We start from the raw sequence: 72,089 nt of genomic DNA, 5'->3' as shown, positions 1-72,089 counted from the left end.
AAATAATCGTCAGGGTCGATCCTGTGTCAACTTCTAGCTCGCAGGGTGAGCCCTCCAAGAGGACTGTGACTCTCAGCCTTTTTGGCCGCTTAGGGCGGACCTGATGTATTGTGGTGAGATACGTTCGCAACTCCTCTCTCTGGGTCAACTCTATCTCATCGTCTACATCCTGAAAATACTCTCGTTGAGCGTCTTGATAGAACGCTCTTTCAGCTCTTTGTGTGTATTCTCTCTGGGGATACGCTCGCTCAGCTCCTTGTGAGTAATCTCTCTGGGGATACGCTCGCTCAGCTCTTTGGGAATTTTCTCTCTGGGTATACACTTGTGGATTTCTCTCTGGGTGCCCTTTCTGATTTCGCCAAGCCCCTGGGTTGGGCTTCTGTTGGCGGTACATGGGTGGCTGCCATGAGGCAGGGACTCCGTTCCGGCACACTCGTGCGATGTGCCCAAGTTTGTTGCAGTGCGAACAAACAACGTTCCTGAACCTACAAGTAGACCTGGGGTGATTCCCTCCGCAACTTGCGCAGGGCGGCAAGCGGGATCCGGGTCTCCCCCCAGGCCTCATGTGACTGCTCCGCATCAGGTGACTGTCCTCGAACTCGGGATCCTCGTAGGCGGGGCTTGTGTCCTCGTAGTGAACTTTGGTGTGTCTTGGTGCTGGCTGGTCAGTGTTGAACCCGTGTTGAATTGTCTCCGCTGATCTGTCTGCTGCTTCTGAAGCTCTTGCCTCCTCGAGTACAATCTGTAGGCTTAAATTGGTTTTTGCTAACAGCCGCTTTTGTAGGGAAATGTCTCTCAGCCCGCTAACGAGTCGATCCATAATCTGCTCATCCAGGTCTCTGAATCCACAATGTGTGGCTGCTTTACGTAGGGCTGCAACATATTGGTTGATAGATTCTCCCGCCTTCTGGTTCCTCGTGTTGAACGCTTGGCGGCAAACATGGCGGGAAGGTTTTGGCGCGTAATGAGTCTGTAGAGCCTGTTACAACGTCGCCCATGATACTGCCTGTATTGGAGTAGGCGCGGTGAGGTCTCTGGCCGTATTGAAGACTTCCTTTCCGCAGTAGCCGAGGAAAATGTTTTTCTTCCTTGCGTCGGTGATTCCCGTGTATTCGTTCGCTTCGAGGAAACACTCGAAACGAATCATGAAGGCTTCCCATTCGTCGTTTTCTGGGTCGAAAGGAGCGGGGGGAGCGTGCATCGCCATCTTCTCTGTTTGAATTTGCCACGCTGCTGTGATCTCAGATGGCGGCCGGAATTTCTGCCGAATTCCTGGGCTGGATCAAATCCGGAGATTCTGGAGGTAGCGTTCTTCGTCCTATCTGCCTCTCAATCCCACCTTCGTCGCCAATGTTGGATCTGGGCAACGAGAGACAGACTGCGGACACGAAGTGACTTAACAGCTCTTTATTAATAGTAGTAGTGATCCAGCTTGCTCTGTGGTCGGAGGGTTCCCCTTTTATAGGGATCGGGTACGCCCCTCGACCAATCAGAACGATACCTGTTTCCCGCTGTAGCAGCGGACCAGAGGGGAGACTTACTACGATATATGCTAATATCTAACAAACATCTTCTTAAAGACTTCCAGTGTTGGGGCATTCACAATTTCTGGAGGCAAGCTGTTCCACTGATTAATTGTTCTAACTATCAGGAAATTTCTCTTCAGTTCTAAGTTGCTTCTCTCCTTGATTAGTTTCCACCCATTGCTTCTTGTTCTACCCTCAGGTGCCTTGGAGAATAGTTTGACTCCCTCTTCTTTGTGGCAACCCCTGATATATTGGAACACTGCTATCATGTCTCCCCTAGTCCTTCTTTCTATTAAACTAGACATACCCAGTTCCTGCAACCATTCTTCATATGTTTTAGCCTCCAGTCCCCTAATTCTCTTTGCTGCTCTTCTCTGTACTCTTTCTAGAATCTGAACATCAGCTGTGAGCCGTGTGATCGTCGGAAGCTTTTTTTTTTCAGTTTAAGTGAAAGGTCTTAAAATGGGTCAAAAGTCACTTAACGTCTTGTTTAGCAATGGAGAGTTTGGGCTCAGTTGTGGTCATAAAGACTACTTGCAATTTATTGATTAAATTTATACTACATGCTGCTCATCCCCTCATGAGGCATTCCCAAAATACTAAATTTGGCCCACCTTGCTTTAGCTTCCTAAAACCAGCCAAGTTCAGAAGGTTAGTTGTTAACTAATTAGCTAAGTTTAGGATTATGTACCAGCTAGCAATTAAAAAGAAACAAGAAAAGAAAAGCAAAAAGAATAGGAAAATCACCAGTTTTTTCCTCTCCAGCATCCATGTTTTTCTGAGGATGAAACGTTCTGGGAGAAACTTTGGACTTTAGTTTGTTTTTGCTCTGATCTGGCATGCATTTGAAATGCTTCATGCCTTGTGAAAAGGGGCAAGGGTGGAGGATGAAAGAAAGGAAAGATTTCAGAAAGAAAAATCAAAGTCCCGAAGGCGACATCTCAGGCCGCTGCGAGCCTTTGCAATTCTCCAGCCTTGAAAGCAATGGAAAGCTATCCCTGCCATCCAGGCCTTCATCCGTTCCATGGGGGCTCCAGGATCAATAGAAACCAATCCAATCAAAACGGGCAACAGAGCTAAAATAAAAGGCTTCTGAAAGAAGCAGTAGAAACACTGCGGGAGATATAACTGTTTTTTTTTGTTTTTATTATGAACATACAATAAGAGCCCTATCACATGGTAAATAATTGCTTTCCTTGCTACCAAGACTAATTGGAGCAGTTTTCTTCGTGGCCTCAGTTTCAATAGTTGGATCCAGCACCACTGGAGTGTTACAGGCAGGGGTGAAATGGTGAAATGCTACTGGTTTGGACCAGTTCGACTGAACTGGTAGTAAAAGTGCTACCTGTTTGCCTGGTAGTAAAAAAAATGCAAGGATTTCCTGCTTTCTAGCTACCATATTTTTCGGACTATAAGACGCATCTTTTTCCCTCAAAAAAGAGGCTGAAAATCTGGGTGCATCTTATACACTGAATACAGCATTTTTGGCCTCCCGAAACCCCGCCCCCTTCACCAAAATGGCAGTGAAGAGCCTTTAGGAGGCTTTCAGAGTGCTCCTGGGGGTTGGGGGGGGGGACAAAATTGAGCAAAAAATGCCCCATTTGCAGACAGCTGGTCATTTGCATTCTTTTAGAGAGTCGTTGAGGCTCCTGGAGGTGTTGTCAGGGTCACCCGAGTAGTGCAAATGGGTGTGGAGTCTCCTTTCAACAGTTCCAAGAACACCCATTTGCACTATTCAGGTGACCCTGGCAACACAAATAGAGAGAGAGAGAGAGAGAGAGAGAGAGAGAGAGAGAGAGAGAGAGAGAGAGAGAGAGAGAGAGAGAGAGAGAGAGAGAGAGAGAGAGAGAGAGAGAGAGAGAGAGAGAGAGAGAGAGAGAGAGAGAGAGAGAGAGAGAGAGAGAGAGAGAGAGAGAGAGAGAGAGAGAGAGAGAGAGAGAGAGAGAGAGAGAGAGAGAGAGAGAGAGAGAAGTTTTGCCAGGGCTGCTTATGTTCCTAATAAAGGGGACATTTATTTAACTGCAGGGGGTTTGTTGTGTTTGGGGAGGCAGGTCAGAGCACTCCCTGTACATAAAAAAAGCCTGAGCAGTTTCTTCTAGAGGACAAGGCCTCATCAATTGTTAAAACCTCCCTCCATGCCTGCCTCTTTCATTCTCTCTCCCAAATTTGAAAGATAGCATCTCTGGGTGATGACACAGCAGTTGAATATCTAGGGCGAGTGGAAAGTAACTGAATGGATCCCAGGAGTTTGCAGGTGGAAGGATGTGAGAGTTTCTGCCAATTGGAAATCACCACAACCAGAAACTTCCTGAAGATTTGTATTAATTCTCCTTTGGAGCAGTAAATCTGTTTAGGCTCTCCGATGAGAACCCCGGAAAACCGAAGGTGCAGTCTGCATTTTGAAGAAGCACGAATTGGGTAGAAACTTCCTAAAACACAACTCTCAACTGGGATTAGGCTCCGTGGGGGTCATAGCCGTTTTTTCTACATGTTGTAAATAGCCCCAGAAAAGCAGACTTCTATTCTCTCCCCCAGAAAAGTAAAATTAGCCCAGTTCACATCCAGATCTGTGCTATCTCAAATTCCACTTAGTATATGGGCACATTAAGCAAACTCTTGTATTAACTGTTCTTCCTTGAATTAGCAGGAATTAACAGAATAACAGAGTTGGAAGACCTTGGAGGTCTTCTAGTCCAATCCCCTGCTCAGGCAGAAGACCAGTTTGTATTCTTGGCAATTATGTCTCCATTTAAGTTTATTGTAAGGATGGTGACGTGGTGGCCCAGTGGATAAGATGCTGAGCTTGTTGATCAGAAAGGTCGGCAGTTCGGCGGTTTGAATCTCTAGTGCTGTGTAACAGAATGAGCTCCCATTACTTCTCCCAGCTTCTGCCAACCTAGCAGTTCAAAAGCACGTAAAAATTCAAGTAGAAAAATAGGGACCACTTTGGTGGGAAGGTAACAGCGTTCTGTGCACTTTTGGCGTTTAGTCATGCCAGCCACATGACCACGGAGACGTCTTTGGACAGCACTGACTCTTCAGCTTTGAAATGGAGATGAGCACCGCCCCCGAGAGTCGGGAACAACTAGGACATACATGTGAGGCAGTGGTGGGTTTCAAAATTTTTTAGAACCTCTTCTGTAGGTGTGGCCTGTTTTGTGGGAGTGGCTTGCCAGCCATGTGATTGAGTGGGACTGGCTTGCCAGCCATGTGACTGGGTGGGCATGGCCAACTTATAAAATGTGGTGAAACTCAACAACGTTCTTGCTTAGCAACCAAAATGTTGGCTCAGAAACTCTGGCATTTAAAGCAGGCAAGTCTTAAAGCTGTCAAGTTACAAGACCTTTGCACCCCTAACCCTTTAGAAAAAAACCCCAGGGTTGTTCAACTTGACAGCTTTAAGACTTGTGGACTTCAACTCCCAGAATTCCTCTGCCAGTCATGTTGGCTCAGAAACTCTGGCATTGAAGCACGCAAGTCTTAAAGCTGTCAAGTTACAAGACCTTTGCACCCCTAACCCTTTAGAAAAAAAAACCAGGGGTGTTCGAACTTGACAACTTTAAGACTTGTGGACTTCGACTCCCAGAATTCCTCCTCTCGCTCTTTATCTTGATGATGTGCGGACGGGCGGGGGGAGGGAGCCGGAACCGGTTCTAAACGGCACTGTAGATTTTTGGAACCCCTTCTATAGAAGAGGTTAGAACTGGCAGGAACCCACCCCTGGTGTGAGGAGAACCTTTACCTTTAAGGATTCTGAGACAATCCAAACATCTAAAGCTACAAACATATGATTGGACACACCAGAAATTAAGTCAAGAAAATTTCAGGGGTGATTACTTTGTCATTCTCTTTTTTTAAAAAAAATAGGTTTCATATCCATGGGCTCAGCCCCTCCGGTATTAAAGCAGATCCTGAAGAAGAATTGTTAGCATACTTAACTTGTTTCCATAATGTCAAATTGTTCCTAAAAATAAGGACAAAGGAAGAAGCAGAGTCAAGCTTTTAATAGGAACTTTCATTTCCATGGTATGATAAGCCATAATATCAAGTCGGTGTTGTTTCTTTTGGTTTAGCATTGTGCACAGAGTTATTTATTAAGGATTAGGGACAAGAACCAATTCATGATGGCTTGTTCCGGAAACAGAGATTTAGAAAACCTGTGATGGTATTGAAAGCAGCTTAGAACATTTCATCTCTGCTCCTCTTGATCTTTGTACAACCATCATTCTACCCATAAGAGATTAAAAATGAAATAGGTGTTATGGCTATATAACCAGGAGATGTGTTAAAGTTCTACTCTAAAGCAGGAACTGGGTATGTCTAGTTTAATGAAAAGAAGGACGAGAGGAGACATGATAGCAGTATTCCAATATCTCAGGGGCTGCCACAAAGAAGAGGCAGTCAAGCTATTCTCCAAAGCACATGAGAGCAGGACAAGAAGCAATGGGTGGGAACTAATCAAGGAGAGAAGCAACTTAGAACTAAGGAGAAATTCCCTGACTGTTAGAACAATTAATCAGGCTTGCCTCCAGAAGTTGTGAATGCCCCCAGACGTTTTTAAGAAGATGCTGGATATCCATTTGTCTGAAGAGGTGTAGGGTTTCCTGCGTAGGCAGGGGGTTGGACTAGAAGACCTTCAATGTCCCTTCCAAGTCTGTTATTCTATTCTATCCCTCACCACTGAAATATATATATATATATAGGGATCACCCAATAAGTAGAAGATCTCCCACATGTACATCCTGTTTTGTTCTAAGATAGCATAACAAAATAACAGAGTTGGAAGGGACCTTGGAGGTCTTCTAGTCCAACCCCTGCTCAAGCCAGAGACCCTATACCATTCCAGACAAGTGGCTGTCCAGTCTCTTCTTAAACGCCTCCGTTGATGGATGACCCACAAAGTTGCTAGAACTGAGGAGAAATTTCCTAACTTTGAAAACAAATTCATCCCTGGAACAATGTGCCTTCAGAAGTTGTGGGTGGTTCATCCCTGGAGGCTTTTAAGAAAAGACTGGACAGCCATATAAGATACGCTACTGGCTGCCTCTTGAAAAATGTAGCCAGTAGATCTGCAGCTGGGCAGAAAAGTGGAGATTTATCTTGTTTGCAATGGGACTATTCTGGATCTCCATCTGCCATTCCGTATTGCTCTTTTCCCACGTCTCAGGAGCGGCTGAGCTGGACCTGCCTCCTCGCTGCTACTCTCTTCTTCTTCACTAGATGTTATGGAACCTCTTGGAGGGCTGCTTGGAGGCCTCTCGCGTCCTGACCAGCGGCAAGCCAATTTCTCCTCTCGGCAAGCCTGTCTGCCGGGCAGCCTCCAGGTTTCGTTGAATGGGGCTGCAGCCATGCATTCGGCCGCAGCTTTATCGCAGGAACACAGGAGGTTTTCGCACAGGGTCCATCCAACACCTGGGAGAAGGGAAGATGGTGGAGAGGAGCTTCTGAATCAAATCTCATAGCGGCTACAATAAGGCCATGATGGCAGGAAGTGTTTGCCATCATAGCACCGTAGATGACCAGGTTGAGCCCAAGAAAGGTGTCAAGGTGTCATCATCTTGAAGTCCCTTTGTGCCCGCAAGAAATCTAAGTCCCACCCTCCTTTAATCCCACTGACTCTTATCTACCGCCAACCAGCCCTGGATGACATCTTCGCATCTCGCTGTTTGAGGTTGAAGTTGCATAACCTTCTCAGAGACTCTTCCCATCCTGCTTACAATCTTTTTAGACTGTTGCCTTCTGGCAGAAGATACAGAACAATTAAGGAGCACTCTGTAAGCCTCCATAAGGCTATCCATGCCCTTTTTTTGACAAAAAACAGTCCAGTTTTTGTGAAAAACAGGCCGTTTTGGGGAGGTTTGCAGAGTGCAAAAACTTTTTTTTAAAATTTACCTTGGTTTGTCTATACTCCGGTGCATCTTATACTCCGAAAAATACAGTAATCTGTAGCGATCATGTTTAAAGTTGCTAGCTACATCACATTCTTGTTGAGCCGGCACAAGGTTTTGCTTTGCAACATTTCTATGCAACATTCTTCGCTTTGCAACATTTCTATGCAACATTCTTCTGTAACATCCTTTGTAACATGTGAACAAGCTTGCCCGGTAACAAGTATACGTAACAAGTGAACTAAGCCTGCCCAGTAACAAGTATTTTAACCAATCATGCAATAACACGCTGTAAAATAGAAACCCTTTGTATGATTTTAATAAATACCGTCTCAATCGGCCAGCCGGGGTCTTTTCACCTCGCTGAGTTGGTTGGTGCGTTTCATCTCACCATGGTGTCTGTTCTTCCTTGGCAGTACCAGACCCGCCTAACTTAGGCGCACCTCCGCGGAGGCCAATAGCCGAGCTCAGACACACCCTTGCGAGGGTCCCATAGCCTAACTCAGGCTCACCCCTGTGGGGGTTCTAATGCCTAGCTCCGGCTCACCCTTGCGAGGGTCCCAAAAGCAGATGAGGTCGTCGCCGCGTGGCAGCCAGCCGCGTACTCACAACTGGTGACCCCGACGGTTCAAATTGCCTTTCAGACGTCCCACGCCGAGTCCCGTGCCTACGTGTTCGGTGCCTTGATTCTCATCTTACGCACCTGGCGGGCAAGCGCTTCGTAAGTATGAGCTCCTCACTCTCAAAGTCTCATGCCTTTCATAGGCATGAACTTTCCCTTTTAATCAAGAAGCCAATCGTCTGTAGAAACTTAACCGCACCACTGTATAAAAACAAAGACTAAAATTGCCTCAAATGGAGGGAAATCTCTCCCTCGTTTGAAGAAAAAATAAAAAAGAATTAATTGACCTTCTGTCTTAATCATGGCAAACCCTTACCAATAAACAAAAACAATTGGCTGATTTTAAAATAACAGGAAAGTCCTGCCAGTGATATCAAAAAAGAATTTGATTTACCTTTTAAAATATATTTGGTAGATATGATTAAAGTGTGTCAGGACATAAGAATATCTTCTTATAAAACTAATTTGTTAGTAGCTGCTTTATTGCAAGGCAGCAAACCTCAAGAAAAGCGTTATTTTAAAAGAGAATGTAAAAATCCAAGGAGGGGCATGTCCGTAACATCTCGCCCTCTCTTTCATCAGGGATCAAAACCCTAGTACAAAATGTGTCTATGGATTGTAAATTGCCTTGGAAAAAATACAACTCTCGCTTTCCCTTTCCTGACTTTTGCTTTTGCAATCCTCCCCCGCTGTGCATTCAATTTCCTTTGACTTACCGTTCTTTGCATCTATAATGATAGTGTGTAAAATTAATGTGATTTAATTAATTAATTGCTGGCCAGCAAAATGAATGTGCTTTTGCCTTGAGGCAGGCCAACTCAGACAGTCGTTAAAGGGCCCTATCACTTTTGTGATTAAAACTGCTGCCTGGGTTTTCACTGCTTTGGGGGTAAGCTAGTTCATTGAAATAAATTTAATGACTGATTTATTGCAAAAGAAATGTAACTATAGGTGTGAATGAGTGTGTATGTAGTCAGTATTGGATGCTTGAAATGTAAGGTTTGTTGGCTGAAAAAGCAGAGCGTGCTGTGCTAAAAGAGGTGTTTTTGGATAAATGTTGAGAATCTATTTTCTCTCCCTGTATTCCCAGGAAAAGGGAGCCTGTCGCTTTAACAAAACATTTTTTCCTTTTCTCTCACCCCCCTCTTTGCCTCCGGTGAGAAGGCAGGAGGAGGGGGGCTGTGTTCTTTTCACCATTTTTTTTCTCCTCTCCCTGCCAGCCTCAGAAAGGCGGGGTTAAGGGTGATATTTGATGCCTGCATTTGTATTTTTAATGCAACGTTGCCTTCTATTTTAGAGTATACTCAAACTATCTTAATTGTTTGTTTTATTTTTGAAGCTGTGTTTTTTCCCTTTTATGTTTTTATGTTTGCGCGCACTTTGTATGCTTAACAGATGTCACGTCTGTTTGTTTAATTGTTTGTTGGTCTGTTGGTTGTTTGTTTGTCTGTTTGTTTGTCGGCAGCGCTGATCTCTGTCCCCTTTAGAATTTTAACAGAGATGACCTAAAAAATACAAAATGCAGTCAGAAAGAATGAGTAACATTTTTGCTAGAATCCAGATCAGTTTCACACGGACATTTAGAGGGACGATCAGATATTGGAGCCAGAAAAAGGTTACTTTGTATATAGATGGGAAGAGAATGTTGTAAAAGGCATCTGACCTAAATTGGAAGTCAGGATGGACGTGGGAAAAAGATGTGCTTTGTTGATTGGAAGGTACTGGAGATGTTGCAGAAACAAATGAGAGGAAGAAAAGCAAGTTGATAAGGACAGTTGAAGCTTGGCAGTTGGTGAGGTCATTTTGGGACCAAATCAATGTGCATTTTGTACAGCAACTGGTCATTGCCAGAAAGGATTTCAGTAAGTGAAAGAAAGTTAGAGATATGTTTTTTCAAAGATATGTTTTTGAAGACGGAACATGAAGATATGTGAGGACTTGTGTATGTGAGGACTTGTGACACCTGGCAAACGGATGATTCAATACCTTTTCTTTGCCCCATGGAAATATTTGCACATTTCCATGGATATTTATTCAGGATTTATTATGGCACCCCGCAAAGGGGTGTGATCAACCACTGCATTTGTACCTTTGCAATGTTGGGACGCCCAATTGAACTGAAAACAGACAATGGCCCTGTTTACATCTGTACTGCTTTTGCAGACCTTTGTGACAAGTGGTCCAACAAAAATGCCTCAGCCTCCCAGCCATGCAAAAACAAACCCAATCCTTGTTTATTTACTTTCAATCACTTGAATTTTTTCACTTTCTAATTTGACCACTTATCAGAGGCATTTTCAACAAAAAACAAGTTTGCCTCTCCCTCTGGTATATTTTTACCAGACAAAACACCGATTCCTTTAATTACTTGGGGACATATATGGAAAATTTGCTTTTTACATGTTTAATCCCAAAACCTAAACTTTACATTTTAGAATGGTTACATCTAGCACACACACCTCGTAATTCACTCACACCCAGAGCAGCCCAAATGGCTTTGCTCATTGAAAAAGCACGAAGAAGAACCCGTGCCTTAATGGGAATGGATTTTGTTACGCTTTATCTCCCTTTCAAGTTATCTCAATGGGAACCTCTTTTTCAAAATTCTATCCTTCTCCAAGATGCACTCACGGAATGGCCTGGTCAAATTTCATGTCATTTGCCAGCTGACCCAAGGCTACAAGTTATTAAGACCATTCCGATACAATTTTCTACATCAATAACATCACAACCCATTAAAGATGCGTTAACCGTATTCACAGATAGGTCCAAAAATCATGGTGCATGTACTTGGAATACACAACAGATATGGCATAAGAAATTGACTAATACACAAACATCTGCACAACAGCTGAGCTGGCAGCTTTTATTCTAGCTTTGGAATTATTTTCTTCCGAACCTCTAAATATCATCACAGACAGTCTGTATGTTGCTCAATTAACTTTACACATTTTTGATGCCTATATCTCACCCTCGTTAACACCTTCCCTTTTGATGTTGTTTACACAATTGCAAACAGTACTACACGCAAGGACTAAACCTTTGTTTGTAGCACACATTCGTAGTCATCAGCGTCTGCCTGGGTTCCTATCTGAAGGAAATCACGTGGCAGACGAGGCCTGCAAAATGATGCCTCTAACTATTGTTTCACCTCAGCCTGCCCCATTGACAGCAGGTGAAAGTCACACCTTTTTTCATCAAAATAAAAAAGCCTTGATGAAGCAATTTGGCATATCAATGGCAGAAGCAACTGCCATTATTCAACAATGCCCCACGTGTAGTCTCCAAGCCAATAGTATCCCGCAAGGAGTAAATCCAAGGGGTACTGAGGCTTGTGAAACTTGGCAAATGGATGTCACTCAGTATTCTCCCTTTGCCCCATGGAAATACATTCACGTTTCTGTGGACACTTTTTCAGGTTTTATTATGGTAACCCCGCAAAGGGGTGAAAATACCAAACAAACAATTAATCACTGTATTCGATCTTTCGCAACATTGGGGTGTCCAAAAATTTTAAAAACTGATAATGGTCCTGCCTATACCTCCTCTGCTTTTGCTGAATTTTGTTGTAGGTGGTCCATTATTCACAAATTTGGAATTCCTTTTAATTCAAAAGGACAAGCAATAGTAGAACGAGCAAATAAAACCTTGAAAATAGCTCTTGATCGGCATATGGGGTCAAAAGGGTTACACCCCCCCAATCTCCCGATGTTGCAAAACATTCTAAACACTTGTCTTTATACTATCAACTTTCTTAACCTTACTGGCACACCTGCCTCCTCTGCAGCCTCTCGTCACTTTTCTAAACCCCCTCTCCCTGCCTCCCGACCTCTTGTTTATTACAGGCAATTGCCGGATCCACAGTGGAAAGGTCCGGCACAATTGATCACTTGGGGAAAAGGCTATGCAGCGGTACAAATTGACGACAAGACTCTCTGGGTTCCTGCTCGTGTTCGTCCGTATCACCGCATACCAGAAGAAGATCAAGATGACCCTGCCTTTTCTTCTCCCCCTGACATATCACTCCTTTTTCTTTAAATTCTTTCTCTCATTGTTATCTTATGCCTCTACTCGATTTGTTGCTCACCCTCAGGTGATTTTTGCACCTCTTGACACTCATGTGACTTTTGTGTTCAAAGACACTCTTCTCACTACTTGCCCCTATGCCTTGCAGCATCAGGGCCAATTTCTTTTCCCTTCTTTAAAACCTTTAATATTAATTCAATACTTATATCATGACTCTTGTCAAGTTCGTCTTTCCTTACAAGTAACTCCTCAAACTATTGGCTCCTACTTGTGCATCGGATTTATGTCCAATGACACCTATTTTAACCAAACTGTTTATCTCTACTCAACACCCTCTGTGGCTTATCCTCCATTATCTTCAATTTTTCTTTCTTGGATGACTCTTGTCCACACCTCTCCACGCCCCTCTTCAAGAACTTTGCTTCGCCATTTTTCAAGCTGTTTTCCAGAGCCATGCGATGTGAATACTTGTTTATGGAAAGCCAAAGAAATTCCAGACTATGCACCAGGAGTAAGCGAGCCTCTCCCAGAAGCAAGGATTCGCTGAAACGCACCGGACTTTCCAAAATACAATTCCCTCATACGAACACACCAGGTACGCTACACCTTCATACAAGGAGTGCCATATGCTCCCACCATGCCCTGTTAACAACGATCTCCTATCAAGAAAAAAGGTACTTTTTGGCGATGGTTTTTTAACAACACATGGCTTCCTGAAGATTCAGAACATTGTATTGCGTTACGCTGGACAGTAACCAAGCAAACTAAGCAATTGCGAACAACTAAAGGACTTTTTTGGTCATTTTATCAGGACATTGAGAAATTGAATATCCCTGAAATACCACAACATGTTACTAACACTTTTGTCCAACTAGCAGAGGACATTGCTAACACATTGAATGTTACTAATTGTTTTGTAAGTGGGGGAACCAACATGGGGGAAAAATGGCCCTGGGAAGCCCAAGAACTGACGGCCCTGCCACATGGGCCGAAGATGGTATGTATGGATACCGCAACTATGGTATTTTACCCAAATTCCCAGGTTTAAAAGCTGTTTTTATATTTGTTGCAATGATTGCTATGGGATGTATACTATTACCTTGCTTATTGCCTATTTTTGTATTCATGATTAAGCGTAGTTTGAATGCCATTGCTGAAGCAAAAACTACTGCACAAATTAATATGATGCTTGAGAATAATGCGTATATGTTGATACCAACAGATGAAAGTAAGCAACCCTTGCTACATTTCTCCCCGGATAATGATTCAGAAGATGACGCTGAAAGAATGGTAGGTGCGGACACAGGAAGCCTGGGGTCGGAGGGCAACACGCAACCTGAAATAGCACTCACCTCCATGGACGTAAAAGCTCCATGTTTTCAGCTTTAATAAAGTAAAAACAGAGGAGATGTAGCGATCATGTTTAAAGTTGCTAGCTACATCACATTCTTGTTGAGCCGGCACAAGGTTTTGCTTTGCAACATTTCTATGCAACATTCTTCGCTTTGCAACATTTCTATGCAACATTCTTCTGTAACATCCTTTGTAACATGTGAACAAGCTTGCCCGGTAACAAGTATACGTAACAAGTGAACTAAGCCTGCCCAGTAACAAGTATTTTAACCAATCATGCAATAACACGCTGTAAAATAGAAACCCTTTGTATGATTTTAATAAATACTGTCTCAATCGGCCAGCCGGGGTCTTTTCACCTCGCTGAGTTGGTTGGTGCATTTCATCTCACCATGGTGTCCGTTCTTCCTTGGCAGTACCAGACCCGCCTAACTTAGGCGCACCTCCGCGGAGGCCAATAGCCGAGCTCAGACACACCCTTGCGAGGGTCCCATAGCCTAACTCAGGCTCACCCCTGTGGGGGTTCTAATGCCTAGCTCCGGCTCACCCTTGCGAGGGTCCCAAAAGCAGACGAGGTCGTTGCCGCGTGGCAGCCAGCCGCGCACTCACAGTAATCTAAATCACATTGCACAACATAATTTTCCCCTTGCTGTTTGCTTACCTTACCAGGTGCACTCTGAGCATGCACGGAAGGTCTCACACGCTCTCATATTGCTACTGAACCGGTAGCAAAGGTAAGTGGATTTCACTCCTGGTTACAGGGCGTGTGTGATGGCTCAGCTGTTAAACACTGATAGCCCGGGTTTGAGACCCAAATGCTGGGCAGAAGGAGGGAAGGTCCCTCAAGAGCAGAGAGGTCAAATTCAAGGCCCAGGAGCTGGATTCAGCATGTGGGGCATTTAGATCTGACCCACGGGGCTGCCCTGGAAACAGAGAAGGACTGGCACATGGTGCTTCTGCCAGTGAAAAGAGGCTCCTGAGCTCCATTTTCAGCTGCCACGGTCTTCTGCAACCCTCTGCCAGTAAAAACGGAGCCCGGGAGCTCCATTTTCACTGGCAGAGGGTTGCAGGAGGCCGTGGCAGCTGAAAACGGATCTCAGGAGTCTGTTTTCACTAGCAGAGCACTGAGGCCACAACAGGAACCCCCGACATGAGTGACGTCGAGCTGGCCACCCCTACCCTGGCCCATCCACCCCACCTCCCCAAGGTTAAACACAATCCTGATGTGGCCCTCAATGAAATCAAGTTTGACACCCCTGTTCTAGAAGAAGCAAAGAGACATTCCAGTTTGGAATCGATTCTGGGGAGGAAATATTTGAGGTCAAATTCTTAAAGAGTATATCTGCCCTTTCCCAAGGGAAGATAGTCAGTCTGAAGACATTCTTGCAATATAGGTGATCAACAGTGAAATATCTACTTGGGACCATCCACTAATGCTTCAGTGGCTTGGTTGCTTTCTATTTAATTTTTTACCACCTCTGGTTGGGCCCTCCCTCCCGCTCCGATCGTTCCCTGTCCTATATTCCCTTGTTTTGTAGCTCAGCTGATTTCCAAAGCAGAGCGGATTCCCGCGCCTCAGCTGAGCTAAAAAACTAGCTCAGCTTACCAGTGCTGACTCCGAGGGCGGTCTTTGAGTGCTGTGCATGCGTGTAAAGAGCTCTCTCACAATACCGGTAGGAAAAGATTTGGAATCCCATCACTGTATGAAATATATTTAAACAATGTAGATATCTAAGAAGCCATTTCCAGTTTAATTACACCCACATTTAACAATGCTAATCAATTTTCTGAAGGCAATCAAATGTAATTATGAGTTAGGAATAGGAATATTCCATTTTTTTATTTTTCATAAACCTTTTTGTACATAACAAAAATATAATTATAAGTGCAATTAAAGCAGGAGTGATTTGGAAGAACTATTTAACATCCAGGGCAATTGAGATGGAAAACAAATCCATCCAGCATTTTCAAATGGTTACATTCTTGTAACTTTTTTCTTCACTCACAAATTTTAAAAGAGCTTAAAAAGAACAGTGGGATCAGTGAAACAGATTGATTGTGGCCAAGTTTCCAGGTTAGAGTCAGACTCTGAATCATGGCTTATAACACTGTAGACCCTAGTACCTACTCAGTGACGTGCGGTGAGGTTTATGGCTGTTGAGGCACTGACACAGTGGTGGGTTCCAAATTTTTTTAGACCTGTGGACTTCAACTCCCAGAATTCCACAGCCAGGCATGCTCAGTTCTGATTTAAAGCGGCAGCATTTGTTTTTCTCCTTTGCGAAAGAAGTTTACTTCTTTCTTTTTCTTCTCCCTTCCCCTCCTTCCTCCCTTTCTCCCTCCCCCCCCTCTCAAACACACACACACACACACACACACACACACACACACACACACAGAAGTTGGATTGGACGATCTCTTCTACTCCCTTCTCTCTCACTCACTCTCTCTCTCTCAAACACACACACACACACACACACACACACACAGTTGGATTGGAGAGAAGAGCACCAGCGAGGAGACCACAGGAGCCTTTGCCCAAAGCCCCGCACCAGGAGGATGAAGTTTGAATTCCTCCACCTCCCTCCGACCCACATGTACCTTTTCCAGCTGTTTCAGAGAGGATTTCAACTCTGCTCTTGCCTCGGGTCCTCTGAAGAAGCCCCGCCCAAACGAGCGCCCTCTACTATGAGGCAGGAGAACTGCGTGCCTCCCCTACGTCAGGACTTTTTAGTCTTTTAACTCTTGCTTAACTCTGCTCAAGTGATCATAAAACGCCTAAAGTCAGACTAGATGAGGCATGCAGTTCTCCTGCCTCTTAGTAGAGGGCGCTTTTTGGGAGGCTTTTTTAAGCAGTTAAGCAGAGTCATCCACGGTGAGGCAGCAACTAGCTCAGCCTGACTTCAGCTCTCGCCTTTTTCCTTTTACATTTTTTTTCTTTTCATGATGACAGTGGTGAGGCTGTGCCTCCCCTGCCTCCCCTGACTGCACGTCGCTGCACCTACTTCAGAAAAGCAGGAAATAAAATATTCAGATCAATCATTTGAATATAAAGGAATCAGCAATCATACAAGGAAATCCAAACTGATTGGCAGCCTCACATTTTAACAAACAAGGACATGCATTCAATTTTGCAGCTACTAAGATTGTTGGCCAAGCAGGGACAAAAATAGCCAGGGAAATTATTGAAGCCTGGGAAATGGGCCCCTTGTCAGACAACCAGTGTACTAATTTACCATCAGCTTATCAAGTAATTAGGACTGAGGGTTTGACAGCACGAAGAAACAACAACCCAACAATTTAATAGCAGGCCGTCAATACCCAATTAACAGCTAAACAAAAATTACACCCAACCAGGCACTACATAAATACTACACATCGAATAGCTCAAAGCACACATCCTGCTCGACAGAAGTTCCCTGAGGATGGGCTCCAGCAGTCAGAAGACTAAATCTCTGGTACCAGTGACCAATCCAGACTGGATCCTGCAACTTCATGACACATGTATATTTGCCTTCATTTGTGAGAAGTTTTACTCCCCCTGTAAGTTTGCCTGACTGACTTAATTTTAAACAAAGTCACACCCATGGAGGTTTGCTGTAATCTTCCTTTATAACTTGATCTGGAAATTGATTTTCCCAGCCCAAAGCTTACCAATTCTGAATTATTCATTTGCTTGATCAGAAGTGTCTAACATACTGTTCTGACCCAGCTCCCCAAACGTGACAAATCCTTTGTATTCAATCAATGATTCCTTTATTAGGAGCGCCAGCAGCCCCGGCAAAATGTTCCTCTCTCACCACAGGCTAACAAGTCTGTCCGGCAGGGAGATGAATAGCTGTCTGTCACATCTATTCATCTCCACCTCCTGCCTTTTATCCCTAGAGCTAGGGTGGGGCTTTGCTAGCAGAGGCGGCTCTTCCATCCCAAGGATCGGCCCATGGATTTCCACTGCTCTCCTCTCCTCTGACTTCTGTACATTCGCGTGTCAGGCACTGAATCCAGCTGTTCCTCCTCTTTCTCATCAGCCACCTCCAGAACTGGCGGCTGTTGATTCTCCATCTGAGGGCTGATGGATGGTCCAGGCTTCGCCTCTGTCTCAATCTCTGACTGCTCCAGTCCCTCTTCCCCCCTCAGAGCTCTCAGGTTGCCTTGATGCTGACCCTGACTCCCACACCTCCTCCTCATCCGATTCGGCTGCTGGAAGGGCAGGCGGCTGACAAGCCTCAACACATACATTTGTGTGGTTCTTTTTGAGGAATGTTGTATTTTGCTGGGGTTGAGACCAAACAAGTTGGTTATCTGCTGAGGCAGCTGAAGGGTTAAATCTTTACAGAAAAGTTGAGGCTTCTCCAGTCAACCAGAAAAGGTTGCACAACCTCTTTCTACGTTTCTTCACAAACAGCAATGAGAACAAATTAATGAAGCTGTTGCTAAGGCCTCACCTAAGAATGGCTAAAAGAGTCCTAATAAATCACCCAGTTCGCCCATAAAAATAATGTTTTTACCCCGATGTAAAAATAGGCTATTATTCTATAATTAAAACATCCTTTATGGATACTCTCAAGCATTTATTTCCAGCTGAATGAAGACCGGTTAGACAGGTTAGGTGTCAAATGACACTCTTGGAAAAAATAACTGTTTGCGCTTGCTGTCTTTCAAATAAGTTTGCAAAAGTTAATAGGCTGTGATTTCCTTTAATTGCCTGCCTGCTCTAATTTAAAATAGGTTATAAATCTTTTTAATTGCCTTTTGGTCTGTATCTAAAATGGCCATCACACAAGGAGAGGGGATACACCCACATCAGATTTCTTTTTTCTTCATGTTTTATTTGTTTTATTTATATTATATACATCCAACTTTCACCAAACAGTGTGTGTTCTGAGTACAATTATGCTTAAATAATCATATTATACATCATTGTTGTTATAATTCCTCACTGTCATATGAATAATTTAATAACATAATAATATAATAATATTAATATTTAACATTTGACATCATCTTCTTTAAAAACTCTCCTCTTTACCATTTCCTCCAATTGTATCTCCTCCTTTCTAACTTCTATTATTTAGCCATTGATAAAATATGTCCCATATCAAGAAGTATTTCTTCTAAAGTTTCTTCTTTATCCATTATAGCAAGGGTTAATCTATCCATTTCTGCGCCGTCTAAAATTTTCTTGATCACGTTCCCCTCAAACGGGATCTCATTCTCTTTCCATTGTTGTGCAAATACAATTCTAATTGCAGTTAAAATATGCATATTTTAAATATACCCTAACCCTAACCCATTATACAAGAAGAGGGGATATATATATATATATATATATATATATATATATATATATATATATATATATATATATATATATATATATATATATATATATATATATATATATATATATATATATATATATATATATATATATATATACGGTATATATATAAATATAAATATAAATATAAATATAAATATAAATATATATATATATATATATATATATATATATATATATATATATATATATATATATATATATATATATATATATATATATAGTTGTAATTGTACTGATAAATAAATACAACACAAATATAAAAAGGCAACAGTAAAAATAAAAATATGGTTTTCTGCCTGCATGGTCTTCTGTGATAAGCCGAAGGACAGAAAGAGGGAGTAGTGACCTTCCTCCCATATTTAGTCATACCAGGGGTTGTAACACACACACACACACACACACACACACACACACACACACACACACACACACACACACACACACACACACACACACACACATATATATATATATATATATATATATATATATATATATATATAATTAATATTATATTATATTATATTATATTATATTATTCTATTCTATTCTATTCTATTCTATTCTATTCTATTCTATTCTATTCTATTATTATATTATATTATATTATATTATATTATATTATATTATATTATATTATATTATATTATATTATATTATATTATATTATATTAACCAATCACGTTAGCAGTGAGGAATAACCATTTACGGATCTATTTTGATACATGTACTGAATAGATGGGCCTATATTTTATTTATTTATCAGATTTCTATACTGTCCATTACACCTGCCTGTCTCTGGGAGGTCGATACAAAAAAAAAAAAAACCAGTAAAACGATAGAAAAGCTAGATATGAAAACAAGTCAAAAACCATCTTAAAACAAACCATCACTTGGAATTGAATAGAAGCATTGGAAGTATCCATTTGTTTGTTTGTTTGTTAAATTTATTTGCCATTGTAAGATGTTAGCAACCACCCTCCTCCTAAAAGAATGAAATATTCTAGGAAATATTAAAAAGGCAGAATATTATGTTTCCTTGGATGAGAAAAGGAAAAACATATTTTAAAGACAAAGCAACTTCCTGCAGCTCCCTTCTCCCCCTTCAGTTCCAGGGTGATGGGATTAAGATATGGTCCTCAAGACATGATAGGATTAGCCCTCTACCCATCTCACCATGTGGCACCTGGGAAGATTATATCACCCAGCAAGACTCAACCAAGCCTGGGACTCAGGACAGCCTACGGAGTTGCCCCTGCATGGCCCCATGGGAGTCTGACAACCAATCAGAATACAAGCTCAAATTCATAAGCCCAGAGAGGGAATAAAACTCTCAGCATTTTTCTTTGCCCAACATCTTCAAGGCATGCGATCCTGTCCATCATTAAAGCCATCTTTCCAATCAGCCGCCATGTTTTCAGTGTCTTTCTTCCCACTTGGAACTAAACCCAGAAGGGCATTTCTTCCAACACCATCCATCTTAACTTTGTTTTGAAGTTGAAGGGGACAATTAGAAAGTTAAAAAGGTAGAGAGAGCACCTACAATCCACCAGTCCTAGACTCTCAGGCTTAATGCTCTTCTCAAAGGCCAGGAGAGTGGGATCTGCCTTACCTGAGTTGTGGCTGGCTGAGGAATTCTGGGAGTTGAAGCCCACAAGTCTTAAAGTTGCCAAGTTTGGAAACCCAAGCTCTGGAGCAAGATGTGATTCTGACCTAGGCTTCCCACAAAAAGCACGAAGCAGATTCCTGGTCCCGACAAAACTCCTTTTATTAAACGAATGTGAATTCCTCCCATTCACATTCAGCAAAGGCCTGGTAAACAGTCTTTCAAATGTGAATTTATGACCACAGAACTTATCTAGCTTGGAAAGCTGCCATGTAAATATTTTCCAAATGCAGTGCTGTGCAAGGAAAGACTTGGCACAGAGTCTCTGAGATTCTCGGACAGATCTTCACGCTCCTGAAATGAATCTAATGACCGAATGAACGAATGAATTGTTTCCTGCAAAAGCCAACTCCCCTTTAGCTCCTCTTTTATTTCCTATGAGAGGGGCCAATCACCTTCCACCTGTGACTTTACTCCTAGGTCGACCCTGATTTCTGAGCTGTTCTTTTCTTCTGGCAGATCTGCTCATGCACACACTGGGAACAGGCTCCAGCTGTTCCTCTGCCTCACTGCTGTCTAGCTCTGAAGGCAGCTGAGAACTGCCAGACAGCCTTGGCACCGCCTCCAACACAGAGCCCTCGTCTGAGCCTTTCCCAGCTTCCAGGTTCCTCCCCAACCTTTTCACTGTCCAACTCTGATGCCAACTCCGCGGGCCACAACAGCTGTTCCATCGGGCCAGATGGCTTTCACAGCAGAGAATCCTCTTCGTCTAGTTTAATGAGAAGAAGGACTGGGGGTGACATGACAGCAGTGATCCAATATCTCAGGGGCTGCCATAAAGAAGAGGGAGTCAAAATATTCTCTAAAGCACCTGAGGGCAGAACAAGAAACAATGGGTGGAAACTAATCAAGGAGAGAAGCCACCGAAACTGGACACAAAAGGCTTCTCAAAATTCTCTACTAAATCTGATGGATGGAGGATGGGATGGATGATTGTCTGGAAGGACAATCTAAAGATGAAGGAGAAAGTCTTCAACGATTTCTTGAGGACAGGATTCCATGTTGATGGTGCCACAGTGATTGAAGAGGATTCATGACATGGGCACCTCTTTCCTGGTGTCTTCCTTTGGGATTGAATAGAAGCTGTTCTGTCCTCACTACACATTAATCTGGGTGCAGCCCAACATGCAGCTAAACCCATTTATCCTCCAAGAAAAGAGACCGTGTGGGTAGATCTGAATGCTTTATTGAAAGAACAGGATATGGTGAAACTGGGGAAAATAGGGATACATACGATGAGAACCAAATAGTATTGACTTACTGCTGAACATAACAATGAATAAATACAAGCAATCATAATCTCACCAGCGATGCTCTGAGTATGGGATGTGGGTTTGTCCTTAGATGACCATGTGCCAGGGATTAAGATAGATTCTTCTTTGTGCTTTTGCTTTCTCCAGATGCTTAAGGAAATGGAGTCTGGCTTCCCAGCATGCACTTGTTTTGAGACTGCAGGCCAGGGGTGGGTTCAGGCAGCCACTACTTGTGGGCACGCAGTGCTGTGCGCGTATGCTTAGTACAATAAAAATTGTTCTGCACATGCGCAGGAGAAATGGTTCAGGGGCATGGCAGGCCTAGGTCGCTGCCAGTTCCAGTGACCCAGGCCGCCAAACCACTACCGGTTTGGCCAAATGGGTCTGAACCCACCACTGGTGCAGGCTGATGGGTAATGAGGTTGGGTCAGCTTCAAACATTATATTTGGTATTTGTCTCTCCAGCCACTAGATGGGTCTAGAGAGCAACAACAGTATATAAAGATCGTATGTTAGAGCATATTTGTCCCTCCGGCCACTAGATGGGGTGAGAGAGCAACAACAGTATATAAAAGTTATATGCTGGGGCATGACAGAAGCATTGGGAGTATTTATTTATTTGTTTGTTAAATTTATTTGCCATCTTTCTTGTATCCATTGGCTCTGGTGGTATAGGAGTTGCTCTCCGTAGAAGATCAAGTCCTCACAAATCAAGGAGAAAAGCAACTTAGAACTAAGGAAAATTTTCCTGACAGTGAGATGAATTAATCAGTGGAATAACTTGCCTCCAGAGGTTGTGAATGCTCCAACACTGGGAGGGGGGGGGGTTAAGAAGAGATTGGGCAGCCATTTGTCTGAACTGGTATAGAGTCTCCTGCTTGAGCAGCGGGTTGGACTAGAAGACCTCTAAGGTCCCTTCCAACTCTGTTATTCTGTACAAATCCCACTGAATTCAGTGACTATCCAGTCTGACGTATTCCCAAGGAAATGTATTCAGCACTACAGTCAGAAACATGCTGTTTTGGTGCATCTGTGTGGCCCACATACGTTCAACAAAGGAAAGTGCGTGCTTTTGCAACAACAACAAAAAATCAATTTCTGGTAGGCGGTGGGGGACAATCAAAACATCATCTGCTTTTCACTTTCTCCCTTACTCTAAAAATATTGATTAACATTTTCATTTTGCCATGACTGAGGTCAGAATGCCTAACACATTTCTGAGCCTTAAAACATTTTTGAACAAACAATAATTATAATGTCAAATGTCAAGAAATGAAATGGAATGAAATAAAATGACAACGTCGTGCCTTCCCAGTGGCTAGAGAAGCTTTTACAGCCAGCTATTTCCCAAAATTACAATATTAAATCTATGTGTCTTCGTGCAAGGTCACATCGTTTAAAAACTATGCTGGCAAGTCCATCCTGTAGCAATTCCATTTTATATTACAATACAATACAATACAATAGTAGAGTTGGAAGGGACCTTGGAGGTCTTCTAGTCCAACCCCCTGCCTAGACAGGAAACCCTATACCGTTTCAGACAGATGGCTATCCAACATCTTCTTAAAGACTTCCAGCGTTGGGGCATTCACAACTTCTGGAGGCAAGCTGTTCCACTGATTAATTGTTCTAACTGTCAGGAAGTTTCTCCTCAGTTCTAAGTTGCTTCTCTCCTTGATTAGTTTCCACCCATTGCTTCTTGTTCTACCCTCAGGTGCCTTGGAGAATAGTTTGACCCCCTCTTCTTTGTGGCAACCCCTGAGATATTGGAACACTGCTATCATGTCTCCCCTAGTCCTTCTTTCTCTTAAGCTAGACATACCTAGTTCCTGCAAGAGATCACATGATCCTCATGGTTACAAGAGATCACATGGTCCTCGTCCGCGATTAGAAAATTTTGGTAGGAACCAAGAGCGGGCTTCAAACATTTCAGCAATGGGCGTGGCCAGGGTGGGCGTGGCCAGGCCGGCTTCCTGCACAATGGGGGGGGGGCTTTTTGTCCTCCCCAGGCTCTGGAGGCTTTCCTTGAACCTCTGGGAGGATGAAAACGGCTTCTTCTAGGCTCCAGAGGCCCTCTGGAGGCTGGAAACCTTCTGGAACTTCTGGGAGGCCCATTTTTCCCCTCCCCGAGCCTCCGTGTGGGCCCTGCACTTACCTCACATCCAAAATGGGCCAGATGAAAACTCCTGGGAGGGGTGGGGTGGGGTGGGTGGGGCCAGCTAGGGGTGGGATATGGAGGTTCTCTGAACTGGCCATAACATTAGTTATAGGTTATCCTGAACCTGGGCGAACCTGTAGCATCCCACTATGGGTTTTAGCCTTTAGTTCATAACTAAGCCATGTCCAACTCTTCGCAACCTTATGGACCATAGCACGCAGGCCCTCCTATCCTTCACTGCCTCCTGGAAAATGCCCAAATTTATGGTCATTGCGTTGATGGCGCTACCTACCCATGTCATCCTCTGCTGTCCCCTTCTCCTTTTGCCTTTCACCTTTCCCAACATCAGGGCTCCCCCACCCCACCCCACCGCCCCGAAGAGCTCTATCTTCTCATTTGGTGGCCAAAGTGTTTGAGCTTCAGCTTCAGTATCTGTCCTTCCAAAGGACAATCAGGGTTGATTCCCTTTAGGATTGACTGATTCAATCTCCTTGCAGTCCCAATGGCTTTCAAGAATGTTCTCTAGCACCACAATTTGAAAGCATTAATTTTTGGCGCTCAGCTTTCCTTATGATCCAACTCTAACAACCATGTACCGGTATTACTACTGGGAAAACTATATCGTCTGCCTTCTTTCTTTCTTTCTTTCTTTCTTTCTTTCTTTCTTTCTTTCTTTCTTTCTTTCTTTCTTTCTTTCTTTCTTTCTTTCCTTTCCTTTCCTTTCCTTTCCTTTCCTTTCCTTTCCTTTCCTTTCCTTCCTTCCTTCCTTCCTTTTCTCTCTCTATCTTTCTTCTTTTTCTCTTGGCTTGTTTGTTTGTTTATTTTATGGCGCTCGCCTAGACTAGATATTTACAGTGATCCATGCAAAATTTTCTTGTGAGCCTTTAGTTTTAATGCAAAATAGCCTCAAAAATCTGAATTAAAGACCCTTATTCTTCATCCAGTGATTGTTAGCCGTGAAGAATCAGGAACCACACATTAAATTCCAGTTAAGCTGATGTATTGGGCATCCCATCCCATGCCTATACAGAATAATCTAATCAGCAGACTGTCAGTAAATTGGTATTTGATAAAAGTTAACAGAATTCAAGAGGGGTTGGACTTAGACCGTTAGTGGGAATGTGATGATTCCAGGCTGATTCCTCTCTTGACTCCACCTTCAGTCTCAACGTCCCTTCCTATGGTGATGAAGTCCATGGATTGAATAGGAACACCCTCAATTTTCAATCTAGGTAGAGACTCATAAAAACTTTTGTCTGAAATCCTAGAGAATGTCAATTTCCATAATTTCCTACCATGCCTCCCTATTCTTTGTGCCCCATTGCAGAAGATTATTGGATACATAGGATGCTTTCCTACTAAACTGGACGCAAAAGACTTCTCAAATAAATCTGATGGATGGAGGACCAGATGGTTGATTCTCTGGAGGTGGCCAAAGGGAGGAGACATTTTCAATGATTTCTTGAGGACAGGATTACGTGTTGATGGTACCCCTGTGATTGAAGGAGACCGATGGGGAAACTTTTCCTGATGTCTTCCCTTGGACATCCCTTCCCTCTATATGGGTCCAGAGAGTAACAATATATAAAGATCACACGTTGGGGCATATTTGTCCCTCCGGCCACTAGATGGGGTGAGAGAGAGCAACAACAGAAGCCTCCAGAAGTTGTGAGTGCTCCAACACTGGGGGTTTTTTAAGAAGAGATTGGGCAGCCATTTGTCTGAACTGGTATAGAGTCTCCTGCTTGAGCAGCGGGTTGGACTAGAAGACCTCTAAAGTCCCTTCCAATTCTGTTATTCTGTACATATCCCCCTGAATTCAGTGACTATCTAGTCTGACTTATTCCCAAGGAAATGTATTCAGCACTACAGTCAGAAACATGCTGTTTTTGTGCATCTGTGTGGCCCACATACGTTCAACAAAAGAAAGCATGTTTGTCCCTCCGGCCACTAGATGGGTGTAGAGAGAAACAACAGTATATAAAGATCATATGTTAGGGCATATTTGTCCCTCCGGCCACTAGATGGGGTGAGAGAGCAACAATAGTATATAAAAGTTATATGCGGGAGCATGACGGAAGCATTGGGAGTATTTATTTATTCGTTTGTTTGTTAAATTGATATGCCACCCATCTGGTATCTAAGGACTCTGGTGGTATAGAAGCTGCTCTCCAGTGAAGATCAATTAATCATTAATCCAGGAGAGAAGCAACCTAGAACTAAGGGAAATGTTCCTGACAGTGAGAACAATGAATCAGTGGAACACCTTGCCTCCAGAAGTTGGTGAGTGCTCCAACACTGGAGGTTTTAAAGAAGAGGTTGGACAGCCATTTGTCTGACTTGGGGAAGGTTCTCCCTGCTTGAGCAGGGGCTGGAGTAGAAGACCTCCAAAGTCCCTTCCAACTCTGCTCTTCTGTTAAGAGTGAAAGACGAGGATTTCACGCCCAGCCTTTGGCTGCTTTTTTAAGCAAATAAATTCAGGAACAGCTCGAGCCTTTCACTGAAATCATTGTTGCCTCTGAAAGAAGGTCCAAAGTCAATTCTTTATCAACAATTCGAAGGAGAAGTGGTAGGAAGCAACTGCGGCATTTCTCTGCACGGCACAAATTATGACTAAGGCATTGACTCAAAACAGGCTCCTCTGAAACTTTAAGTGGTTAAGAAGACACACAGCAACTTATTGCTATTGGCAGAGAAACAGTGTCCTTCTCGCTGGAGTTGGGCGGGCTCCTATCTTCCTTCAATGTTTTCTCCTACGCGCAGCCATCTGTCTGAACCATGTGTCTTCCACCCACTCCTCAGCACTAAGTCCATATGAGAAGAGTCACAATATCTACAAGGAAAATAAGATGAGAAACTTATTGCCTGAACTCCCTGAGACCAACAGAGCAACAACTCATAAATCATGTCTCCAAGCTCAACTTCATCTGTGCATCAAAGAGGGTAGAAATGTTCGTCTCGGGGAGTAAATGTTCTCTTTCAATTTGAATCTTATTTGAAAGCGATTTCTAGTATCTCCCAGATGCTTAATTGCAATGGGACTGATACTCAGATAAAAAAGAATTAGCTGTCTGTATTTTTTTTTAAAAAAAATAGAATCATCATTTCACCAGAAGCTTTAGGGGGATTTGCATGGGACTAAAATAACAGTTCTAAAGAAACAAGAAGCGTGCATTTTTTTATATTTAGATCAGCTCTGGAGCAAATTTGGTTTGCAGAAGTTACTGATTGATAACACCCAGCACTTTAAGCCAATACAGTGAAAAAACAAAGACTTCTGGGTGTTGTAGTTCAATGACCATCAAAGAACCACAAATTCCCCAAACCAGATTTAGATGCCTTCCAGCTGGTATTACCTTAAAGAAAGAGAAAAGCCTCGGCTGACGTTTGTGAATATTTTGCTCCAGTTGCATGCAACTAGCGCCTACACCCGTGATGGCAAACCTATAGCATGCGTACCACAGCTGGCATGCACAGCCTTCTCTGCAGGCATGCCAGCTCTCACCCCAACCCAGCTCCACCACACATGCGAACGCGCCTCCAAATGGCCAGCTGGTCTTTGGGTCTCTGCTGCACATGGGGGAGGGGCGAAGGGCACATGTGCAGGGCATGCCTGCGTGCATTTCCCCCGCAACCCATTTTGGGCCTGGAAGGCCTCCTGCACCAACCTAGAAGCCAAAACGGAGCACGGGGGTGCTGTGCGAGCCCCCCCCCCACATCCCGTGCCCCGTTTTTGACCTGGAAGGCTGCCTGCACCAACCTGGAAGCAAAAAAATGGGCGAGGAGGGGGAAGGGCGCATGCGCAAGGGGCTATTCACCTTGCATTTTGAGGTTTCGCACACACACTGAAAATGACTTCGTAGATATCTACATTGTTTAAATCTATTTCATACAGTGGTGGGATTCCAAATCTTTTCCTATCGGTTCTATGAGAGAGCACTTTACACGCAGGCACAGCACTCAAAGACCACCCTTGGGGTCAGCGCTGGTGAGCTGAGCTGGTTTTTTTACCTCAGATGAGGCGCAAATTTATTTTCCAAAGCACCAGAAGATAGGACAAGAAACAATGGGTGGAAACCAGGGGTGGGTTTCAGGGGGTAAGCCCTGGTACGCGCAGACCCATTCGTCAAATTTAGCGTGACTTCCGGTACCTGTTCTTCTGGAGGCTGTGTACCGGAACACTCCCTCCCATGGCCTGCTCCCTTGCTCACTCCCCCGCCTGCCCAGTCACCGCTCGCTTGCCCCGCCTGTCCGCACCAGGCTTGCCCCGCCAACAGCCGCCTCATTACCAATAAGGGGTGGGAAATCTATGCAGAGGGAGGAAAACACATGCATTCCCCACCCCCTCCATTGGAAACGAGGCGGCTGTCAGAGAGAAGAGAGCAGCGCATGCCACGAGGGCTTGTGCAGCAGCCGAAGAAGGAACAGGAGATGAGAATTCGGCTGTTGCACAAGCCCATGGGCGCGCGCTACCCTCTTCTCTCTGACAGTCACCTTGTTAAAAAGCCAACCCCTGTGGCATTTTTCCCAGGGGGGGGGGCTTCGCAGAACATTGCAAGACCGATGCTACCACATCTTCCCTCTTCGGGGACAGGTCCTCTTCAGAAGGACAAGGCCCCACTGGTTCCCCTCATGTTCCTCGTCTTACGGCCACGCCCCCCACGCCGTGGAAAACATAGGTGCGTGTACACCCCGCACAATTACAGCCCCAGAGAGGGAAGGCTCTGCACAAGCCTGGGTGAGTGAGAACAAGTTCCCGCCATTACAAAGGCTCCAGGATGATGGACGGAATCTTCACCGTGGGACAGTAAAGCCCATCCACAAGAGGCAGCAGGACCAAAACCCCTCTTCCTCCCTCTGAGGGTGAGGGACCCGGCTGCCCTGCTGCCTCTGGCTTTCCTCCAAGAGTCTCTGAGACTGTAATTGTGCGGGGGGGGGGTGCGCGCTACGGCGTGGAGCCACGGCGAGGCTCTGCGCAGCCAGTGATGACTCCAGAGCCCATCTGCAGGGGGCAGGGTCCCCCTTGCGTTCCTTGTCTTCCCAGATGGGCTCCGGTGTCATCGCCGGCCGTGCAGAGCCTCGCCGCGGCTCCACGCCGTAGAAAACATAGGCATGCGTGCACACTCTGCACAACTGGTTCTGCCTGAAATGGTATAGGGTCCCTAGCTGGAGCAGGGGGTTGGACTAGAAGATCTTGAAGGTCCCTTTCAGCTGTATTCTGATTGATAGGAGCCTCGGTCCAGCCATTCTTCTGAATTCTCCGAAAGCTTTTATACAAGTTTATCTGTTCACTAGAGGGTGCTAAAGACCAGAATGTATATTTTTAGAACAAGACACATATAAAAGCAGTCTGGATTTTTTTTTTAATCCCATCAAATATTTGTTTGCAGCTATTTAATTTCAATTTACTGCATCATGCAGTATTTGTTTTGTGGGCTTAAAAAAGGGGGGTTTATCTATGACCGATCAACTTGTAAAACAAAAATAATTCATTGAAATACATCCAAAATGGAAGGAGAGTTCTGATGCAATATTCAGGATTTGTGACTGCGGTGATTTTGTATTGAAACACATATGTACCAGTACCTCTAAGAGGTGAAAATTTAAACGGGCGCCTTCATACTTAAGACTTTCCAGAATAAAGCATACATAGTTAATGCTACCTTATCTGGGAATTGTTTCACCCAGAAAACCAGCCAGCACAGCAATTGGAGATAATTAACATTTTTGCTTTTATTGTTAGCATTGTCTGCATTCTGGAGGCAGTTTTATGATTCAGGCCCCAGAGATTAAAACAGAGACATTTGACCTTCAAGGGTTTATAGGGAAATTGGTTATAAATTGAAACAATTAGGAATAAAACAGTTTAGAAGCAAACCGAGTTGGTTATAATTAGTCACCATTTCTATACCATCTGTGAAGCTATGATTGAAGAGTCAGGAGTGCTCAGTACCCCTCATCTGCCTTTCTAGAACTTTCTAGAAGATTCCAGATACACTTCTTTTAATACGGGATCACAAATACAGCCTGGTAGCACAAGATGAGTTTAGCAATGATTTTTTTTTTTTGAAAAATGTCTGCATTATATCTGTAGCACAAAAGTGTTTTGTTTTTCAGCTGGGTTCAAAAATATTTCCCCTCAGTTTGAAAGGTTTTAACCAGAATAAGACCTGTTCTTATTCTCGGGGAAACACGGGTATCAGTCTAGGCCCGTGATGGAAAACCTATGGCATGTGTGTCTGAAGTGGCACGCCTGAGTTATGTCGCCTGGCACATGTGGCATCACCCGTTTTTCTTCCAAGTTTCCAGCATACGTGCGCATGCGATGAGGAGCTGGCCTTTGCGCATGTGATAGTGCCAGAAACTGGAAGAGTTGATCTTCCATTTTCTGGTGTGAGCATGCACACCAGCCAGCTGATCGGCATGTGTGCCAGTAACCGTAAGACTTGCTGACTGGTGCGCATATATGCTCTGGAAACTGGAAGTTATATTTTCCAGTGCAAGCAGGCCCCCTGGGCAGCTCCTCTTCCCGGTCATGGCGCAGAAAAGTGAGCGCACAGACAAAGTGCTCCCTTTTGATGGCCAAATATGCCCTTTTCAGGCTCATGCCTTGGTGTGCATATTTTCCAATGAGACAAACCAAGACAGGAAGATCATTTTATCACAATTGATCAGAATATTCAGACAAAAGGGATTCCTCATTCAAAGAGGGAACCCTGATCTTTAGCTTGCATCCCCTTTTATGGCTAACATAACAAAGAAATCCGAAAGAGGAAAGTTTCAGGCCTGCAGAGGTTCCTTTAAGAATCTTTGGCCTGCCACACTTTCTTATTGTTTTCCTATGCCAGGGGTGTCCAAACTTGGGAACTTTAAGACTTGTGGACTTCAACTCCCAGAATTCCCCAGCCAGCATGGGAATTCTGGGAGTTGAAGTCCACAAGTCTTAAAGTTCCCAAGTTTGGACACCCCTGTCCTATGCTGTTTCATTGGTGTGGTGGTTGGGAGGGGGGAATGGAGAGGAGTAGAGTTGTGGAATGTGTTGTTGTCATTCCTTTCTAGAAGCCCAGGGTCATCTTTTGTCTCCACACCTCAACATCTGACCGGAAGCAGCTGGGTGGAGATGCCAGCGTGGAAGAAGAAGGCTGGGCCATGTGATGGATTTATGGGTGTGGGCATAAGATCATGAACTTTCAACTGGGTGGAATTCCAGGAAGCAAATCAGAGTTGGAATTCCACAGACGTGCCAATATACCTGTATTATTAAAGTGGAACTTTAAGGATGATTCTGCCTTGGACTTTGCTTTGTCATGCATGATATTTGGAATGCTGACAGAAAGTTGATTGGGCAGGATAATAGCCAGTAGTGGGTTCCGGATCCCATTCCAACCGGTACAGTTGGAATGGGCCCGGCGTCGTCCACGTGGACATTGCGCACATTCGTCTTAGCGCCTCCACAAGCCTCCATGATGCTCCAGCTGCTCCGCAGACCGTCGCACAAGCCTTAAAAGACAGGTAAGGAGCTTGGGCCGGCAGGTGGGTCCTCCGGACCACCATACCAGAACGGTATCTGATGCTCCAGGCAGGCTCCGGTATGCCCATACTGGGGCTTACCACCTGCAACCCAACACTGATAATAGCATACATGTTTATTAAAATGAGGTTTGAAGGGGAATAAATTGTAAGGAGAAGGGTTGTTTAGGGTTCACAAAACAGATAAGCCAGGTCCCAATTTGTACTAACAAACTTTTCTTATCAGGAACTAGTCTCTAGCTTGTTTATCAGTTTATGGATGTTAAAAGCTAATAAATACAATACAATACATTACAATAGCAGAGTTGGAAGGGACCTTGGAGGTCTTCTAGTCCAACCCCCTGCCTAGGCAGGAAACCCTATACCAGTGATGGCAAACCTTTTTTGGCTCGCGTGCCACAAGTGGGGGGAGCGCAGGGGGGTCGAGTGCGGGCGTGCCGCACCCATAATGCAACGCACGACCCCCCCAGTGCGCATGCGTGCAAAACGTGCGACCCCCCCCCATTTTTACATGTTTTATTTGCCCTCCCCAGGCTCCAGGGGCTTTATAGGAGCCTGGGGAGGGCGAAAAGAGCCTCCCCGGAGGCCCTCCGGAGGCTTCAGGGACTGTCCAGAGGCTTCCCTGAAGCCTTCGGAGCGCTTAAAACCACCCTCCGAGCAAACCGGAAGTGAGCCACAAGTGGCTCGCGTGCCCTGACAAATGGCTCCGCGTGCCACTTGTGGCACGCGTGCCATAGGTTCGCCATCACGGCCCTATACCGTTTCAGACAAATGGCTAACCAACATCTTCTTAAAGACTTCCAGTGTTGGGGCATTCACAACTTCTGGAGGCAAGCTGTTCCACTGATTAATTGTTCTAACTGTCAGGAAGTTTCTCCTCAGTTTTAAGTTGCTTCTCTCCTTGATTAGTTTCCACCCATTGCTTCTTGTTCTGTCCTCAGGTGCCTTGGAGAATAGCTTGACTCCCTCTTCTTTGTGGCAACCCCTGAGATATTGGAACGCTGCTATCATGTCTCCCCTAGTCCTTCTTTCTCTTAAGCTAGACATACCTAGTTCCTGCAACCGTTCTTCATATGTTTTAGTCTCCAGTCCCCTAATCATCTTTGTTGCTCTTCTCTGCACTCTTTCTAGAGTCTCCACATCTTTTTTACATCGTGGCGACTAGAACTGAATGCAGTATTCCAAGTGTGGCCTTACCAAGGCATTATAAAGTTGTATTAACACTTCACATGATCTTGAAATCTTGAACATCACTTTAAAAGAAAGAATATAAATCAGATTAAAATGCAAACTAATGCTGTTAGTTAACAAATAACAAAACCCCTGTTATTTTCTCCTCACTTTTCAGCAGTTGGTACCCAGCACCTGCATGCACGCTCCCATTTCGGCCCTCGCGTCTGAAAAGATTTGCCATCACTGGTCTAGACCCCTTTTTTTCATTCTCCACGCTCTCTTAGTTTCTCTGACCTCGCTTTCAATCACCATCTACTCCAGCGCACTTGGGGAAAACTGTGCTAGGAAAAGGTCTTGCAGCATCCTACTTTGGCCTTAATTGAAGTGTGCTCTAAGGGGTGCTGGTGTGGGATCCTTCAGGCATCATGCAGGCCACAGTCTGCCAACTCTTGATGCAAATTTAATGGGCTGCAAATAATCCACCCACTTGCTGACAGAATGTCCCCAAAGGGGTGGATGACGAAATAAAGCACTGGCACAGCACAGGAATGAAAAGAGAGGGGTGGGTGGGTGGGGGAAATCTGTTCACCCACAATTCCTTGAGGCTAGTAGTAGAAACCTCAAGGGCAGCTTTACAGACTTGTCCAAATGCCAGTTTTCTTGAAGAAATCCTCCCTGTGGCTTAATAATGAATTTTCCGTGACCTCCAGCAAGCACCGTTTGAACCCAAGTCTCCCTGGATCAATTTGTTACAGGAAGAATAGACACAGAAGATGCTCCGCTGTGTATTAAGGTAAGTTGTAGCGGCCGGCAGTCAAACTGTTTCTAAAGATTTCTCTCTTGAACCGTGGATAATACTCGATTTGGGTTGATTTCTTGGTGGTTTTTGGCGTTGGTTTATTTTATTGCTCCCCTTTTCTCTCATGGGATGACAAATCGAACATTTAAATTGAATGTCACTGAAAGCCACCTGCTGTAATTGATAGCAATTTGCCTTTTGCCATAGTGACCCACAGGGTACTTGACCTCAACCGTACATTCTTGTGGTCATTTCCCTGTCTCCTGCCAGGAACTGACAGCTGGTGAAAAAGTTGTCTTTGCCATACCAGTTTCTTGTAGCCAATGCCAAGTAACATTGTCACCTCATATGAGTCAATAGGGTTAAATATTACAACTTCAGTTTGGATGGGGTGGGGGCAATTAGATCTTAAGAGATCCAGAAGCTTCAAGCAGTCCATCCCCTCCAAATGGAAATCAATAACTCCAGGGTTGTGTGGTGTTTTGTATGTTGGTGTGGAAGAGGGATCCATAAAATTCAAGATGGCAGAAGGGCATTGATCATATAATCATGGATATCGTCTTGTCTTCTTTGATCCTACCTTCTGACTCTCCTGAGTAGCTCTTGGAAGGTATAAGAGGTGACATGGACACCACATCTCCTCTTCAATTTACGGTTAGATGAACCGGAAGAGGAATGGTTAGGTGAACACTTAAGGGAGCTAGGTATGTTTTACCCCGTGAAGGCGAACCTGTGGCATGCAGAACCATTTCTGAGGGCATGCCAGGCATTGCCCTGTCAGCTCCAGTGTGAATGCGTGCGCAGGCCAGCTGATTCTCAGCCTTGATTTTTGGCTGTTTTTCGCCCTTCGGAGGCTTCCCTGAAGCCTCCGGAGGGCGAAAAACGGCCGAACGCGCAAACCGGAAGTTCGGGAATAGACTTCTGGTTTACGCTTTGGGTTGTTTTTCACCCTCCAGAGGCGTCGGGGAAGCCTCCTGAAGCTTCCAGAGGGAGAAAAACAGCCCAACAGGCAACCCAGAAGTTTGAGATGAGTACTCCTAGGTCCTTGACAGAGTGAGGGTCATCTATGAGGTCATAATGGTAACTCAAGCTGGTGAATAATACACAATGCTCCTTCCTCCTCCTGCTTCCTCACAGCAACAACCTTGTGAGTTGAGTTGGGGTGAGAGAGAGAGAGAGTGACAGGACCAAAGTCACCCAACTGGCTTCATGCCTAAGGCAGGAATAGAACTCATCATCTCCTGGAAATTGGCCAGACACCTAGACAGCTTTCCTGCCTAAGGTAGGACTAGAATTCACAGCCTCCTGATTTCTAGGCCAGCACCTTAACCACTACACGAAACTGTCTCTTTCGCCTGGTGCGCCAATTGCGTCCCCTATTGGACCGGAGCGCCCTTCGCACAGTCACTCATGCGCTTGTGACGTCCTGGCTAGACTACTGCAACACTCTCTACATGGGGCTCCCCTTGAGATGCACCCGAAGGCTGCAGCTGGTTCAGAATGCGGCCGCGCGGACAATCTCGGGAGTCTTTAGCTATTCCCACGTAACACCTCTCCTGCGTGGGCTACACTGGCTGCCTGTGGCTTTTCGGGTGCGTTTCAAAGTGTTGACCATCATCTTCAAGGCGCTCCATGGCACAGGACCTAGTTATTTGCGGGATCATATCCTGCCCCATACATCCCTTCGGCCGATTCGCTCTCACAGAGAGGGACTCCTCCGGGTGCCATCCACTAGGCTGTGCCAGCAGGCGACGCCTAGGGGGAGGGCCTTCTCTGTGATGGGCCCGACCCTCTGGAATGACCTTCCCCCTGACATTAGAATGACTACGGACCTCCGCTCCTTCCGTCAGAAACTTAAAACCCACCTGTTTCAGCTAGCCGGCCTGGCCTAATTCCAGCTTTCCCACCTCAGTTTTATTTTTAAATTTTTATGATTGGTTTTATGGTCGAAGTTTTTAATTTTTATAAATTCGTGCAGGGGCTATTTAATCTAATTTTAGCTATGTATACTATTGTTTGTATGGTTTTTTAAATTTATACCTGTACACCGCCCCGAGTCCCTTCGGGGAGAGGGGGCGGTCTAGAAATCTAATTAAATAAATAATAAATAAATCTTTCTTTAGTCATTTACCTCAGGGATGTAAAATTAAGTGAGCTCTCTAAAATTCATTCCCAAACCAATGTGATATGATCCTACTTATTTGTGGGTTTCTCTTTGCCCCCAAGAATGCTAACTTGGTCTATCTCTCATTTAGACTTCCAGACAAGTTAGGGAATATTCAATTTTATATAATTTATGAGTTTTGAAACTCAGTGGATTATTTTGATAGAGCTGATATTAAACAGGGTTTTTTTGGGGGGGCAGGAGGAGAAACTATATGCATACCATATGCCATCTTGATCTATTGGCAGGAAAGGCAGATATAAATACTTTATGGGTATTTTTCCATAAAATACATTATTATGGAGAAATGAAATACATTTGCGGTATTGTGTGTGTAGGAAGATTTCTGATAGAATTAAACATTCTAGTCCAACGAAGCTTTAATTAAAACCACAAAAACAGCAAAGCTATTCCCAGTGGGCAAAGTTAAATTGTGAAAAGACGTATGAATATGATCACAACTGAAAACCACCTTTAGGTAGAGTTTTTCTGAAAACCTGAAGGAGTCATTAGGAAGGCAAGGGAAAAAAAACAAATGAGAATTTCAGCATCTCCCTGGGCCAACAGAAAATACATGCATATTTATAAGGTGTGTGACCTTCCCTTAAAAAAATATTTACCCGAAATTACTAAGAAATATCCTGACCTACAGCTATAGTCAAAAGACTAGAGAACATAACCAAAGATGTCTAATTAAAGGAGAAGGAACTAAAAGTATAAGACAGAATGATGAACTTATGAATTAGATTTGGAAATGCCACTTTCAAAAGTGCTCAGTCAACCTTCCTTCCTTCCTTTCCTTCCTTCCTTCCACCTTTCTCCCTTCCTCCTTTCCTCCTTTCTGTCCTTTGTACTTTTTTCTTTCCCTCCCTCCCTCCATTCATTTATTCATTCATTCATTCATTCACTCTTTCCACATCCTCCCTTCATCTGTTCCTAACTTCTTCTCCTCGCTATCTTTTCCCCTCTTCTCCCTCTCTCCCTCCTTCCCTTCCTTCCTTCTTTCCTTCCTTCCTCCTTCCCTCCTCCCTCCCTCCTTCCCTCCCTCCCTCCCTCCCTCCCTCCCTCCTTTCTTTCTTTCTTTCTTTCTTTCTTTCTTTCTTTCTTTCTTTCTTTCTTTCTTTCTTTCTTTCTTTCCCCTTCCTCCCTCTCTCTGTCCCTAATTTCTTCTCCTCCCTATCTTTTTTCTTCCTCCTTCTCTCTTCTTCCTCCCTCCCTCCCTTTCTTCCTTCCACCTTTCCTCGCTTCCTCCTTTCTCCCTTCCTCATTTCCTCTCCTTCATACTTTTTTCTTTCCCTCCTCCTTCCCTCTCTTCACTCACTCACTCACTCATTCATTCTTTCCCTTTCCTCCCTGTTCCTAACTTCTTCTCCTCTCTATTTTTCCTTCCTTCCTTCTCTCTTCTTCCTCCCTCCCTCCCTTCCTCCTTTCCCCCTTTCCTCTCCTCCCTCCCTTTTTTCCTTTCCCTCCCTCCCTCCCTCCCTCCCTCCCTCCCTCCCGTAATATAAATTTAAACATTCTGAAACACTGACATTTTCAAAGATTGCTGTTCTTTCCTCAGAAGGACTTCTTAAAAAACAATCAGTCGCAACCAGGGGCAACAGAGCCTGTAGAAATCAAGATTGGGGGCTTCAGTTCTTGAAAGGTTTTTTGGAATGAACATTTTCCTGTGTGACATTTTCCATCTGGGCTGCAATCAAAGGCGCTTGGCAGGAGCTCCTGCGGTTTGAGCTCCTGGACGCTGCTTCACACGGTGATGGGCGTATTCAGACATCAAGGCAGGCAAAATAACTCCAGAAGTGGATCTATGGACAATCACTTCCTCTTCCTTAAGTACATTTAGCAATAGGAAGAGACACAAAGAGAGCAGAGCCATGTCTTAGCTTGACGGGCGGGATACTCTTCAGCCCATTCTCTTTTAAAATCTATTTCCTATTTGAAACGTCCTGAAAAGAAGTCTTCCATCTGTATTAGATGTCAGGCTTCCAAATAGCATCCAAAATTAAATCAGAGTCCAAGGCAAAGTATTGCTCAAAGTTCCAATTTATTAAGAGACCCATGTCGGCACATCTGAATCTGAATCTGAAAGCTTCCTGGTTTTCCCCATCAGTTGAAAGTTCAAGATTTTGCCCCCAAGCCCACAAGTCCATTACATAGTCCAGTCTTCCACTGTCATGCTGGCAGTTCCACCCATCCAGTTCTGGTCAGGTGCAGAGATGTAGAGACAATGGATGGCCTTGGATTTCTAGAAAGGAATTTTGTTTTGGCTACATTGCATTTTACTCCATCTCCCCATCCGTTTTCCCACAATAGAAAAAGGCATAGTAGAATAATAGAAAGTATGGCCGGCCAAAGATCCAAAAGAAATATGGCTGCAGGCCTGACATTAGAAGAACTTTAGAAGTTTAGGAGTTGCTTGTTTTCCTTTTCCTTCCTTGACTCTTTTCCTTCGCGGTGGTCAGCTTGAGGATAGGGAATATTTTCAGAGAGGAATATAAACTACTGTAGGAAGGTAGCACCCACCCCTCTCCTAGGAAAATATGTAAGGAAATATTTTTTTTCCAATTCAAGCTTTTTTAATTTTTTAATACAAATTATACATATTATAGGAACAAAGCGTTGTCCAGGTATTTTCTTTCACCTCCTCTCATTTACATAGCCCATTTTACATCATAATCTTGTTTTCACTTTCAGCCAAATTATTATTCTCTTTCATTATTTTTCATCTTTATAATAACTTTTTCTTACTACAGAAGCAATATCTTCAATTGGCCCTTCATGGTTACACCAATTTTTCATTTCTCATTTTCTCCACTGATATATTTTGCTACAAACAGCATACGTATATCGTCTAACTCAATTTAAACCTAGAGAGCATTTCTTTCACTTTTTTCTACATTTAACAATATAGTATAGTTTCTTTATTTCTTAATTAGTTACTTAACCATAACAATCTTACTACTATTCTCCATCTGTATTAGAAGAACTTTAGAAGTTTAGAAGTTGCTTGTTTTTCTTTTCCTTCCTTGTCTTTTTTCCTTCGTGGTGGTCAGCCTCAGGATAGGGAATATTTTCAGAGGGGAATATAAACTACTGTAGGAAGTTAGCACCTACCCCTCTCCTAGGAAAATATCTTAGGAAATATTAAAAGGGCAGAATATTCCCCCTAAAAGAGAGACAGACACTTAGCCCCCCCCTCCCCCTGCCACCTTTGTCAATGGGCCATTAAGGCCTGAGTCAGTCTATTCTACATAACAAAGTTCTACCTCCTTCAGGCAGAGCCATAGGAGGAATTGCCCAATGCCCTTTCATTACATCATCACCCAGCAAGGCCCAACCAAGCCTGGGACACAGGCAGTATACAAAGTTAGCTAAGACCCCTGCCCCATGGGAGTCTGACAACCAATTAGAATAGAAGCTCAAATTCAAAGCCCAACAGAGGGCATAAAACCCAGGCACTCTCAGCATCTCTTTCCTTTTTTGCCCAGGATCTCAAACCATGTGATCCTGCCCACCATTAAAACCATCTTTCCAAACAGCCACCATTGTTTCCTGTGTCTTTCTCCCCACTTGGAACTGAACCCAGAGGGACATTTCTTCCAACCCTATTTTCAGAGCTCCTCCATCTGGAAATTAAGATTGATGGTCCCTTCCATCTCTACGACAGAAATCCAAAATATATTTTTGTAGTCCTTGTGCTCTCAAAGAAACTCTTTCATTACTTAAAAGTCTGTAGAGATTCTTAGTCACCCAGGTTATGGCTGTCCCAAAGTTGACTTTTTCAGGAGGCAACTGGACTTTCTTGTTTTTGTTTTGGAAGATATTTTGCTTCTCATCCAAGAAGCTTCTTCAGCTCCATCACAGACCTAGAAGAATGACTTCTCATCAGAGCATTTTTTGTGTCTTTCAGAATTCAGTTTTAATGTTTAATGCTTTCATTCCTCCATTCGTCTCAATCACATCTGTCAGAATGACTGAAGCAATTTTTTTCCAGAATTTTTTTTATTTTTTGTCCTCTTACATACCATTTTAAGTATACATTCACATAATTGTTATTCCTCTTTACATTTATCATTCTTATACATTTATTATTTCATTCACTCCTACTCTTCCTCTTCCCCTTCCTACCCTCTCTCCTTCTCTTCCTCTCCCTTCCATCCTCCTCTCCTTACCTCTTTCTTATTTCCCCCATCTTCCTTTCATTCTCTCCTCCTCTCTCTCCTTCTTTTCTATTATTGTAGGTGTCTCTTTCCAGCCTCAGCTTATATTTCCGAATGACTGAAGCAATTTCCCTCCCTTAATCCATTCTCCAATGACCTTGAGATTGATCCAGATGATGTGTCATCTAGGACTGGCTGTAGCTGAGATGGTACTCCATCTCCAATGACTTTGGGTTGGATTGTACCCAAACATGAGAGTTTGGATTGTCCCCAAGTATGAGTGATCCTGAGAAGGTGAGATTTAGGTACCACTCATGAAACCTGGAGGTTTATCTGCATCCTCAAGGTCACCCAAATGGTTCAAATGTTTGTGGAGCAAAACCCAAGGAAGGGTATAAATGCCTCTGTCTTTCAACTCCATGTGTTCAGCTGCCCAAGACCTCAAACCCATGTGGTCGTGTCCACCAAGAAACCATCTTTCCAATCAGCCTCCATGTTTCCAGTGTCTTTCTCCTCACTTGGAACAGAACCCAGAGGGACATTTCTTCCAACAAAGCCAAAGATGGCACCCGCAATTGTGTGATCGTGTGAATTGTATGCAACCTACTGCATCCTACCGCACACATCCTTGCGACCAATTCGCTCTCACAGGGAGGGACTCCTCCTGGTGCCGTCCACTAAGCAATGCCAACGGGCGGCGCCTAGGAGTAGAGCCTTCTCTGTGATGGGCCCAACCCTCTGGAATGACCTCCCCCCCGACATTAGAACCACCACCGACTTCCGCTCCTTTCGTCAAAAACTAAAGACTCACCTGTTTCGACTAGCTGGCTTGGCCCATTCATAGTTTTATCTCACCTCCTGGCAGATATTTTTAATTGGGAATTTCTAGGTCATTATTTTAACTTTAACTTTTTGGGGGGTATTTTTAGGGGTTATTTTAATACTGTTTTAATCGCTTTACTTTAAGATACAGTTTTTATAGCCTCCTCATCTAAGTATTTAAGGATCTGTGTATTTATATATTCATTCCTATGTATTCCTTGTGTTTTAATTTGACTGTACACCGCCCCGAGTCCCTTTCGGGAGAGGGGGCGGTCTAGAAATCTAAATAAAGTAAAGTAAGTAAAGTTTTATTACATGGTGCCTCACACTGAGGTTGCATACAGTGGCAGCTGCCATCTTGACTATTTTTAAACCTCTGCTTACAGACCCCTTGATTCCAAATATATAATGAAGTCCTGAAAAGAACTCAAAGTTCCTTTTTATGTAAGTTAAAAAAAAAGGAACAAGGAAAGTCCCTAAATAGAGAGAAAGGTTAAACTTCAAGCCCTACTAATTTAAGCTTGAACTTTAAAGGCAATTGATTCTTTGGGTAGCCAGGAATAATTTAAAACAAGTATATAGAGCAACGAATTACAATAGGTTAAAATACAGGGCACCAGATAAAAGTCATGATGAGTTAGTACATAGTTACTGGAACTAATGGTACGTGCAGTAAACTCAGAGAAAGAGAGAGAGAAAGAGGTAGGCAGGCAGGCAGGAAGGTTGGTTGCTTCGTTTTAAGGCTCATTTAAAGGTAAGTAAGATTGATGAGGCTATGAACACATCTCTAACTGGAATTAAAAATCTACTTCTATAGAGATCTAAATAAGTCATGAAAAACATATATCTAGTTGTCATTGATCAGTTGGAATCAATGGTTGATATTTAGTCTCATAATCTTCATTTATATTATTATTCTTTAAATGAAGTATCTAAAACTAATGCAGCCATGAGATAGGAAGCCAGGTAGAGATAGTTAGATGATGGAGATAGATAGATGATAGATAGATAGATAGATAGATAGATAGATAGATAGATAGATAGATAGATAGATAGATGGATAGATAGCGGTAGATAGATAGGTAGGTAGGTAGATAGAAACCGATAGATAGATAGATAGATAGATAGATAGATAGATAGATAGATAGATAGATAGATAGATAGATGATAGATAGATAGATAGATAGATGATAGATAGATAGATAGATAGATAGATAGATAGATAGATAGACGACAGATAGATAGATAGATGGATGGATGGATAGACAGACAGACAGACAGACAGACAGACAGACAGACAGACAGACAGACAGACAGATACCGGTAGGTAGATAGATAGATAGGTAGGTAGGTAGGTAGGTAGGTAGGTAGGTAGGTAGATAGATAGACGACAGATAGATAGATGGATGGATGGATGGATGGACGGACGGACGGACAGACAGACAGACAGACAGACAGACAGACAGACAGACAGACAGACAGACAGACAGGTACCGGTAGGTAGGTAGATAGATAGATAGATAGATAGATAGATAGGTAGGTAGGTAGGTAGGTAGGTAGGTAGGTAGGTAGGTAGATAGATAGATAGATAGATAGATAGATAGATAGATAGATAGATAGATAGATAGATAGGTACCGATAGATAGACAGATAGACAGACAGACAGACAGACACCGGTAATTAGAAAGAGACAGAGACAGACACAACTGGTCCACTCTTCCTCAGCCTATCATCTTATTAAACTAATAGCCAGCTTATTACTGCTAACGACTCAGGCCAAACCTGTGTGTCTTCTGCAAAACCCAAATGCAAATAGGAAATACAAGGCTCGTGGATTTTAATTGATTTAATCAAGGTATGGTACGATTAAGCAAGCTGGCAGCAACTGGTTTTTTTTAAAGAAATGTATTTGGAACCAAAGGTAAATGAGGAAACATTTCTCAGTTTCAAAGACGGTTTGGTCTCCAAAGTTTGCAATGCATGGCTGCACTCGAAAATGAGAGGAAATATTAATGGCAGGTTGAAAAAAAGAGGAGAGAGAGCTGGCTGTACTGTCTTCAGCTGTAGTTTTACGCTGCTTTCAGTAGCTGCAAACAGGAACCAACATTGTGATTGTAATAATATTCATGCTATGTACAAACAGCCAATAAATCACTTAATTGCCAGGAAGTGGGTGCTTAATCAACCAAAAATACTTCCATCCACTGAAGGCCCTACAAATATGCAGATGTTTTTAATGTAATAGGCTTATTTTTAAATTTCTCCATGAAGTGCATCAAATCCTTCATGCTCACCTTTCTAAGCCTTGAAACAGCTGCAAATGGAAGACACTTTGGTTAAATAAAATCCAGAATCTGAGTATAGGTTATTTATTGTGCCTCTGGGGAACAAAATAACAATAGCAGAAATATATCAAATAAAATGTTGGAAAAATATTACACCGGTCTGTGGCAGGCTGCCATGGGTATTGCAGGCAAGAAATAAGGACTCTGCCAATAACAGATCCCAGTTGGAGCAGAAAGGAAGATCTGCAGAACTTCTGGATGGTGGAATTCCATGGCTGGTATGATTTTGGTTTTTTTTGTCAGTATAGACACATCCCATTGGAACATCTTTTCCAAGGTCTTCGTGGCTGCTCTACTAAGACCTAGTCTGTGGTCTATTTTTTGGTTGCATGTTCAACTACTATTGATGATTGGTCTTAAAAGGTAGAAGTTATTCTCCACTTCAATAGCTTCATTGTCAATTCTAAGTTAAGATGGATGAGTATGGTCTAGGATCTGCATCATTAGGCTAGAAACTGGCCAGGAAATTGTGAGTTCTAGTATAACCATAGATATGAAAGTCAACTGGGGATTTTGAGCCAATCACCAGGAGACTATGAGTTCTAGTTTTGCCTCAGGCATGAAAGACAGTTGGATTACTTTAGGCCAATCACCAGGAAACTGTGAACTCTAGTTTTGCCTTAGGCATGAAAGCCAGGTGAGTGACTTTGAGATAGCTGGTCTTAACCCAACCCACCTCACAGGGTTGTAGTAGTAAGAAAAATAGGAGGTGTTTGGACCCTGGTAAAAGTCATACTTGAGGAAGTAAAGTTTCCCTTCAATTGTGATAAAGCCTTTTTTCTTTCCTTCTTTCCTTCCTTCCTTCCTTCCTTCCTTCCTTCCTTCCTTCCTTCCTTCCTTCCTTCTTTCCCTCCCTCCCTCCTTCCTTTTTTCCTCCCCACCTTCCTTCCCTCTCTGCCTCCTACCTTCCCTCTCTCCCTCTTTCCTTTCTTCTTTCCTTCCCTCCCTCCTCCCTTCTTCCTTCCTTCCCTCCCTCCCTCCTTCCCTCCCTCCCTCCTTCCTTCCTTCCTCTCCTCCCTTTTTTCCTTCCCTGCCTCCTTCTCTCTCCTCCCTTCCCTTCCTGGAAAACCTCTCTAGACATGATCTGAAATGCTTGGCTTGAAGCTTCTCGTGACAGTATGAACCTATTAAATGGATTAAGGGCTGAGCATTTCCCCATGAACAGACATTACTGGAAAAACCCAGGGACAGCAGGCAAACAGTCTCTTACGGAATCTTGTCTGCCCAAATTGATGATCTCATAGACAAGTGAGAAGGCTCCTCATCAATCCCCATTATCCACGGCCAGCCTGTTCTGAGAGGCTTTTCTCTCTTTTTATGAGAAGAACTTTCTCATAAAAAAAATAACAATTTCAACCCAGAGATAAGAGAACTTGTACTGGTATTGTAATTAACAGCCTGAAAATGAAGAATGTGACATCTAGAAGAAGAAAAAAATCAATAAATGATGATGTTGTGAGTCTGATCAAAGTCATGGTAACAAGGTGGCTATTTTGCACTATTTCCCAAAACTTCTGGAATTTCTACAAAGTGATTCAGCATCTTTTATCCTAGGAGATGAGACATTTCTCCCTCCTTTCTCATTCCCCATAAGTTCCTTCTCTCATGCATTTACCTTCTAACTACATACAGTACTGTGAATACATCTTTAGAGAAATCATTCAAGGTGGTCACCAGGATGGATAGCTACAGTGCTCGCCCAACTATCTATCTATCTATCTATCTATCTATCTATCTATCTATCTATCTATCTATCTATCTATCTATCTATCTATCTATCTATCTATCTATCATCTATCTATATCTATCTATCTATCTATCTATCTATCTATCTATCTATCTATCTATCTATCTATCTATCTATCTATCTATCTATCTATCTATCATCTATCTAGGAAAGTTTTATGGCCACCCAACTCACACACAGGTGACTCTGGCAGCTTACAACATTAAAAACTCACAACATAACCCCCATAAAACCTCACTTCACCATGATGGCAGAGACAACACAATCAAATCAACCACTTAACTCACAAAGTAGAATAACAGAGTTGGAAGGCACCTTGTGGGTCATCTAATCCACCCCCTCCCACCCAAGCAGAAGACCCTATATCATTTCAGACAGATGGCTGTCCACTCTCTTCATGAAAGCTTCCCGTGATGAAGCTCCCATAACTTCTGAAGGCAACTTCTGTTCCATTGGTTGATTGTTCTCACTGTCAAAAACATTTCTCCTTATTTCTAGGTTAATCTCTCCTTGAACAATTTCCATCCATTATTTCTTGTCTGGCCTTTGAGTGCTTTGGAAAATAGCTTGACCCCCTCCTCTCTGTGGCAGCCCCTCAAATACTGGAAGACTGCTATCATGTCTCCCCTGGTCCTTATCTTCACTAGACTAGCCATGCCCAGTTCCTGCAACCGTTCTTCATATGTTTTAGCCTCCAGTCCCCTCACCACCTTTGTTGCTCTTCTCTGCACTCTTTCTAGAGTCTCAACATCTTTTTTTATAGTGTGGTGACCAAAACGGAATGCAGTACTCTAGGTGTGGCCTTGCTAAGGCTTTATATATTAGTACCTCACATGATCTTGATTGAATCCCTTGACTGAATCAGCTCTATCTCTATTTGGCCTGCTGCCAAAACTACATCTTCACGGCAACAGGGTGGGACTCAATCATACCTCAGAGGGAATAATGTTTTATAGAAAGGGACTACTACCAAGAAAATCTCAAGTTGGTCAGTGGTCCACTCCTTGAAAAAGCAGCTTCATTTCACCCAACGTTAAGGCTGACCTTCCTTCTCTTGCTTCTTCTTTTTCTTCTCACCAGAAGGGAACAAAGAAGAAGGAAGGGACTACAAAGTCAGACATGGGCAAGGAGATCCAGAGGTCACTGGCTGTCCTATGGTCAGTGGTGGGATTCAGCCAGTTTGCGCCTATTTGGGAGAACCAGTTGTAAACTTTCTAAGCAGCTCGGAGAACCGGTTGTTGGAAGAAATCTCATTTTGTTTTTTCCCACTTTACAGGGCTAATCCTGTAAGTAAGGTAGGAAGGAAACATTCTGGTGTTGTTTCTAGCCTCATCTTAATTGCCCTGCTTACAGAAACTGCCTCTCCGGTTAACCCTTATTACATTGTAACAGCTAAGGCGAAGCGCCCATCAATGTGACTGACATTGAGTTGGCCACACCCACCCAGTCACATGACCACTGAGCCCCGCCTACCCAGCTGGTCATTGGGGCAGAGAACTGGTTGTTAAATTATTTGAATCCCACCACTGCCTATGGTGCTGTGGAGTGGTGATAGACCTTACTAGATAAAACTTTATTAGGTGATAGACCTTACTAGATAAAACTTTATTAGGTGTCCAAGGCTACCAAGCCTTCAATCCTGGCTCTAATTATATGATGATCTTTAGGTTTATCCTACTGCCTTGTGTATCCCCTGCCTCCATCCAGCCAATAATTACCATGGAAATTATTTTCTCATTTTCATTCTTCCCCACCCAACAACTGTTTGTCATACATCAGCATAAATGGATAATAAACAGACATCAGCAGAGACCAGCATTAAAAAAAAAACTCAAAATCAATTGCCTGCAACACCAATAGATTGTCAATAGGCCGGACTCAATATTTTCCTCGGTTACATAAAAATGACATAAGCTTTGGGGAAGGAAATACAAAGAATTCCTCCCCCCCTCTTTTTTTTCTATTTCGTCTCTCAGAATGTATTATTGGACTTGTGGAAGATTGCCTTCAACAGCTGTCAGGCACCAGCTTTTACAACCTACATGAATTCAAATTCAATGATTAAAATGCAATATAGTTTTTAAAGCACTCTGTCAAAACATTTGAATTAGTTCAAGGATGGGTTTTATGCAATCTAAGCACCCAGGCAGAGGAGGAGAAATTCTTGCGAGTCTGTATTGTTTTCCAGCCTCAGACAACGAAAACATGACGGCAAAAAGAAGCTGATTTGAGGGGCAATGGAGACCAAATCTGTAGCTGGAACTCTGCATTCCAGGGATAATTTTATCCCTGAGGGGGGAAGGGGGAAAGAGGCAGGAGAATGAATCAGCCATGACATTCCCTCAAAACACCAGCCTCTCTGGCTTTTTAGGTGTGGAAAAACCTGAGTTGCGGCCCTCAGCTCTTTGCTTAAGCCATGAGGACTAGCAGTTTTTTAAGATTTGAGAATTGAAATTGTTTCAAGAGCTGTGGTGGAATGTAATTCAAATTCCCAGGAGGGAGTATGTTCCAAAGGAGCAAAAGACTGTGAAATTGAGATATTTTGTATGGACAAAAGAGAGTTCAGAATAGAATAGAATGGAATAGAATTGGAAGGTACCTTGGAGGTCTTCTAGTCCAACCCCCCACTTAGGCAGGAAACCCTACACCACTTCAGACAAATGGTTATCCAACATTTTTTTAAAACATCCAGTGTTGGAGCATTCACAACTTCTGGAGGCAAGTTGTTCCACTGATTAATTGTTCTCAGTGTCACGAAATTTCTCCTCAGTTCTAAGTTGCTTCTCTCTTTCATTAGTTTCCACCTATTGCCCTCAAGCGCTTTGGAGAATACTTTGATCCCTCTTCTTTGTTGCAACCCCTGAGATATTGGAACACTGCTATCATGTCACCCCTAGTCCTTCTTTTCATCAAACTAGACATATCCTGTTCCAGCAACCGTTTTTCATATATTTTAGCCTCCAATCCCCTAATCATCTTGGTTGCTCTTCTCTGCACTCTTTCTAGAGACAATTCCTCTATAGGAGTTCCCAGAGTATAGAGATCCAGTTTGGTGCAGTAGTGAAGGAACTGGCCTAGAAATCAGGAGACTATGAGTTCTAGTTGAGTTCGCCTTAAGCATGAAAGCTGTCTGGATGTCTTTGGGACATTCATCAGGAGACTGTAAGTTCTAGTCCCGCTTTAGGCATGAAAGTTGGCTAGGTATCTTTGGACCAATCCCCAGGAAACTGTGAATTCTAGTCCTGCCTTGGGCGTGAAAGCTGGCTAGGTATCTTTGGCTGCTCACTAGGAGACTATGAATTATAGATTTGCCTCAGGCATGAAGGCTAGTGGATGACTTTGGACTAGTTACTCTGTCTCTCTCAGCTGGATCCACCTCACAGGGTTGTTGTTATAGGGAAAATAGAAGGAGGAAAGAATACTATGTACTGTGTGTCCACCGGCTAGAGTTACCAATAAAGTCATAAAGACAGGATACAAATCTAATGAGAAATAAATACGAACAAAATATGGTGCAAGCAATCTGCTTTAGAGCAGGGGTCTCAAGGCATGGGGGCCACAACCAGCCCACGGGGTGCTTAGATCTGACCTGTGGGATCATCCTGGAAACAGTGAAGGATCGGCCTGCAGTGCCACTGCCAGTGAAATGGGAGGCATCACAGCTGAAAACGGAGCTCCAGAGGGCTACATGCGGCCCTCCCACGCTCCATTTTTTCTGGCCGAGGATTGCAGGAGGCCATCGCAGCCGGAAATGGAGCTCGGGAATCCGTTTTTGCTGACAGAGCACTCGGGCCACCAAATGCACCCCCGATATGTGGTGTCAAGCTGGCCATGCCCACCCTGGCCCCCTGAGTTCAAACACAACCATGTTGCGGCTCTCAATGAAGTCGAGTTTGACACCCCTGCTTTAGAGGAACCATGAAGGAGTATGCTTAGAAGAACCTCAACATGTCTCTTGTGTTTCTTTGAGTCAGAGAACGCATGAAGGAGGCCTTCAACTTCCTCCTCTTTATCATGGTTGCACAATAGCTACATAATCAGTCTGATGCGACCACTGTGGAGGCTGTGCCAGTTCGGTAATAGAAAATTAAAAGGTGGATGACTCCAGAGACCCAAGTAAACTTTTGTTGTTTTCTGCCGGCAGCCTGAGGAACTGGCAGCAGAGTTGGATAGTAAGGAGGTTGGGGAGGAGCATGGGCCAGTCCTGGATTCTGGGGAAGGCTTGGACGAGGGCTCTCCATTGGAAGCAGAGAGGGACCAAGGCCATCTGGGAGTTATTTGCTGCCTCCGGAGCCTCCAGAGTCTGACATCAACAAGGCAGGGGAACAGGGGGAGTCTGTTCCCAGTGCGTGCATGTGCAGAGATGCCAGAAGGCAAGAACAATTAAGACAAAAGGGGCAACTCGGGAGTAAGGTTTGGAGATGATTGGCCCCTCCCATAAGACATAAAAGAGGAGCAAACAGATGTGAGCTTTTACAGGAAGCAACTTTGTTCATTCTGGTCGGTTTAAATTCTGAAGTTCCGTTTTGACTGTGCTCTGTTTGGTCTTGAAAAACTAATTGGCAATTAGGTCTTTGGCAGTGTTTCAAGGGAGATAAAGGTGGGTGCTTATCAGCCTTATCCCAAAAGACTGTGGCAGACCTCTGTTGGACTCTTCGCAAACTGTTTGTCGCTCATTATGGGCTGTGAATGAACATAATTCACAGCCTTTGAAATAAAAAGAGGTTTTGGGGAATTAAGCATGTGATTTTTATTGTCTCAGGAAGCCTAGCTCAAAACAACTTTTCCGTCTCTTACGGCCATGAACTTCAGCCTGATCTTCTGTACTTTTTACATTTTTACACCCATTATCGAGTGAGACTAGAGGGACACGTGGATATACAGAGGCCTTGTCCACATCCCTTGGGCCAAGAGCTTGTAAAATCAACCACTCACTTCTGCATACTTCACCGACAAATGCAACTATTTATATCTGCCTTCATAACAGAGAGAAAGAGAGGGAGGGGGGCTGTTTATTTTATGCTCTGATATTTATACCCGTATAGAAAATGTCAAGTTCAAAACCACCCACAGCATTCAGCAAACAGCAACTGCTTCATTTGGGCACAATCGTTAGCTAAATGTCTCTGCTGGGCACGGGATTAATGAATTTTGGACCTACCAGATGCAATCCAACTTACAGCAGGTGGCAGCACCGCTTCATTCAGCAGAGCTCAAAAGACAAAAGCAGCATCCAACCTGGTTACTATCTTAGCGGAGAGGAGACCACCAAGAAAGCCTAGGAATGTGGGCTAGACTGGGAAGCTGAACAAATCCCAGAAGATAATGTCATTTTTCCCACTGTTTAGGAAATTCAGAACAGATTATTTGGGGGGGGGGGTGTTTTGCCTAGATGAAAAGCATTCAAACCTCACAGATTACCCCCTATCAGAAGTTCAAATTAGTGTTAAGCAGACAAATTCTCCTATATTTAACAAAAACTGCATATACCCTGTTTCCCCTAAAATAAGACCTCTCTGGATAATAAGCTCAATCGGGCTTTGGAGCACATGTGCTAAAATAAGCCCTCCCCTGAAAATAAGCCCTCCCTCAAAATATTGCAGCACAGCAGCAGTCATGAAGTGACCACGCTTACCGCCTCCTGCACCTCACAAATAATAAGACCTCCTGAAAATAAGGCCAAGCGCTTATTACGGGAATCAAAAGAAAATAAGACACTGTCTTATTTTTGGGAAAACATGGTTTTTAAGAATAAGATATTAATTTTAAGTGCCTAGCTGCACCCCTTCCCCTAAATTGGATTTGGCTTGTAGGAAAACAGAATAATGGAGTTGAAAGGGACCTTGGAGGTCTTCTAGTCCAACCCCTTGCTCAAACAGGAAACTATACCATTTCAGACAAATGACTGGCCAATCTCTTCTTAAAAATCTCCAGTGTTGGAACATCCACAGCTTCTGGAGGCAAATCAATAATTGTTCTAAGAACATTTTTTCCTTGGTTCTAAATTGGTTCCCCCCTTGATTATTTCCAGTCATGCTTCTTGTGTTGCCTTCTGGTGTTTTTGGAGAATAGGTTGACTTGACTCCCTCTTCTTTGTGGTAGCCCCTCAAGTATTGGAACTGTCAACTCGTAAAACATCCCTGGCTTGCTCTTGAGTTGCCATAGGGGTGGGGGGAAACTGATGGAGCAGCATGGCAGCTACAACCACAAGCACATTCCACGCATACCTTTCTCAAGGCTGTATCCCAGGTTACCTGCAACAGCCGGAGGGGCGTAGTCTCTACAGCCCGCGAAAGTGCTCCATTGGAGAATGTGATTTATGACACAACCTAGGAGGAGGGGGAAAAACAGGGTCATAATTGGCCTGTAAATTACGTGGAGTTAGAGCTGGCTTCACTTGGGTATATTGCTCCTAATAAATAATTGGATTTTGTTTGAAGGCTGGCTTGAAGCTCATGATTTAATTAGGGCTTCTGTCGGAACCCTGACAGGAACACTACTATCATGTCTCCCCTAGTCCTTCTTTTCATAACTTTTCATAACTTCCACCATTCTTGTCAGAGTTTGTTGCATACAATCAATTCCAGAAGCACACACAGATAACTGATGCAGCAGGATTCATTAACTTCATTAACTAAGAATAGATGAATACATGTACAATACCAACAGGTGGTTCTTCCAAGTAAACACAAGACAGGAGAGTTACAGGAAAAACAAGCAGTTAGTTTCATTTCAGCAGACAAGCCCAGACAGACTGCTAGTTTACTTCTTAGAGCAGCAGACTGCTTAAGTTTCTGTTTCAATTCTTTGCACAGACTCAGATCTGTTTAAGCTCCCATTGGCTTACTTAGTTGCTATGCCTATTCATTGGCTAACCTTGTTCCCATGTCTCTCCCAATCATGAATACTTTAACAATGCTGGCTCCGGAATTCTGGGAAATGAAGTCATCACGTCTTAAAATTGGCAACTTTGAAAAAACACTGCTGTAGAGAATCACAGATCTCTCTTACCCTCTCCTTTAAAATCTAAATGTAGAACTTCGTACTGTAGGCTTAATATTTTACCTTGTCAGGGACAGCTCTTCCAGACTCTATGATCAGCATGGAAATTTTCTTTTAATCTCTAAGTACCTTATAATCAATACATTTGTTCCCCAGGAGCAATTCCATAATAATGGTTTCTACAAGCTGCAGCATTGCGGCTAAATTTGTAGGCTTGGAATGGCTTGGTATTTCACACACCCCACCACTTAGAAATTAGATACAGTAGGTCTATATTATTATATTTAATATCTCAAACACGCCGTGGTGTTGCCATTTCCTCTCACAGAGATTGCCTTTCATGACATTTTTTTAAAAAGTAGCTGCCCAAAACCAGAAGCAGCTCTCTCTGAAATTAGGCCAGATTAGTTTCATTGCTAAGGATAGTTCTGTTGCTCAAATGGATATTTTAATGATTAATAAAAACAACTGTCATAACACTTGGGCTGATGATTACTTGATGCTTTATTTAAATGCCACACAAACTTGGAAAATGTCAGCCAAGGCCAGGCTGGATCATTAAAAAGATTTTCTCCCATGTTTAACTTCCTGTTAACATTTATATTAAAGTTAAGAATTGTCAAAACAATATAGCTTAGATTAGAAAGTTGTGGGCAGGCTGCAGCCCCCTCGGTGTGTGCTTGCAGCTTTGAATCTCCCCCAACCAGTTCCCACGAAGACCCTCTCAATCCAATGAAAATAAGTTACAAAATCCTCACCCTGCCCACATATGCATAGTTCTCCTCTTTCAACAGTGAATGAAAGCAAATATATGAATATGTCCCAGGATAATGTTGCAGGGTCCAATGTCAGGGTTCCAAATAGCATCCAAAAGTAAAATAGAATCCGAGGCATGCTCAAAGTTCCAATTTATTAAGAGAGCCATGTTGGCACATCTGGGAAAATCCGAATTTGAAAGCTTCCTGGTTTTCCCCACCTAGTTGAAACTTAAAGATCTTGCCCCCACATCCCCACAAGTCTATCACATGGTCCAATCTTCCACTGTCATGCTGGCAGTTCCACCCATCCAGTTCCAGTCAGGTGCAAAGGTGGAAAAGCAAAGGATGACCTTGGCTTTCTAGAAGGAATTTTGTTATGGCTACATAGCATCTAACTCCGTACAATCCCCCCTCACATTTTCCCACAATAGAAAATGCATAGTAGAATAATAGAAAGTATGGCAGGCCAAAGATCCAAAAGAAAAGATGGCTGCAGGCCTGACATCCAATCTGGGTTACTCACACCAGGACCAGAGGTTTTGTCTTCCAAGCATTCGGACTCTTTCTGGATCCCATCTTCAGGGAACGTCTCTGTAGACCCTTCAAAGTTACAATGGCATGGAAAAATGTGATTTATGACTGTCTATGGAGATTCTCAGTCATCCAGGTCGTGGCTTTTTCAAGAGGCAACTGGACTTTCTTTATTTTGCTTGAAGACATTTTGCTTCTCATCCAAGAAGCTTCTTCAGCTCTGACTGGATGCTGGGAATGGGAGAATCCATCCAGTAAGAGCTGAAGAAGCTTTTTGGATGAGAAGTGAAACATCTTCAAAAAAAACCCAGAAAGTCCAGTGGCCTCTTCAAAAAAAAAATCACTTTTGTGATTTATGATTCTTTTTCACACTTACGACCATTGCAACATCCTTGTGGTCACTTGATCCAAATTCAGATGCATGGCTAGTTGACTCACATTTATGATGAGACATGTGATCATCTTGGGTGATAACCAAAGTCCATGGGGAAGGCAGATTCTCTAGCAGAGAATCACAAAAGGCATGTAGAGCAGTGTAGTTCAGTGATTAGAGCAGTTTTCTCTGACTGGCACTGTCCAATAGGATGCTAAATGCTGGCTGCATGATAACATATGGAGAAGTCTGGAGCAAGCAAGGAACCCACTGCTGAATTCAAACCTCCCTGAAGCTCATGAATACCGTATTTCTAGGTGCACCTTTCCCCCCCTAAAAAAGAGGGTGAAATTTTGGGTGCGTCTTATACACCGAATGTAGCCCCCCCCACCAGAGGCCAAAAATGCAAGGCATGGAGGCAGCGATGGTCTGTGGCCATCCCTGCAGCCTGGAACAGCTGATTGGGGGTATTCTGGCAGTCCGATCCACCCGCCAATCAGCTGTGCTGAATCAGGCTGCAATAAGTGCTGAAGCTGACCTGGTTGGTCAGAGTTTGTAGCAGCAATCACATTTAGAAAGCACAGACAAGTAACTGATTCAGCCAGATTCAAAATAACAATAATATACAATACAATACCAAAAGCAGGTTTTCCAAGGTAGCAGCAAATACAAGCAAAACACAAGCAGTTTCACTTTCAGTTCTCGGCTAACCCAGGCTCCTTCCTGTCTCCTTGTTGCTCACACAGCAAATTTCAGAGTCCAAATAGCCCTCATTGGCTGACTTAGTTGCTGTGCCTATTCATTGGCTGACCTTGTTACCATGTGTCAGCTAAATACCATGGATGCTGGTAGGCAGAGGCAGAATTTTTTCTTTTTCTTATTTTCCTCCCCAAAAACTAAGGTGCGTCTTATACTCCAGAGTGTCCTATACGCCGAAAAATATGGTAATTAGGAATTGGTTTGTCCATAGGGCAGGTTCCATGGGAGAAGGCAAAACAACAACAACAACAACAACAACAACAACAACAACAGCCAGCTTTCCAGGTCAGTCCTCACATGCAACCGCCAAAGTGCGAATGGAGAGTTTTGCATTGTTCTTTCCTTCTATGATTGACCTTCGCAGTCAATCACAGAAGATTGTTCAGAATGTTCTGCGCAAATTGTTCATTGGACTGATCAGTGGCGGCCCCTTTATGGAATATCATTTCCTTCCTTGGAGGTACGATTGACCCCCACATTGTTGCTTTTCCGAAAGGCCCTGAAGACATGGTTGGGTCAGCAGGCCAGGGGACCCAGAATGGAGATGGAGACGAACAAGTGGTTGATTTGATTGTGTTGTCTCTGCCATCATGGAGAAGCAACATTCTATGGGTTTTTATGTTGTGGATTTTTAATGTTGTGGATTTTTAATGTTGTATACTGCCTGGAGTCATCTGTGTGTGAATTGGGCAGATAGGTGATAGATAGATGATATAAATATTTAGATGATAGATGATAGATAGATAGATAGATAGATAGATAGATAGATAGATAGATAGATATGGAGATAGCTATTTTAAAAAATAGATGAGATACAATACAATACAATAGTAGAGTTGGAAGGGACCTTGGAGGTCTTCTAGTCCAACCCCCTGCCTAGGCAGGAAACCCTATACTGTTCCAGACAAATGGCTATCCAACATCTTCTTAAAGACTTCCAGTGTTGGGGCATTCACAACTTCTGGAGGCAAGCTGTTCCACTGATTAATTGTTCTAACTGTCAGGAAGTTTCTCCTCAGTTCTAAGTTGCTTCTCTCCTTGATTAGTTTCCACCCATTGCTTCTTGTTCTGTCCTCAGGTGCCTTGGAGAATAGCTTGACTCCCTCTTCTTTGTGGCAACTCCTGAGATATTGGAACACTGCTATCATGTCTCCCCTAGTCCTTCTTTCTCTTAAGCTAGACATACCTAGTTCCTGCAACCGTTCTTCATATGTTTTAGTCTCCAGTCCCCTAATCATCTTTGTTGCTCTTCTCTGCACTCTTTCTAGAGTCTCCACATCTTTTTTACATCGTGGCGACCAGAATTGAATGCAGTATTCCAAGTATGGCCTTACCAAGGCATTATAAAGTGGTATTAACACTTCACGTGATCTTGATTCTATCCCTCTGTTGATGCAGCCTAGAACTGTGTTGGCTTTTTTTGCAGCTGCTGCACACTGCTGGCTCATATTTAAATGATTCTCCACTAGAACTCCAAGATCCCTCTCACAGTTACTACTATTGAGCACGGTACCACCTATACTGTACCTGTGCATTCCGTTTTTGTTGCCTAAATGTAGAACCTTACTCTTTTCACCATTGGATTTCATTTTATTAGATAGTGCCCAATGTTCAAGTTTGTCAAGATCCTTCTGTATCTTAAGCCTATCTTCTGGAGTGTTGGCTATTCCTGCCTGCTTGGTCTCATCTGCAAATTTGATGAGTTCCCCATTTATTCCCTCATCCAAATCATTGATGAAGATTGGTGCTGCTTTTGACAGGTTGGACTGTTTTATCCCTTTGTGTAAAGACAGATGCAAAACATGAGTTAAATAGTTCTGCTTTCTCCCTGTTGCTTGTCACCTTCTTGCCACTTTCTCCTAGAAATGGACCAATTGTTTCCTTAACTTTTTCTTGTTTTTAACATGTTGGAAGAAGCTTTTTTTGTTAATTTTTACTTTTGTGGCAAGCCTTTCTTCATTGTGAGCCTTAGCTTTCCTCACTTCATCTTTACAGGCTCGGGCTGTTTGCTGATATTCTGCCTTAGTTATGTCCCCCTCCTTCCACTTTTTATATTTACCTTTTTTGTCTTTCAGTTTGTCAGATAGTTCTTTATGCAGCCATGCAGATAGATCGATAGATCGATAGATCAATTTAGAAAGATAGATAGATAGATATAGATAGCTAGATATTTAAAAAGATTATATATATATATATATATATATATATATATATATATAGATAGATAGATAGATAGATAGATAGATAGATAGATGATAGATAGATAGATAGATGATAGATAGATAGATGATAGATAGATAGATAGATAGATAGATAGATAGATAGATAGATTAATTGATTGATTGAGAGATATGGAGATAGATATTTAAAAAGATTGATGAGATAGATGAGACATATAGATTGATAGATAGATAGATAGATAGATAGATAGATAGATAGATAGATAGATAGATAGATAGGAGATGGATAGATAGCTAGATAGATATTTAGAAAGATAGATGAGAGATAGAGATAGAGATAGATAAATAGAGATAGATAGATAGATAGATAGATGGATAGATGGATAGATGGAAGAGAGAGAGGGGGGGAGGGAGAGAGAGAGAGAGAGGGAGGGAGGGAGGGAGAGAGAGAGAGAGAGAGAGAGAGAGAGGAGAGAGGGGAGAGAGGAGAGAGGAGAGAGAGAGAGAGAGAGAGCGAGAGAGAGCGAGAGAGAGCGAGAGAGAGAGAGAGAGAGAGAGAGAGAGAGAGAGAGAGAGAGAGATGCCAGGTACTTTCTTCTGTCTTGGTGTGATATTAAACATTTTAACTTCCCTGGCCTTTGACTGTTTTGAGTGTTAAACAGGGAAATGTACTGTACATAATTGCTTTTTAACAAATTCTTCAGGTGCAAATATTATGGAAATGGGCAAAACACCTTTCCCAGATGCTGATGCTGATGCTTTGTACTAAATGGAGGCCATAAGAATGTGAAAATAGCTTTTTGGCCTTTTTGCCACCTAAAGACTAATTGAGACATATTACTGCTTAGCTATCCAGCTTACAAAGAAATGGGAAACCATATTACAATTGAGGTTTTTCTACTAAATTTCAACTTAGGGCTGCATTAGCTTTTTGGGCTGCTGTCCTATACATTTGGGCACAGGTTACAAGTTAGGATATGTTAAGAGCCTCAGTGGCCCAGTGATTAGAGTGCAGTAATGCAGGCTACTTCCTGCCTGCCGGCTGCCTGCAATTCAGCAGTTCAAATCTCACCGGCTCAAAGTTGACTCAGCCTTCCATCCTTCCGAGGTAGGTAAAATAAGGACCCAGATTGTTGGGGGCAAGAGGCTGACTCTGTAAACCGCTTAGAGAGGGTTGCAAAGCACTGTAAAGCGGTATATAAGTCTAAGTGATACTGCATTGGTGGACCTACAATTTCCTTTTGTTGAAACACCTCCTTCCTTTCTCACAGCTCTGTTCTGCACTTCATCATGATTTATGTTCTAAATTACTTCCCTATTCTGGAGTGTAGATCACTATGCACTGTGAACTCAGAAGAATGTGTTGTTTAATGGGGATCTTTCTGGCATGCCATTAAAGCATTGCAGCAGCTAATTTGCCTTTAAAATCTGGAGTTTGTTATACATTACATCCAGGGCTACGAAGCAATTTTGTTAACAAGGTTTAGAGCCAATACTAAAAATGTGGGTTTCATAACCTCCAGTTTATGCATTGCTAATGTCAACCATGCATAATTCATAGTGGAAGGGAAGAGTCACACGTATCAGCATTTTAGTATGTGGAGAGTGACGGGAATCATTGGCTTTGTTTGCATAGCAGATTTAACAAGGTTAGTTAAAGATGCCGGGCTGCATTTGTACAAAATGTAGTTAGTCTTTGACAGCTTTGTCTGTTATACAGTTCTGGATTTGGGAAGCTAATGATACAGTGCTTTGTGCCAACATAGGACATGGATGAATTCAATAACCACATTGAGTGCTCAAATGCAGTTATATACTATACCTGTGCAGTGGTGGGAATTCAAATATTTTTACAACTGGTTCTCTGCCCTAATGATTTCTTCCAACAACAGTTCACCAAACTGCTCAGAAAGTTAACAACCGTTTCTCCTGAAGTGGTACTGCATTCAGTTCTGGTCACCACGATGTAAAAAAGATCTGGAGACTCTAGAAAGACTGCAGAGAAGAGGAACAAGGATGATTAGAGGACTGGAGGCTAAAACACATGAAGAACGGTTGCAGGAACTGGGTATGTTTAGCTTAAGAGAAAGAAGGACTAGGGGAGACATGATAGCAGTGTTCCAATATCTCAGGGGTTGACACAAAGAAGAGGGAGTCAAACTATTCTCCAAAGCACCTGAAGGCAGGACAAGAAGCAATGGGTGGAAACTAATCAAGGAGAGAAGCAACTTAGAACTGAGGAGAAACTTTCTGACAGTTAGAACAATTAATCAGTGGAACAGCTTGCCTCCAGAAGTTGTGAATGCCCCAACGCTGGAAGTTTTTAAGAAGATGTTGGATAGCTATTTGTCTGAAACGGTATAGGGTTTCCTGCCTAGGCAGGGAGTTGGACTAGAAGACCTCCAAGGTCCCTTCCAACTCTACTATTGTATGGTATTGTATTGGTGCAAACTGGCTGAATCCCACCCACTGCTTCGTTGTCAAAAACATCAGAAGCATCGGAAAGGATCAGCCAGTGACATCATCAATGCCCACGGGCCACCTTTCATGTCCCTATTAATGAGCCCACCAAAATGGTGATTTGGAAATGAGGGGCTGCCACAGAGAGGAGGGGGTTATTTTCCAAGGCACCCGAAGGCCAGACAAGGAATAGTGGATGGAAACTGACCAAGGAGAGATTCAACATGGAAATAAGGAGAAATTTCCTGACAGTGAGAACAATCAATCCATGGAACAGAAGTGGCCTTTGGAAGTTGTGAGGGCTTCATCACTTGGGACTTTCAAGAAGAGATGCTAACTAAGGCACATAGATATAAACTTTGGTAACCTCTAGCTTATTATAATAGTGAAACATGCACCCCTTTTGATAAGAAAGCTTACTGTATCAGCATAAACAAGCAATGTGTGAAGAAGGAGGGTAAAGTAAGAGAATCCAATTTAATACCACACTATAAAAAAAGATGTGGAGACTCTAGAAAGAGTGCAAAGAAGAGCAACCAGGATGATTAGGAGACTGGGGGCTAAAACATATGAAGAACAGTTGCAGGAACTGGACATGGCTAATCTGGTGAAGAAAAGGACCAGGGAAGACCAATATTTGAGGGGCTGCCACATAGAGGAGGGGGTCAACCTACCTTCCAAAGCACCTGATGGCCAAACAAAGAATAATGGATGTAAACTGCACAAGGAGAGATTCAACCTAGAAATAAGGAGAAATGTTTTGACAGTGAAAACAATCAACCCATGAAACAAAAGTTGCCTTTGGAAGTTGTGGGAGCTTCATCACTGGAAGTTTTCAAGAAGAGTCTGGACTGCCATCTATCAGAAATAATGTAGGGTCTCCGGCTTGGGCAGGGGGTTGGACTAGATGACCTACAAGATCCCTTCCAACTCTGTTAATCTGCATCTGTATCGGGAAGAACTCATCATTTGAAGAGAGCCAGACTCAAGACTTTTGCACGGAGCAAAAAATTGACCTGCTCCATTGAAGAGCAGCTGGAGGTCTCTCAAGTGTTGCCCTGCAAAATCTGCCACCCAATCCTCATTTAATAAATAAGCAGTGCAGAGCCATCCCAGGGATGGTCTTAACTGAATGAGCATTAAATCAAATTTCATTCCCCCCACTTCCTGGCCCTGCTGGTGACTTGTTTTTCAGAGCCTGACCTTTCCTTCCGAGTGCAGCACGACCTTGGGGAAAAAAAGTGTTGTGTCCTTGCATTGCATTGTTTGCAAGGCTTCCTCTAATGGTGCAATTGTCGGCGCGTGGGTATCAAAACCATCCAACCGTTTACCTTCGCCTTCATTCATCTGGCACAAAGTGCTGAACAATAAACGCGGAAGACCGAAATCACTCGATTTGGGATATTGCCTGAATTGAAAAGCAGCCCGAGTGCAAACCAAAGCATCCAGTGCATCTGAAGGGTCATAAAGAAGACGGAGCAGCCGGTGGAAGGTGCTCCACAAGGCTCCAATGGAAATGGCATTTAAATTGCCCCTGTTGCAAACTAGCTGAAAAAGAAAGTGGTGAGAGTCATTGGCAGGGCCGAGAGGAAAACGATGCCTGCAAAGTAAATTCCCAAAGCAAAATAGAGTCATTTCAACCCATTAGGAGAGACAGAACATTCCTCTTCTAAATTTCCAAACAGATGGCCCGACACAGTTGGTGATGTTGGAAGGTGCGCGTTTTATCTTGCTGATTTCAACACGAGCAGAGAATAACAAAGCAAGGCATTTGCTGGCAGGGAGAGGGAGGACGACCAGGAGAGCCCAACCACACAGGTGTGGGAAAAGTAATGGGGGAGGTGGTGGTGATGGAGGAGGAGGAGAATTGATAGATGGAGAAGGATGAGAAGGAAGAGGAGAAGGAAAAGTGGAGGAGCAGGAGGAGAGAAGGAGGAGGAGGAGGAGGAGGGGATGAGAAGGAAATAAGAAGGAAGAGGAGGAGGAGGAGAAAAGTAAGAGAGGAGAAGGAGAGGGAGAGGAGAGGAGGAGGAGGAGGAGAAGGAGGAAGAGAGGAAAAGGAGAGGGAAGGGAGGAGAGGAGGAGGAGAAGGAGAAAAGGAGGAGAGAATGAGAAGGAGAGCAGGAGGAGGAGGGGAGGAGGAGGAAAGGAGAAAAGGAGAGAAGGAGAAGGAGAGGAGGAGGAGGAGGGGAGGAGGAGGAAAGCAGAAGGAAGAAGAAGAGAAGGAGGAGGAGAAGGAGGGAGAGGAGGAGGAGAAAAGGAGAGAAGGAGAGGGAGAGAAGAGGAGGAGGAGAAGGAGAAGGAGGAAGAGAGGAGAAGGAGAGGGAAGGGAGGAGAGGAGGAGGAGAAGGAGAAAAGGAGGAGAGAAGGAGAAGGAGAGGAGGAGGAGGAGGAGGAGGAGGAGGAGGAGGAGGAGGAGGAGGAGGAGGAGGAGGAAAGGAGAAAAGGAGGAGAGAATGAGAAGGAGAGGAGGAGGAGGAAAGGAGAAGGAAGAAGAAGAAGAGGAGGAGGAGGAGGAAGAGGAGGAGAGGAGGAGGAGAAAAGGAGGAGAGGGAGAGGAGAGGGAGAGGAGGAGAGAAGGAAAGGGAGAGGAGGAGAGGAGGAGAAGGAGAAAAGGAGGAGAGGAGAATGAGAAGGGAAGGAGGAGGAGAAGAGGAGGAGGAGGAGAGGAGAAGGCAGAGGAGAATAACAACAATTGATTCTATGTGCCTCTATCACAGGCCATTCTCTATCTCAGTGTTTCTCAGCATCAGAAATTTTAAAATATGTGGATTATAACTCTAAGAATTCTCTGGCCAGCATAGGAATTGAAACCCAATACCCCTTAAAGTTGCTGAGATTGACAAACACTGCTCTGTCTGAAGGCATCCTTCATCCTCCATTCATTCAAGGCTGCTCAGTCAATAAATAATAAGAAAAAGGTGTAAGCGTGGTGAGAGGGGGCCGCAGTTGCACCCCAGAGAGCAGGCTACTCACCCATTCATAGTTTTTCCTGCTATTGACTGCTTTGCTATTTGAATGGCGACTCCCACTTTCTGAGCCCACCTACCTTGATAGATCAACATCTTTTGGCCCACTGAATGTGGTCTGTCAGTCCTAGCTATTTGGCCAGGGCTACATAGTTGAGGGATTGATGGGATCTGATCTCCTGCAATATTCAGGGGTCCCACGCGGCTTGCATCTGATCAGGCCTATAGTTATAAAGCCAAGATTTCCTGTTCCAGAAGGTGTGCCAGGTAAGTTCCATGAGTGGTACCTAACTTTGACCTCCTTTTGATCACTCATACTTGGGTATGGTCCAACCTATAGACTCCAACCCAAGGTAATTGAGGATGGAGTATCATCTTAATTTCAGGCAGTCCTAGATGACACATTGTCTGGATCTATCTCAAGATCATTTGAGAATGGATTAAAGGAGTGAAATTGCTTCAGTCATTCTGACAGATGTGACTGGGGTGAATGAATGAATGAATAAACGAAGGAAGGAAGGAAGGAAGGAAGGAAGGAAGGAAGGAAGGAAGGAAGGAAGGAAGGAAGGAAGGAAGGAGAATACATTAAAACTGAATACTGAAAGAAACAAAAAAAATACTCTGGTCAGAAGTCATTCTTCTAGGTCTCTGATGGAGCTATTTATATGGGATGGGGGTCACTTCCTTCCATGGAAAGTGGGTACACAACTTGAGAGTAGCCCCCTCCCTCATTCTTCCGGTAGAATGTTGGTCAAATATCTTTCTCAGATTTGAGTGATCGGTTAATTACACCCATTGCCAGATACAAATGCCCGCAACATTATAGCAGTGGTGAAATCTAATTCCCCCGCCCCGGTTCTGTGGGTGTGGCTTGGTGGGAGGGGGGGTTTCATGTGACTGGGTGGGCGTGGCCAACTTTTTTTGACTTTTTAAAGCAAAAAAATGCTTTAAAAAGAGGGGGGGAGTTTCTGACAATCGTGCGGCTCAGCTGTGAGCCGTGCGATCGTCGGAAGCTTTCCTTCCTGCTTTTTAAAGTATTTTCCCCCCTGCCTATTCACCTGAACCTTGTTTTTACTACCGGTCTGCAGAACCAACAACAATCGTCCCTACCGGTTTGGCTGAACTGGGCCAAACTGGGAGGATTTCACTCCTGCATTATAGTATATATCTACTAACCTCTAAGACCAGGATGGCAAACCTATGGCACATGGAGTCAATTGTCAGGGCCTGCGAGGAGTTGCCCTGTCAGCTGGCCAGCACGCATGCACGCGCTGGCAAGCTGAGTTCAGCCTTTTTTAAAGCCATTTTTCGCCCTCCCCAGGCTCCAGAGGCTTTATAGGAGCCTGAGGAGGGTGAAAACAGCCTCCCACCACCCCCCCAGAGGCCCTCCGGCGGCTCCAGGAACTTCCCTGAAACCTCCAGAGGCCAAAAAAACGACCCTACGAGCAAACCGGAAATCACTTCCGGGTTGCTCGTAGGGCTGATTTTAGCCCTCCGGAGCATTCAGGAGCCCTCAGGAGGCTTCCCTGCAGGCTCTGGAGGACAAAAAATGACCCTATGAGCAAACTGGAAGTGACTTCCAGTTTGCTCATAGGGCCGTCTTTCGTGACTTCCGGTTTGCTTGTAGGGCCGTTTTTAGTCCTCCGTAGCCTTCTTCGGAGGACTAAAAACGGCCCTATGCGCAAACCGGATGTCACTTCCGGTTTGCTCGTAGGGTCATTTTTTTGCCCTCCGGAGGGGTAGGGGAGCTGTTTTCACCCTCCCCAGGCTCCTATAAAGCCTCTGGAGCCTGGGGAGGGTGAAAAAAGCATGCAAAAAATGGGGGGAGCAGCTGTCATGCGTGCATGCACGCTGGAAGGGTTTGAGCATTGCATTATGGGTGCGGCATGCCCGTGCACGACTCCCTGCGCTCCCCCCGCTTATGGCACACGAGCCAAAAAAAGGTTTGCCATCGCTGCTCTAAGACCTGCCTTTTGGAATCCCATTTAAGCTGACCAGGTGAAAAAACTCAGAAATGTCCCTTGTATAAAATGCTGTGACTGGGTTGATTTCTGGTCCCATCTTAGGCATGAAAGCCAACTGGGTGATTTTGGGCCAATCACTAGAAGACAGTGAATTCTAGTCCTGCCAGAGGCTGGAAAACCAGTTGGATGACTTTGAGCCCTTCACTCTCTCTCGACTAATCCACCTCACAGGATTGTTGTTGTGGGGAAAATAGGAGGAGGAAGGAGTATTAGGTAGGTTTCACCACCCTGAGTTACTTATAAAGTGACATGGGTGGAATAAAAAAAAAATCTAACAAATAAATAAATTTAGCTCATGTGAGAAGATCTGTCTCTGCCGGTAGGACCACACACAATATGTGAGACTCCTTTACCATTTGGGCACTCTCATTCATAAGAAGCCTTCAAAAAAATTCCTTCCTCTTTTTTAAATTTGGCCTCTATCATATGTTTAGTTCTGAGTGAAAATCTTATTTTTTTTTTTTTTTTTGAGTCTGAAATAGCAATTCCATAATGTAATTTTACTGTCAGATCTGCTATTTTGGTGCGTTTAAATTTTGTATGCTGCACAGGGATTTTGAGAATACGCCGTCTAGAAATCAAATCATACCCAAACAAGTTTATAATAAAGAAAACACCGTCTAGAAATCAAATCATACCCAAACAAGTTTATAATAAAGAAAAATCTTAGCAACCAAGCACAAACTGTTACCATGTAAACGTTCGGCTAGACCTCATCATCAGATGCATGTATATCATCTTGAGAGTAGACAGCATCTCCTTGAGGCTGCTGGCTGAGGCTATTTGAAGGTTTGAGGTGAGGTTTCACCAGTATGCTGATGATAACTGGCTTTAGACCTTCACACTAGGGAGGCCATAGATGTCCGGATACTTTGTCCAGAGAGGCTGTGGGGGGATCTAGATGGGGAGACAAGAAACTTTGGCTCAACTCAAGTAATACTGAGTGGGCTTTGGGTGTTCGGAATTCCTAGCGCCCTGGTGGTGCGGTGGTTAGAATGCAATATTGCAGGCTAACTTTGCCCACAGCTTGGAGTTTGATCCTGACGGGGCTCAAGGTTGACTCGGCCTTCCATCCTTGCCAGGTTGGTAAAATGAAGACCCAGATTGTTGGGGGCAATATGCAAATAATGCATTTACATTATATACTGCTCAGAGAGTGCCGCAATATGCTATTGCTATTGGAATTAGAATCAGCCAATCAATCAAGCAATCAGAATAGAACTGGAAGGGACCTTGGAAGTACAATAATACAATGCAATACAATACAATGCAATACAATACAATACAATACAATACAATACCAGAGCTGGAAGGGACCTTGGAGGTCTTCTAGTCCAACCCCCTACCTAGGCAGGAAACCCTGTACCGTTCCAGACAAATGGCTATTCAACATCTTCTTAAAGACTTCCAGTGTTGGGGCATTCACAACTTCGGGAGGCAACTTCTGTTCCACTGATTAATTGTTCTAACTGTCAGGAAGTTTCTCCTCAGTTCTAAGTTGCTTCTCTCCTTGATTAGTTTGCACCCATTGCTTCTTGCTCTACCCTCAGGTGCCTTGGAGAATAGTTTGACTCCCTCTTCTTTGTGGCAAGTCTTCTAGTCCAGCCCCTTTCTCAAGCAGGAGACCCCATACAATTTCAGACAAGTGGCTATCCAGTCTCTTCTTAAAATCCTCCAGTGATGAAGCCACCCACAACTTCTGAAGGCAAGTAGTTCCACTGGTTAATTGTCCTCACTGTCAAGAAATTTCTCCTCAATTCCAGGTTGCTTCTCTCCTTGATTAGTTTCCACCTATCGTTTCTTGTCCTGCCTTCTGGTGCCTTAGAAAATAAGCTGATCCCCCTCCCCCTCTTCTTTGTGGCAGCCTCTAAACTTGACGAATGGGTACGGACGTACCAGGGCTTATCCCTTGAAACCCACCCCTAGTTTCCACCCATTGTTTCTTGTCCTGTCTTCTGGTGCTTTGGAAAATAATTTGACCCACTCTTTTTGCGGCAGCCTCTCAAATACTGGAATACGGCTATCATGTCCCCTCTAGTCCTTCGTTTCTCTAGACTAGCCAAACCCAAATCCTGCAACCGTTCTTCACATATTTTAGTTTCCAGATCTTTAATCATCGTAGTTGATCTTTGCTGCACTTTTTCCAAAGTCTCGGTCTTTTTTTGTTCTCCTGGGCTAATAATGGCCTATTCCCTTTTATATTCAATCCACCTTCATTCAGCATCCATTCATTCCTGACTATTTGTTTTGACTTTGCGTTAAAGGCGAGCCCTCGTAAGCACTCCAACCCCATTACAGTCAGCATAGCTATTATTCAGCTCTGACTTCTATGTATCAAAGCGGGTAGAATGCATCCGTTTTCAGTTCATTCCCCCCCCCCAAAAAAACCCCATTAACTCCTCACCATCAATCCCATCTTATTCACTTATGTTTCAACAGCATTTGCATGTTTTACAATTCTCCATTGATTCCCCCCCCCCTCCCGATCTTTAGTAAGCCTTCTACCGAGAAACACATCTTCCTTTCCTTGCTCTCGTTTTTCACCATTAGCATAAGGATTGCATATTCGGTCATTTCATTTCTCCTGTTAAATATAAGCAGCCTGGTTTTGCATACATCTCCTATCCATATGCCTTGTTTAATTACCTAACATTCTCTGCAAATCACTGATATCCCCCAGCCAGCAACAGTGCATTACCTGCGTAAAAGATGACCCACGCATTCCTTCTCCAGCCTATATACTTCTACTATCACGTTACGTAAATTTCTTTTGGAATTTTGATTAGTTCTATTTTGGCAGTCCTATTTCTAGCCAAGCAGAACTCTCTATTACTTCTCTTTGAACACACAATTAGCCTCCTCCCACTGGCTTTCATCAATTCCTCATAAGTGACAGGGACTTTAGCGTCAGGAAAATACTGTACTGTCAGAAGAGAGCTGGAAGGGACCTTGGAGGTCTTCTAGTCCAACCCCCTGCTCAAGCAGGAGACTCTATGCCAGTGATGGCTAATCTTTTTCTCCTCATGTGGTGAAATTGCTCATGCGCATGCATGCCCACACCCATAATGCAATGCCCCCCGTGCATGCACGGACAACCTCCCATGGTCCCTCCACCCCCATGCATGCGCAGCCCCTGCACTTGCATGTGCCCCCATGCACCCCATTTTGGGCTTAGCAGGCCTCCCTAAAACCTCCTGGGACCAAAAATGGGCTGTGGGGGACACTGCAGCCCCTGAGCCCCGTTTTGGGCCTAGCAGGCCTTTCTGAAGCCTCCTGGGACCAAAAACGGGCCACAGGTGGGGGTGCGGCACATCCCTCCATGCTCCCCCCATCTCCCACACATCCAGTGCGACCTCCCACCCACGCGCATACGTACGCTTCTCCCACATGCGTGGCAGGGACCTGAACATCAGATGGCCAGCAGGAGGTGCACTCGCATGTGTAGTGGAACTGAGAGGACTCTGTGTGCCACCTGTGGTATGTGTGCCATAGTTTCGCCATAGTTTCGCCATCACGGCTCTTCGCCATCACAGAGAGGGACTCCTCCGGGTGCCGTCCACCAGGCAGTGTCAGAGGGCGGCGCCCAGGAGTAGGGCCTTCTCTGTGATGGGCCCAGCCCTCTGGAATGACCTCCCTCCAGATATCAGGATAACGACTGATCTCCGCTCCTTCCGCACGAAACTCAAGACCCACCTGTTCCAACTAGCTGGCCTGGCTTAACTAGAACCTTCTAACCTCCCTGGCAATTTTAATACTGTAAATGTAAATTTTGGGTTTTTAAATTGTTTTAACTGTTTTAACTTATGGCTATTTATTTTAACTTAGTGGCCTGTACTTGCATCTGTAATGTTAAGCATTGATGTTACCTCCTCCATGCCACACTTGTATATTTGATTTGATTGTACGTCGCCCCGAGTCCCTTTGCGGAGAGGGGGCGACTGATAAGTTGAATTAATAATAATAATAATAATAATAATAATAATAATAATAATAATAATAATAATAATAGTAATAATAGTAATAATAATAAAAATAAAAATATAATTATATATATAATATAAAAGGACAAGATCATGGAGCATTTTCTGCTTAATAAGGAACGGCAACGTTTACCATCATTAAAAACTGTGCCTAAGAAAATTTTGGCCCCTATCATGAAAATGGTTAATGCAGTGCTTTCAACAATTGAATCGGGATCCATCTTGGAAACGAACCAGTTAATGTACAGCGCAGCCGCAATAGTCACTAATGAACTAGGCATTAAAATCAAAGCACCTAGTTACACAACAGAAAAAGCATCAAAGCCAAAGTGGAAAATCCGATTGGAACAAAAAGTTAAAAAATTAAGGGCAGATGCTAGCAATTTGAAGAACATGCGTGAGCAACGACTTAGAAACAACAAAATTATAGATCAGCTAATCAGAAGGTATAGATTGGATACAAGAAACATCAATGAAGCTGTAGAGATTGTAAAACAGCAGATAACAGCAACAGCTAGGAAAATTGAAAGATATGAGGCACGAATCATCCAGTATAAACAAAATCAGCAATTTCGATCAGACCAACGGCGTTTTTATCAAAGTCTTAATGTGAATGATGACACCAAAAGTCAAAAACCAGAAAAGCAGGCCACAGTTAAATTCTGGAAAGAATTGTGGGAAAATGCAAAGGACTACAATAAGGAAGCAAAATGGATACATGACTTTGAGAAAAGCATTGGCAACAAACAAATGCAAGTATTAGAAATAACAACTGAGATGGTCAAAAATCGAGTAAAAAAAGTAAAGAATTGGACATCACCTGGAAAGGACCAATTACATGGTTTCTGGCTCAAATATCTGACCAGTTTACATGCAATATTGGCCAGGCAACTGAATGAGATTTTACAAAATGGCCAAATTGATGAATGGTTGACAACTGGAAAAACATACTTGATTCAGAAAGATGCAACTAAAGGAACAATACCTGAAAACTACAGACCAATAACATGCTTGCCAACAACCTTCAAATTACTCACAGGCATTATTGCAGATAACATTATGGATTATTTGGAAACAAACAACATCTTGCCAGTAGAGCAGAAAGGCAACAAAAGAAGGAGCAGGGGCACAAAAGATCAGCTCCTAATTGATAAAATGATATTAGAAAATTGTAAGAACAGAAAAACGAACTTGAATATGGTCTGGATTGATTACAAAAAGGCATTTGACTCATTGCCACATAGTTGGATCATAAAATGCTTAGAAACAACTGGCATTAGCAAAAATATTACATCCTTTACTGAAAAGGCGATGAAACAATGGAGAACCGAGTTGGCAGTAGGGAATGAGAACTACGGAATGGTTAATATCAAGCGAGGAATTTTCCAGGGTGAGTCACTTTCACCTCTTCTCTTCATCATCGCGATGATCCCACTATCAGTAATCTTAAAAAAAATGAAATTAGGCTACCAAACAGCCAAAGAAGCCGAAAAAATTTCACATTTATTATATATGGATGATTTGAAACTCTATGGAAAGTCAGAAATAGAAATCCAATCATTGACAAACACAGTCCGAGTATTCAGCACCGATATTTCAATGAAGTTTGGCATGGAAAAATGTGCCACTGTATCCATAAAAAGGGGCAAAATCACTGCGTGTGAGGGAATTGAAATGCCCAATGGCCAACTAATTAAATGCAACGAAAATGAAGCCTACAAATACTTAGGCATTCTGCAGTTGGATAACATCAAGCATGGAGAAGTAAAAACTATTGTCAGGGGAGAGTACACCAACAGAGTTAGGAAAATTTTGAAATCTAAATTGAATGGTGGAAATACAATCAAGGCCATAAACACCTGGGCAATACCAGTTATAAGATACACAGCTGGTATAGTTAACTGAACACAAGCTGATTTGGACATTTTAGACCGAAAAACCAGGAAACTAATGACAATGCACTACAGTTTACATCCACGTGGTGATATTGATAGACTATACCTACCCCGGAAATCAGGTGGCAGAGGATTATTACAAGTGAAGCAAATAGTTGAAGAAGAAAAACATGCACTGGCTGATTATTTAAAAGAAAGTCAAGAACATCTATTAATCGAAGTAAAGAACAAAAATCTATTGAAGGCCCAACAGACGAAACAAGAATACAAAAAAGATGTGATAACATTAAGAATGGAGAGTTGGCAGAACAAAGCATTGCATGGCCAATTTCTGGAAAAAATAAAAGATAAAGTGGACAGTGAAAAAACTTGGTTATGGTTAACAGCAGGTACGTTAAAGAAAGAAACAGAGTCACTAATCCTGGCTGCGCAAGAACAAGCTATCCGCACAAATGCCATTAAGACCAAAATCGAAAAATCCTCTGATGATGCCAAATGTAGACTTTGCAAAGAGGCTGATGAAACTGTTGACCACATACTCAGCTGCTGCAAAAAAATCGCGCAGACTGACTATAAAATGCGGCACAATTCAGTGGCACAAATGATCCACTGGAATTTGTGCAAAAATTATAACATTAAAACAGCAACAAACTGGTGGGAACATAAGCCTGAAAAAGTCATCGAGGGTCAGATGGTCAAGATCTTGTGGGATTTTCGCATACAAACGGATAAAATACTGGCACATAATACACCAGACATCACACTGGTTGAGAAAAATAAGGTTACAATCATAGACATCGCAATACCAGGTGATAGCAGGGTCGCCGAGAAGGAATATGAAAAAATCGCAAAATACCAGGACTTAAAAATTGAAATTCAACGATTATGGCACAAACCAGCAGTGGTAATTCCAGTGGTAATCGGCACACTGGGTGCTATTCCCAAAGCACTGGAATTACATTTAAAACAGTTAAAAATTGACAAAATCACCATCAGTCAAATGCAAAAGGCTGCACTGCTTGGATCTGCACGTATATTACGAAAATACGTTACGACGTCCTAGGCCCCTGGGTGGGGCCCGACTAGTAATCAATGCCAAATCCGGCGAAACAACTGGCCGCTGTGATACAATTCTGTTGATGCAATAATAATAATAATAATAATAATAATAATAATAATAATAATAATAATAATAATAATAATAATAATGCCATTCCAGACAAGTGGCTGCCCAGTCTCTCCTTAAAAGCCTCCAGTGAGGGAGCACCCACAACTCAAGAACGCAAGCTGTTCCACGGGTTAATTGTTCTGACTGTTAATAAATTTCTTCTTAGTTCTAGGTTGGGATATGCAACATGATTTTGCAATGAAGTCAGAAATGGGGATGTCAAGAGTAAGAGGAAGAGAGAAGAACGATGTGAGATGATAAATATTGTATCCTGATTTTATCAAACACTGCAAAGTTTGTAAAGTTAGGGATGGCACAAACATTGCCATCCTTTCACAATGCATGACTCTTGAACTAAACTTCTGGTTATTTTTTTCATTTTAAGAAATGGGACTTTGGGACTTAAAGCTTATCCAATGGTTTCTCTCCTCTATTAATTTCCATCAATTGTTTCTTGTCTTGCTTTATAGTGCTTTGGAAAATAGTTTGACTCCCTCTTCTTTGTGGCAGTCCCTCAAATATTGGAACACTGCTATCATGTCTCCCCTAGTCCTTCTTTTCACTAGACTAGACATGCCCAATTCCTTCAATCGTTCTTCATATGTTTCAGCCTCCAGCCCCCTAATCATCTTTGTTCCTCTTCTCTGCACTCTTTCCCTAGTTGGTAATACTTAGCACTGATTAATCAATTACAGTTAATCAATTAAGCACTTGAAAGGAACTTTACATGTCCCTTTCTCCTATTAGCATCCTCATTCTTTCAGAACCTATTTTTTCTAATCCCAGGAATTGGGATTTTCCTGTTCTCCAAAGTTTGGTATGTTAAGTATCTGATGAGAGAGGAATGTGCTCCTCTCGCTCCAGATTATGGCATGCTGAATCCTCTTTCATTGGTGCAGGTTTCCTTTTGTAGCTGTCTTTTAACATTTGTCACACGGTGCATTCCTTACATGTGTATCCGTAATCTCGGTAAGTAAATATTAATGTAAGCACCACATCTAGTCTCCTGCATGTTTCATTTCCATCACATACTCCTCACGCTGCTTTAAGCAATCCATCTAATCTTGGTGCATACATATGGATGCTCCTGAGAGTGGAAGTAATTACTGAAGCAGATTTCATAACTATTTCAGAAAAGAGATTTATTTAAAAAAATACAGGGTGGGAAAAGATAAAGTCTAGTACACAGTGAACTATATCCTCTCCGGAGAGTCAAAAATATAGGAGGAAGTTACAGCAAGGTTAACAATTTCACAGACAGGGAGAGTGATAGGCAAAGTAAGGACGCAAACTAAGCCTTCCCTCTCCATCTAGAGTTCACTGTTTCTTGTGATTGGCAGGTTGTGAGATACTGAAGAATCAATGACACTGAAACTGTATTTCCAATATCTTTAACCCTGTATCATCTAGGTAT

The sequence above is a fragment of the Natrix helvetica genome (assembly GCF_964273705.1).
Source record: "Natrix helvetica genome assembly, chromosome: 4".
Classification (NCBI taxonomy): Eukaryota; Metazoa; Chordata; class Lepidosauria; order Squamata; family Natricidae; genus Natrix; species Natrix helvetica.
This window is presented reverse-complemented; position numbering follows the sequence as displayed.